The sequence below is a fragment of the Oncorhynchus nerka genome, linkage group LG28 (genome assembly GCF_034236695.1).
Source record: "Oncorhynchus nerka isolate Pitt River linkage group LG28, Oner_Uvic_2.0, whole genome shotgun sequence".
NCBI lineage: Eukaryota > Metazoa > Chordata > Actinopteri > Salmoniformes > Salmonidae > Oncorhynchus > Oncorhynchus nerka.
The window spans coordinates 70685512-70757600 of NC_088423.1; the positions used below are offsets into that span (position 1 = coordinate 70685512).

The 72089-nt window shown below is 41.3% G+C and overlaps 2 protein-coding genes across 3 annotated transcripts; one reads left to right on the forward strand and one right to left on the reverse strand.

Annotated features, from left to right (window-relative positions):
• Nucleotides 1–20997: 20997 nt before the first annotated feature.
• On the forward strand, nt 20998–32937 carry btbd10b (BTB (POZ) domain containing 10b). 2 transcript variants are annotated; one of them, XM_029641497.2, is made up of 9 exons: nt 20998–21156; nt 27653–27792; nt 29301–29497; nt 29657–29969; nt 30164–30266; nt 30907–31027; nt 31226–31423; nt 31797–31907; nt 32019–32937. In XM_029641497.2, the coding sequence occupies exons 3-9, from the start codon at nt 29344–29346 to the stop codon at nt 32351–32353; spliced, it is 1335 nt and encodes a 444-aa protein (XP_029497357.1). In that variant the 5' UTR covers nt 20998–21156; nt 27653–27792; nt 29301–29343; the 3' UTR covers nt 32354–32937. The 2 variants fall into 2 exon arrangements, with proteins under 2 accessions (XP_029497357.1, XP_029497356.1); XM_029641496.2 differs by lacking the exon at nt 27653–27792.
• On the reverse strand, nt 32935–53099 carry LOC135565599 (basic helix-loop-helix ARNT-like protein 1). The gene is made up of 18 exons (XM_065013067.1): nt 53012–53099; nt 43484–43552; nt 43150–43294; nt 42763–42783; nt 41580–41642; nt 41256–41413; nt 41026–41105; nt 40818–40910; nt 40299–40416; nt 39703–39852; nt 39274–39520; nt 36472–36578; nt 36052–36202; nt 35563–35645; nt 35284–35392; nt 35007–35100; nt 34709–34802; nt 32935–34607 (listed from the first exon to the last, which is right to left on the reverse strand). The coding sequence occupies exons 2-18, from the start codon at nt 43494–43496 to the stop codon at nt 34450–34452; spliced, it is 1884 nt and encodes a 627-aa protein (XP_064869139.1). The 5' UTR covers nt 43497–43552; nt 53012–53099; the 3' UTR covers nt 32935–34449.
• Nucleotides 53100–72089: the final 18990 nt, after the last annotated feature.

The window sequence follows — 72089 nt, forward strand, 5'->3', positions numbered from 1 at the left end:
AGCCACTAGGCGCGTTCACTAGGAGCAGACGAAATGTCAAAAATGTCCGTTACAGTCCGTAGAAACATGTCAAACGATGTATAAAATCAATCTTTAGGATGTTTTTAACATAAATCTTCAATAATGTTCCAACCGGATAATTCCTTTGTCTTCAGAAATGCAATGGAACGCGAGCTAACTCTCACGTGAACGAGCGTCACGAGCTTCTGGCACTCTGCCAGACCACTGACTCAAAGAGCCCTCATTCCTCCCTCCTTTACAGTAGAAGCATCAAACAAGGTTCTAAAGACTGTTGACATCTAGTGGAAGCCGTAGGAAGTGCAACATGACCAATATCCCACTGTATCTTCAATAGGGAATGAGTTGAAAAACAACCGACCTTAGATTTCCCACTTCCTGGTTGGATTTTTTCTCAGGTTTTTGCCTGCCATATGAGTTCTGTTATACTCACAGACATCATTCAAACAGTTTTAGAAACGTCAGAGTGTTTTCTATCCAAATATACTAATAATATGCACATATTAGCAACTGGGACTGAGTAGCAGGCAGTTTACTCTGGGCACCGTATTCATCCAAGCTACTCAATACGAGTTGCATGGACAAGTTGCATGGGCTCTGTGTGTGCAATAAAAGTGTTTAACATGACAACTTCATCTCTGCACCCCACACATACAGTCGAGCAGTGAATTTCGAACAAAGATTCAACCACAAAGCCCAGGGAGGCATTTTAATGCCATGCAAAGAAGGGCACCTATCGGTAGATTGGAGGAAAAAAAGCAGACATTGAATATTCCTTTGAGCATGGTGAAGTTATTGATTACACTTTGGATGGTATATCAATACACCCAGTCACTACAAAGATACAGGTGTCCTTTCTAACTCAGTTGCCAGAGAGGAAGGAAACTGCTCAGGGATTTCACCATGAGGCCAATGGTGACTTTAAAACAGTTACATAGTTTAATGGCTGTGATAGGAGAAAACTCCTAAATCACAAAACTCATCCTAAAAAGATGGATCAACAATATTGTAGTTACTCTACAATACTAACCTAAATGACAGAGTGAAAATAAAAAAGCCTGTACAGAATAACAAATATTCCAAAACATGGATCCTGTTTGCGATAAGGCACTAAAGTAAAATTGCAAAAAATGTGGCAAATAAGTGTATTTTATGTCCTGAATATAAAGCATTATGTTTGAGGCAAATCCAATGCAACACATCACTGAGTACCACTCTTTATATTTTCAAGCATGTTGGTGGCTGCATCATGTTATGGGTATGCTTGTCATCGGCAAGGACTAGGGTGTCTTTTAGGATAAAAAGAAACGGAATAGAGCTAAGCACAGGCAAAACCATAGAGGAAAACCTGTTTCAGTCTGCTTTCCAACAGACACTAGGAGACAAATTCACCTTTCAGCAGGGTAATAACCTAAAACGCAAGGCCAAATATACACTGGAGTTACTTACCAAATAAAGGTTAAATAAAAAAATATATATAAATAACAAGATGACATTGAACACTGCTGAGTGGTCTAGTTACAGTTTTGACTTAAATCATCTTGAAAAGCTATGGCAAGACTTGAAAATGGCTGTCTAGCAATGATCAACAACCAATGTGACTGAGATTGATGCATTTTTTAAAACAATAATGTGCAAATATTGTGCAATCAAGGTGTGCAAAGCTCTTAGAGACTTCCATTTGCTCTTCTACTCGTATATTCCCTATAAACAATGGCTTGACTTACCTTTGAAGGTTTGGTGTGTTGTGGCTATTATTAAGCTTTAGCTATTGCAGGCCTATGATATGAAGGCAGTGCCGTTGACTGAGACAGTTGACCTTGTGGTGAGGAAGACTGTTTCAGGCCTACCAGAGTGACTCCTATAATCTAACAATACAATGCTTAACTTTATATGAAATATTCTAATCGAAAATGTAATAATTACCCTCTTTCTGTATGTCTATATCTGTATAGCAGACACAGTAGTCACCTGACATAAAGAAGTGCATGTCGGTTTCATAGCATGCCACCGGTATATGTATCTCTCTGGGGTTAGGCTAAGCTTCTTTTTCTTTATATACAGTGCATTCGGTGGACACCTAAGCCTTTGCATGCAATGCCCTGATACATTTTGTACTCAAATCTCTGACAGCTGAACCGTGAGATGGACAGTAGGAAAGGAGCTTAACCCCCCCCCCCCCCCCCTAAATAAAATAGGCTAGAAAGATTTGCATATGCTACACATCAAAATGCAATGAATAATGTTTTTGTAATTTGTTAAAGGCTATATTTAAGGATACGTAATTGCTGCTCATTTGGCCCACATCCCTCATTTATTGATAGTGCTGGCTGCGCAAGGTTGGCTCTGAATGCATGTGGATGTTCGGTAAATTTCTCAAATGTCTGGTAAATTTAAATTTTCCCCTGTCATGTTGATCGGCAACAAATTGTCCCGAAGGAAACTCTGAAATTGCATTTTCTATTTTCTACCATAATTTGCAAATAAACTCACAAAAAATCCTACAATGTGATTTTCTGGATTTTTTTCTCATTTTGTCTGTCATAGTTGAAGTGTACCTATGATGAAAATTACAGGCCTCTCATCTTTTTAAGTGGGAGAACTTGCACAATTGGTGGCTGACTAAATACTTTTTTCCCCCACTGTATGGAATCATGTAGTAACCAAAAAAGTGATAAACATATCAAAATATATTTTATATTTTATATTCTTCAAAGTAGCCACCCTTTGCCTTGATGACAGCTTTGCACACTCTTGGCATTCTCTCAACCAGCTTCACCTGAAATGCTTTTTCAATAGTCATGAAGGAGTTCCCACATGTGCTGAGCACTTGTTGGCTGCTTTTCCTTCACTCTGCGGTCCAACTCGTCCCGAACCATCTCAATTGGTTTGAGGTCGGGTGATTGTGGAGGCCAGGTTATCTGATGCAGCACTCCATCACTCTCCTTCTTGGTCAAATAGCCCTTGCACAGCCTGGAGGTGTGCTGGATCATTGTCCTGTAGAAAAAAAATGATAACTAAGCGCAAACCAGATGGGATGGCGTATCGCTGCAGAGTGCTGTGGTAGCCATGCTGGTTGTGTGCATTGAATTCTAAATAAATCACCATCAAAGCACCCCCACACCATCTTACCTCCTCTTCCATGCTTCATGGTGGGAACCACATGTGCAGAGATCATCCATTCACGTACTCTGTGTCGTGAATGAACGCATCCTCTGCAGCAGAGGTAACACTGGGTCTTCCTTTCCTGTGGCGGTCCTCATGAGAGCCCGTTTCATCATAGCTCTTAATGCTTTTTGCGACTGCATTGAAGAAACGTTCAAAGTTCTTGACATTTTCTGGATTGACTGACCTTCATGTCTTAAAGTAATGATGGAATGTCATTTCTCTTTGTTTATTTGAGCTGTTCTTGCCATAATGTGGGGTGGCAGGTAGCCTAGTGGTTAGAGCGTTGGACTAGTAACTGAAAGGTTGCAAGATCGCATTCTGAGCTGACATGGTAAAAATCTGTCTTTCTGCCCCTGAACAAGGTAGTTAACCCACTGTTCCTAGGCTGTCATTGAAAATAAAATACAATTCTTTACTGACTTGCGTAGTTAAATAAAGGTAAAAAATATATATGGACTTGGTCTTTAATTAACCATAAAGGGCTATCTTCTGTATACCACCCTTACCTTGTCACAACACAACTGGCTCAAATGCATTAAGAAGGAAAGAAATTCCACAAATTAACTTTTAACAAGGCACACCTGTTAATTGAAATGCATTCCAGGTGACTACATCATGAAGCTGGTTGAAAGAATGCCAAGAGTGTGCAAAGCTGTCATCAAGGCAAAAGGTGGCTACTTTGAAGAATCTCAAATATACAATATATTTTAATTTGTTTAACACTTTTTTGGTTACTACATGATTCCATATGTAGAAAATGATAAAAATGAAGAAAAACCCTTGAATGAGTACATGTGTCCAAACCTTTGACTGGTACTGTATGTGAACTGCACTGTTGAAAATCTTGACTCTGGTAGTAATGACTCACTTCATGGAGGTCAATAACATGATCAGGCTGTCAGAGCTAAATCCCATTACATCTTACACCTGTGGAGAGGATGAAATACTGAGGAGACAGAGTCGTTTAAGGCCTGATACATAAAGTGCTCAAGGATGTGCTAAATGTCATGGGCTGTGGCTTTAGCACAGGGTAAATCTTTCTCTCTCCAGCCTCCTCACAGATTGAGATGCTTGGGGAATAAAACGAACACAGAGACTGCAGAGTATGTGGTGCACATAGAGTACAGCAGAGAATGTGAAACCTTGGACTATGTAACACAGGTCTACTTTTACACAAAGAATGCCATATCTCTATTCAACCGTTTCATGGAAATAGGCCGTAGCCTTCCTTTAAATCTATAAATCCTAAACATTTGATAATGCACCTTATTTCTTGCTATTGTGCAGGTTCTAAATGTAGCTTATAGTTTACTGCTGTTGTTATTGGGTGATTTTTGATAAATGGCTTCATTCTTTTTCCTGCAGTCTAGAGGAGATATTTTGTAATGGAACAGTACAACTTGTTTGTCCTTACAGAATGTTTGTGTCAGTAAAGCCTTCACCACCCAAGGCAGGCAGAGAGTATGATTTCATTGACAGATGTCTTACAAAGGATGATGGAACACAACTTCCTGTTGTTATGAGTTTGTGTAGAGAGGTGACTGGGGGAAATGTGTGTTTCACTATAGACTGGATCAGTGAGTAATTATGCTGTTGTTTGAAAGTATGAATACACCCACACCTCCAGAGACGTCATGCCCATAGGGGCACAGGGGAAGGTGCTCCCTCAGATTTGTCCTCTTTTAAAAATAGATATAGCACTTTCTGGTTAAATTTGCTGTTGTTGTTTCTCTGTATTACTACTAGCCACATAGCAATTTTATGAAGTTGGTTTTAGCTAGCCCAGATAGGTTCCCAATCTCCCAACCTCATAACTAGCTACCCAAGAAGACATTTCAAACTAGAAATCAAGTTAGAGTAGCAAGCTTTTCTAACTATTTTTGTTGGCAAGCAATTACTAAATGTACTGAATAAGACTCACATTCCTTTACATCTTTTTACCCGGATTTTAGCAGAGATGCAGGGAAGCAGTTTCTTTAAAAAAAATAACCACCAGTCAGAGGTACGCTTATATATGCAGAAAAAGAAACATGTTTTTTTTACAAGGAATTAAGCAGAATGATTATGGCTCTGGATTGCAGGAAGAAAAAAAACATCCGGACGGGGAAGCCATCCTCACACATTTTGTTCCCCATCCGATTTTGGGGTGCATGATGCCTCTGCACACCTCTATCAGGGTTGATACCAGCCATGTATTTGGTTTTCATGCTGATGTGATGTGTTTTGTGTGTATTAATGGCATAATACCAATGTAAAAGTGTGTCTTATTGTTACAATATCCCCACTGCCTCGGTTGGTTAAACTAGAGTATTTGATATGGGCTCTCTCTTTAAAAAAATACAAGATATTTTCTCTTCTTTTCATTTTCTCCATCCCTCTTCAAACAGAACATTTGAACCTCAGTCCACGGAGACCCCTCAGAGCAAGAGATTTTGCCTCGCCTCTAATCTCAAAATGTGCCAGCGGCCAGCAAATTCCTCCTGCAGACAGGCTTGCTCATCAGGTGGGAAGCCCTGGATGTGTGAGTGGAGTAGGAATCAACCACAGGGCTCACCACAGGAATCAGCCACAGGAATCAGCTAGAGGACAATGACTCTGACGGTTCCTGAACCCCCACACAATTTGTAGATCTCATGTCCGCCATTGCTGTGTCTCAGCAGATCCGGGTAGGTGTATATGCGTGGACTGTTAACCGGTTGGAACTGGGTCAGGACTACCCCTGTCCATCAACTTTGACCCCGTGACCCCAACAGCTCCAAACAGCATGCTTGGAGAATTCCCTGCTCATTGCAGGAGAGCCAAATAGATGCCCTGCAAGGTTTCCCAGAAAATAAACAGCTGTCTCACTTTCTTTCTCACAATACCAGAGAGACATGCTGTGTGCTGGGCTGAGCTGATAGGAAACTCTCTGGAGATACCTCCTATAGGAACCACTCTGTGTGGATGGTTCTATTGGCTAGGTTTGGCCGCTTCAGACAGCTGAAATTAATGTATTAAGGACCAGAATTGAGGGGCTTCAATAAGCCGATTCATATGAATAATTCAGCACAGCTAGCCTTTGTTCTGAATGTAATTCATGTCATTCATGCTGAGGGTTCAGTCAATTAAATGTGAATTCTAAAGAGTTTTTTTCTACTCTTCCTTTGCTAATGGATGATTTCTGAACTCCTTGACCCATACACCATAAACCGAAATTTAGAGCTTACTGTAACACTCTGAAATGAGCGTGTGTGCATGTACAAGTGTCTGCATGGTCATTTATGAGGCAAGAGAAAGGGAAAGAGATTCCATACAGTACAGATTATGGAGAGGGTGGGAAGGGTCCTTCTACTTACCCCATAACTGTATTTTGGATACAAGGTTTGGTTTGGAGTATGAGACCCAATATTAAGAGGGTGGGTCATGCTGTCAGGTGGTTGACAGGCCGTTACTGTGGAGGTTGGACCTCCATCTCTCAGAGTGCAGCTTGTCAGAGAGCCTGCCTATCAGTCATCAATCAGTGTGCCTCAGTCGTCCACAGGCATACCACACTGCAACACTTCATCCTGGAAGAACCACACTGGAATCACCCGGGCAGAGCAGACTCCCAGAGATGCAGAAATATACCAGTTTCTCCACAGAACTTTCTTTCTCACAGCCGCAAATGTGTATTTGAAGTGTACACACACTTTGATGTACCCGTTGCAGTCCATTGCCTATATCTGTTACACTTTACCAGCTCTGCAACATTGTAGAACAAGAAAAATAGTCATGTTCAGAAATTCATATGAAAACCAATAGGCTGTGACATAGCTGAAATAGTTCATTAGTTATAGGACCACTTCAGGACATTGACTACAGACCAGACAGTAAGACTGCTAATTCATTGGAGGGATGAGAAAAGTTCTAGAGGGGGGATAAGATCATAATTCTTGAAGCAACATAATGCCTGAACTCCTAATCGAAACCAGCCGGGGCCACTTTCCTCGCCTGCAGAAATCCAATTCCTGGACACCGATTGATTACCAGCACCTCCCCATTACATTGACAGAGGGCTCCAACGTTATGCTGTAAGCATGTGGGATGGGGTTAAGACAGGATTCTAGATATTGACAAAAAGGCATTGCAAAAGATAGGATTTAAAATCTTGTTGAAATAAGATGTATCAATGTCAAATAATGGAATTTGCCAGTGAATTTCATTCCACTAAACTGTGTGAAAGCATACTGACCTCTTGTGGCTAAAGAATGGAGTTACGTATTTTATGTAAAGTGTTGTGGGCAGTATAAAACAACAGAACAGGGCGGCATAGTCTCTTTCCCTGCCCTCCTTTTGGGGCTCGCAGTTTAGAGATAGTCTTGTGACAAAGTACGAAAAAAAAGGCATAAAATAGTATACAGTACTCTTGCACAATATATATTTTTTATTTCACCTTGAGAACAAGTTCTCATTTACAATTGCGACCTGGCCAAGATAAAGCAAAGCAGTTCGACACATACAACGACACAGACTTACACATGGAGTAAAACAAACATACAGTCAATAATACAGTAGAAAAATACATCTATATACAATGTGAGCAAATGAGGTGAGATAAGGAAGGTAAAAGGAACAAAATAAATAAAATAAATACAGTCGGGGGAGAGGTAGTTGTTTGGACTAAATTATAGATGGGCTATGTACAGGTGCAGTAATCTGTGAGCTGCTCTGACAGCTGGTGCTTAAAGCTAGTGAGGGAGATAAATGTTTCCAGTTTCAGAGATTTTTGTAGTTCGTTCCAGTCATTGGCAGCAGAGAACTGGAAGGAGAGGCGGCCAAAGGAAGAATTGGTTTTGGGGGTGACCAGAGAGATATACCTGCTGGAGCGCGTGCTACAGGTGGGTGCTGCTATGGTGACCAGCGAGCTAAGATAAGGGGGGACTTTACCTAGCAGGGTCTTGTAGATGACCTGAATCGGTGACGTCACTTGCTCTGAGACCTTGAAGTAGTGGTTTTTGTGGCTTTTGTGGAGCGATGGGTAATGATGCTTCGTGGGTGACTGTTGTTGATGTGTGCAGAGGGTCCCTGGTTCGCGCCCGGGTGAGGGGACGGTCTAAAGTTATACTGTTACACTTACATAACACATACTGTTAGTTGTCAAATAATGGAACTTGCCAGTGAATTTGATTCCACTAAACTGTGTGGAAGCATACTGACCTCTTGTGGCTAAAGAATGGAGTTACGTATTTTATTGCGTTACACCAGAACAACGCAGCAATTAAAATCTCTAGTCTCTTTCCCTGCCCTCCTTTTCCTCCACACGTCCTGGGTAGTGATTCGCATGCAGGAAAAATACGTGTGATGTCAAGCTTCTAGCATTTTGTTCAAGCTTTTAATCCACAGTCTCTCTGCTAACCTCACACACAGCTCACATGACATTCCTTTATCTCTGGGATTCTTTGTTCCTGCTTTGACTCCTTTTGGAGCAGTTCATTTTGAATGAAAGATTGAGTGTGTCTTAACTTTGGATTCATTACTTAGTCAGGATCAAGGGAAAATCTCTATTTCTCTGACTTTCTCTCACATTTACACAGACATGCCTCTTAATTTTTTTTTTATCACCACTAATTAGTTATTTTAGTTACCCGAATGTTCATGTTTTTTTAATTGTTCCATCAAATGAAATTTTTATCAAAACAATGTGCAAAAACATTTGAGTAATGCTTTTTCGTTCCCCTAACTACTTCTCATGTTTTATTTTCAGTAATGCGTAGTTCCATAATAGAGACTGTGTTCTGATCTCAAACAGAGATCTTTGGGAATTCCCCTTTGTCCATGCAAATGTACATCCAGATTGACTGCACATTAAAATGGTTACTTTTATCAATGTTTTTGAAAACGTAATTCCTCTTTAAATATCTTTCCATCAATTTTTGGACAATTTACTGAAGGAAGCTGAAAACTTGTATTCACTTTCCATGTTCCAGGTAAAAGCTCATCCTCAGAGCTGGCAGGCACCTTCCGTTTCTGCAGGACGTGCTTATGAAGCTGCCTTTGACCGATGTGGACTAATCTTAACACTGCATAAGTTATCAGAGTTCAATTAGCAATACAGCTTGTCTTCTCCTTCACAGCAGGATAGTAGTCTCTGTAGTATCACACTGTACTGCTGGTATAACTGTATAAGTCCACAGAAGGTGTTACATTTTGAGAAGCTGCCCTGGGATCATAGCCCTTCCGTTCAAATTTGTGCTGGAATGTTAGAGTGTTTTCTTTTTCATTGTTCTAGTTGTTGCCTCTTCAAATGTTCGCCGCTGAAGCAGAATTTAACATAATCTAATTATGGTCTCTGAAATGCAAGGAAGCAACGAAGGGAGTAACTATGTGCCGAGAATAGAAAGCAGAGAATTATGCTAGACTCTTCTTGTGGTGTCTGTGGAAATGGAGAGGGAAGCAAGTTTTGTGCCTAAGAAACAGCAGACAGACAGGATGGCATGGCAGAGAGACATCGCCCCAGGCATCTGTTTGATATCCTGTCCATGGCTAATGGTGGCTATTGTGGGGGATACTGGACAGATTGAAACCTTTTTCAGATGTTGCAGAGGCATTTGGGATGTTTACACACACACACACACACACACACACACACACACACACACACACACACACACACACACACTTTAAAAAGTGCCTTAGTCCATCATGAGCACACAGCAGCAGCCTCCATTTCCTTTCAGATGATAAAGTATAAATTCAAAAGCAAGGTCACATGACCCAGACCTTGCCCCTCAAGGTCTGAGTCATTTTGCTGGTGGATATTTACTGTCCCTCACACCGTAATATCACCTCTCATTGTGTTTTCCTAATCTAAAATAGATGTTGTTTTCTCATTGAAATTGCATGAAAATCATCATGTCAACAGGCATAATGAATCACAAATATTAACGTAGTCTTAATGCTTCTCCATTTTTGACATTTACGGGGATAGTGCACTGTTATATTTATGTTTTAAAAGGCATTGGTGATGTTTAGAGAAACTGTTTGTATAGACAGGGGAGGACATAATGCAAACTTTGAGCCATTCCTCTATTTGGCATTTAAGTTAATTTGCTAGTTCTTGGAGTATATGTAGGCTACCATGCACTCTGTGAACAATAACCCAGAGAGCCCAATGTGACTCTCTTAACACCTGTGCAAAGCAGTCAGACAGAACATGTCAAATGTACACTATGCGATGGATGGATATGTAGGAACATATCTACATTGTGTATCAGACAATTCAGTGAGCAAAACAGTTACACACTGAAGGAAGGAGGGCAGGCTTGACATGATGTTGGCTGGCCCCAGAGAGCTTTGATATACACGCCTTTGAAACATGTATAGCTCGTGGCTGATCACAGCATTCTAACATGTTCAAAAGTGATACATCGTTTTATCCCTAAGTCGTCGTATCTTAATTAAAACTGCAGTTTCTGTAAATGTCCTATGTGTTTGTCTTGGTAGCACATGTAATGATTAAATATGATGTAGACCATCTAAATATATCCTATTTTGTCAAATTATAAATACAAGTTTAGTGACCTCATTTCTTGAAAAATAGAGGTCCATTTATAGATTTCAGGGAAAGCAAGGATAGCTGGTATGGCTTCGCATAGCCTTGGAGAAACAATGCAGAGGTGAGAGACCTGTTTCAGTCCCCTACTGGGGACATGCAGTATGAACAGAACATCAATTATACAAAACAATATATGATAAAAGGAACATTGACATAAGCTAAAAACTACCATATTAAAGTACATTTGACTTATACAGACTTTTCCTCCACATTTTTTTTCATACCATGTTAAGGAATGATAATGTATCCATCCTTAGTGAAAACAATGTACACAAACATTTAAATATAGATTCCTTTTGTTCTACTTATCTGGTTAAAAGATACAAATATAGAAAGGAACCCTGCGTGATTTGTGTTGCTGTCATTGTGTCATGGGGTGACCAAAGTTAATGGTTTGTAAGCAATTCTTCACCTTAATCCCTGTCGAGTCCCCCTGCACACCACTGCAGGGGCATACCATTAGTAGGATGGTTCACATTGTCCCCACATGAGGTAATGAGAGCAAGTTGGTTGGGTATAGCACACGTGTCCAAGCCTATCCTTTCCAGCAGAGCACACAGGTAGAGAGCAATTTAAGCTGTTTACGTGCAAGATGTATAGGATTTATGGACAAACGACTCAGCCTTAGTTAACAGCATTGTTCCCCGCCTCCTCCTCTTCTTCCTTCTCCTCCTCCACCTCCTCTACCTCTCACATCACACCACACTGACCCATAGCCCTTGCCTTTTGGGGGCCCTAAGTGAAGTTTTGTTGTACCCATCCACCTTTAGATTGATGGCTAGACTAAATTACCAATCTAAAAATGTTAGCTGACATGGGCTAATTGAGTGACTGTCAGTGACAGATTTTTTTTTTGAGGGGGGGGGGTCCCCCTAGTGGCTGCGGGGCCCGCTTATGTAGCTTATGTGTAGTGGCGGCCAAGCCGGCAAGGTACCGCCCACTTAAATGACAGCCATCACATAAATCAACCTTTGACCTTTGAGCAGGATTCTGAACTTTTATCTGTACAACAATACCAAACAGTGACTGGATTCATGAGGGGTGGAGCAGGTGTCCTATTAAAATCAGTATTCCTATTAAACATAATATGTTATGAGAATATGTAACAAGACATTGTAAGAGATCCACCCAAGGCTACTGTAAAGAGGTCATCTTGTGACAGCTAGATGTTGTTCCTTTTGTGGGACCTACTCCTTCTGGTCCTTCTGTCATGGCATAGCCATTCCTCTTCCACATTTAGAAAACCTATCTCATGGTTACCTAATGTGTCCTGTGAAAGTATGACAAGGTTATCCACCACCCATAGATCATGTAAGGCACAGGTAGGCCAAACTAAAGACCTCAATATAACAGTGGTGTTCTATGTAGCTAAATATCTTGTGCTTATAATATATTTCAAATGTATATAGAAATGATTTCTAACAGATTTTGTTGTGTTACAGCCTGAATTCAAAATGGATTAAAGAGATCTTTGTTCTCACCCATCTGCACACGATAAACCCTTAATGACAAAGTGAAAACATGTTTTTCAAAATGTGTGCAGCTTCTGGTGGAAAGCAGACTGAAACAAGTTTTCCTCTAGGATTTTGCCTGTGCTTAGCTCCATTCCGCTTCTTTTTTATCCTGAAAAACGATCCATTCCTTACAATTACAAGCATACCCATAACATGATGCAGCCACCACTATGCTTGAGAATATGGAGAGTGGTACTCAGTAATGTGTTGTATTGGATTTGTCCCAGACATAACACTTTGTATTCAGAACAAAAAGTGAATTGCTTTGCGTGATTTTTTGCAGTATTACTTTAGTGCCTTAATGCGAACAGGATGCATGTTTTGGGATATTTTTATTCTGTACAGGCTTCCTTCTTTTCAATTAGTCCAATTGTGGATTAACTACAAAGTTGTTGATCCATCCTCAATTTTCACCTATCACAGCCATTAACTGTTTTAAGGTCACCATTGGCCTCATGATGAAATCCCTGAGCGGTTTACTCCCTCTCCAGCGACTGAGTTAGGAAGGACACCTGCATCTTTGTAGTGACTGGGTGTATTGATACATCATCCAAAGTGTAATTTTTAACTTCACCATACTCAAAAGGATATTCAATGACTGCTTTTATTTATTTATACCCTTCTACCAATAGGTGCCCTTTGTGAGGCATTGGAACACCTCCCTGGTATTTGGGGTTGAATCTGTGTTTGAAATTCACGACTCGACTGAGGGACATTTGCAGATAATTGTATGTGTGGGGTACAGAGATGAGGTAGTCATTCAAAAATCATGTTAAACAATATTATTGCACACAGATGACAGTAGTCCAGGCAACTTATTATGTGACTTGTTAAGCAAATGTTTACTCCTGAACATATATAGGCTTGCCATAACAAAGTGGTTGAATACTTATTGAGTCAAGACATTTCAGATTTCAGATGTTTTTCAAATTTTTAACATAATTCCACTTTGTTGTGTGTAGGCCAGTGACAAAACAAAAACTAAATTGTATATATTTTAAATATATGCTGTAACACAACAAAATGCATAAATAGTCAAGGTGTGTGAATACTTTCTGAACACACTGCATAATAGCTTGCTGCAAGATAAATTCACCTGATGCTGTGAATACCAAGAGTAAACGCAAGTGGATGCTATGGTCTTTCACCCTCACATTGCTACCTTTACAGGAAGTGTGTAGTGAGTAACGGAACTCTCTTCACTGGTCCAAAGTCTAAGTCTGAAGTCAGAGTACAATTTAGACGTCACAGCCTGGGCACATCTCTCTAAGCACATTTAGCTTTCTAATGTGTTGAAATACCAACGACTGTCTCCAAAGAAATGTTCTCCTCGCCAGAGTTACCAATAAACGGTCTGTGGATGGGTTCCATTGAGCATTTGCTTTTGTGGTGGTCCAACAGCACTTTTTCACTTCAAGGCCTCATATACCCTTTACATGCTTGCAGTAAATAAACAGCCTTGTTTCTATATTTAGATGACTTCCAGAGACAGTAACTCTGGGTAATCTGAGGATAGCAAAGCTCTGTTACGTACAGCAAAAAAATAAAGGCATCAATATCAAAAACTTTCATCACATCCCAAGTTTCTGCAGTTTGGTAGATGAATAGATAGAGATTTAATTGAAGTAGACCCTCTTGTTCAGTGTCATGGACAACCATGGAATAGGTTCAAAAGCAGTGTGACCAGTAGGGCTCTTGGCAGAGGTGCTGAAAGCTGAATTAGTGGTGAGTGTTGGTGGAGATGTCGTCATGCAGATGCCTGCACTGAACGGGTGACATCAACATCAATAATGAAAGTGGCTCATCAATGACCAGGGGAGGGCTACTGTATAAAAAGGAGAGAGAGATACTCTAAGCACTTATAAAAGACTGATCAACCAGCTAGACTGGCCCCTCCAAAGCATTACAGAAAAACATATCTAAACCTTGTGGAATTAACTCAGGCAGAAACTGGTAAGTAAAAATTTGCAATAAATGTTGTAATCTGATATTGATAATCTAAGATACATTTAATAACTGTCTTAACGTTATGTTAAATGTGAAGCATTGTCTTACCACAGAGTTAAAGAGATAGACATGTTACTGACCTTTATTGAAAACAGATTTACTTGTAATAATGAGTTAAATAAGTTCATAGAAGATTGCTGAGACGTGTTCTTAATTTTTCAGGCAATCAATATGCTTTCCATCAGATCTTTGGACAAAATTGTTTTGATAATTGTCCTCTGCAGTTTACACACAGAGGCGAGACCAATGAGGTAAGTTGACCGACTTAACTGTCGAAATGCAATTTTGTGTGTTGCATTTCATACCGTGGTTTATTCCTCAATGGCATTTCATTTCTTTGTTGTGTCCTGTATTCTAAGTCACCTCAATTAAAACGGGTTGCAATGGTTATTCTCTGACCAACAGAAAGAGGTCCATCAGTGAGGTCCAGCTCATGCACAACGTGGGAGTACACAAGCAGGTGGGGGAGAGACAAGACTGGCTTCAGCTGAAGTTAAAGGATATAATTGCAGCCTCGCACGCCAAAGCACAACAACATGGACAATCAGGGAAGATCCGGAGTCTGCTTCCTGATGATCTGACAGGACTGGGCCTGTATACAAGTTAAGCCTCAGTACTCAGGGTTTGTCCTCTTTTCAGTCTTACACAAGTAATACCTCGTAAAAAAAACAGTTGAAATTTCACAATGAAACTTGTGAAACTCATTTTAGTTTTAGATATTTTCTAAATTATTATTCTAATTATGTTTTTATTAATGTATTTACTATTTATTTATTTATATTTTATATTTATTTCCTGGTTTTTCTGCATTTGAATTAACAAGACATTTTGTTAATGACCACTACCTGGACTAAAGCACACAGAACAGTATATATTTTTTTACACCACTTTACCACCTTCACCTCCTACTACACCGGCCCTGACACTCGTTGGATGTGGCAGAGCTTGAAAACTATTACGGTCAACAAAGGGAAACCTAGACTCAAGCTGCCCAGTGACGCAAGCCTACCAGATGAGCTAAATGCCAATTATGCTTGCTTCGAGGCAAGCAACACTGAAGCACGCACGAGAGCACCAGCTGTTCTGGATGACTGTGTGATAATGTTCTCGGTAGCCGATGTGAGCAAGACTTTTAAACAGGTCAACATTCACAAAGCCGCGGGGCCAGATGGATTACCAGGACATGAACTCAAAGCATGCATGGACCAACTGGCAAGTGTCTTCCCTGACATTTTCAACCTCTCCCTAACTGAGTCTGTAATACCTACATGTTTCAAGCAGAGCACCATAGTCCCTGAGCCCAAGGAAGAGAAGGTAACCTGCCTAAATGATTACCGCCCCGTAGCGCTCACTTGGGTAGCCATGAAGTGCTTTGAAAGGCTGGTCATGACTCACATCAACAGCATCCTCCCGGATACCCTAGACCCACTCCAATTCACATACCACCCAACAGATCCACAGATGAGGTAATCTCAATCGCACTCCACACTGCCCTTTCCCACCTGGACAAAAGGAACACCTATGCGATAATGCTGTTCACAAAGCTCATCACTAAGCTAAGAATCCTACTACTAAACACCTCCCTCTGCAATTGGATCCTGGACTTCCTGACGGGCCGCCGCAGGTGGTAAGGGTAGGCAACAACACGTCTGCCATGCTGATCCTCAACACTGGGGCCTCTCAGGGGTGTGTACTTAGTCCCCTCCTGTACTCCGTGTTCACACACGACTGCATAGCCGAACACGACTCCAACACCATCATTAAGTTTGCTGATGACACAACAGTGGTAGGCCTGGATCACCGACAACGATGAAACAGCCCATAGGGAGGAGGTCAGAGAACTGGCAGTGTGGTGGTAGGACAACAACCTCTTCCTCAATGTGAGCAAGACAAAGGAGCTGATTGTGGACTACAGGAAAAGGCAGGCCGAACAAGCCCCCATTAACATCAACGGGGCTGTAGTGGAGCAGGTTGAAAGTTGAAAGTTTCTTGGTGTCCACATCACCAACAAACTATCATGGTCCAAACACAACAAGACAGTCGTGAAGAGGGCACAACAAAATATTTCCCCCCCCCCAGGAGACTGAAAATATTTGGCATTGGTCCCCAGATCCTCAAAAAGTTCTACAGCTGCACCATCGAGAGTATCCTGACTGGTTGCATCACCACCTGGTATGGCAACTGCTCGGTATCTGACTGTAAGGCGCTACGGAGGGTAGTGCATACGGCCCAGTGCATCACTGGGGCCAAGCTTCCTGCCATCCAAATATTAGGTGGTGTTAGAGGAAAGCCCATAAAATTGTCACAGACTCCAGTCACCCACTCATAGACTATTTTCTCTGCTACCGCACGGCAAGCGGTATCGCAGCACCAATTCTAGGACCAAAAGGCTCCTTAACAGCTTCTACCCCCAAGCCAAAAGACTGCTGAACAACTAATAAAATAGCCATCGGACTATTACATTGACCTCCCCCATTTGTTTTGTACACTGCTGCTACTCGCTGTTTATTATCTATGCATAGTCACTTCACCCCTACCTACATGTACAAATGACCTCTAACTTGTACCCCCGCACACTGACTCGGTACCGGTACCCCCTGTATATAGCCTTGTTATTGTTATGTTATTGTGTTACTTTTTATTATTTTTTACTTGAGTTTATTTGGTACATATTTTCTTCACTCTTCTTGCACTGTTGGTTAAGGGCTTGTAAGTAAGCATTTCACGGTAAAGTCTATACTTGTTGTGTTCGGCGCATGTGACAAAGTTTGATTTGATTTGTATGTGTCAAATTATCGTTAGCAGTCTCAAAAAAGGTTTGTTATTGTCTTTCATATGTCCATCTCCTTGACATTGCTTTATTTCAGTGTAAAGCACTGTTTACTTTAAATAATGTTCACAATGAGGACCAACTTGGTTACTGTTTATCCCGTAATAATCCTAATGACATCACTGTTTACTACTCTCACAGATGCTTTGTAATTTCAAAATAAGAATTCATGAAAAGCACAAAATGTTAAAAAAAATATTGATTTCAATGTGAATATCATGTGAGATTATTTTTATATGCATTAATAAATTGAATATTTGCAAAAAAAATGGCAGGTCTACATTTGTGGGGTGGAGTTACGGGGGAGTCAGTGACCCCCTGAATGAGACAAAATGCAACAAAGTCAAACTTTGGGGGGGCTCCAAATAATGCTAATTTAATAATTTTACTAGTTTTATATGCAATTTGTACTGCTATAGTGATAACTATTAAAATAAAAGCTTATTCCAAATGAAATGTACATCCCCAGTACTGTGTCATGGTTGAAACAAATTTCTTCCATGTATCTACTTGTCATCCTGGGACAGTCCCGTGTCTCAGACCCTTTTCAGGTATCCCAACTTGTCTTTCTACAAAAAATGACACATCAATTAATTACGGCTACAATGGCATTCACGGAATGTGTTCATTTCAAATTAAAAAGTTATAAAAAACACGTGTCTTTACTATTAAGCCCGTGCACGTGAAGCGCCTGTACACAAAGGAGGACCGAATGTTAAGGTATAATTCACACTCTGAGTGGAAGGAAGGAGGACACTGAAGGAAGAAGAAGAATCTCTCCCTTCTCATGTAAATTAGGCTTTGTGAGATACCATGTAAGAACCTGCACAAACCCCTTCAGTGTCATGAATGCAAAAGATTTGGTCATGTATCCAGTGTATGCCGAAGGGAAGAATATAGTATGCCAGCTGAGGTTATATGCTCAAATCCAATCAAATGTGTGTAGAATAACAGTGAAATGCTTACTTATGGACCCTTCCCAACATTGCATAAAGCAAAATAGAAAGATAATAACATCTGGAATAAATACAGCTCTTCAAGGTGCAACGGGTTCTACTGGAGGTGATGGGGCGAGGCCTGTCTCTGGGGAAGGAGCTGTGCGACTGCAATACCTGCACCCCTAAGAGAACCTGTGCATGTGACTGTGGCCATGACTGGGAAGTCTGCCTTGGTGGCAAGGCCTGGTGTTATCACTGCGACAAGCACGAGCACGTACTGGAAACCTGCATGTTCCACCAGCCATGGAGGTCCGAGGCGTCGGCTGATTGTAGAGGCCCCACAGTCAAGCACTGTTACCGACGAGGAACTGTCCACTCTGTTCTGCGGTGTGCTCCTGGAGGAGAGGATGAGCTTTCTCTGTCTGCTGGTGAGGTCCTTGATCTACCTGTCCCTGATCTTCTGCTTCCTGCTGGAGGTGAGTCCGAGCTGCAGGCTGGGGTGCCTGAGACTCCAGTGGAGCTGCCGGTTTCTGATGCTGTTGATGAGCTGGTGGCTAGCCAGCTGCCCATGGCCAATACTGCTGAGCTGATGGATGGTGGTGGGGCGGAGTCTCTGCCGGTTGCTGGTAAGAGTGAAAAGCCCCTCACACACTATCTCCTGAGACTGATAATACTGAGTTGTACCCTAGGCCTGAAGCTGGGGAGGGGTCTGACCCTGCCCTTGGTTCTGCTGGGTTAGTGGCAGTCAAAACTGAACATTGCTTTCCTGATTCACCTGACTCCCCTTCTCTGCAAAGGTGACTGTGCCAAGAAGGGTGGACACGCCCTCAACAACCAAGCAGGTCAGTGAAGACCTGGGAGTGAAGCTGTTGTTCAAGATGAACAATCATACAGAGTGCATGTTCTCATTGTTTCAGGTGATGTTGCTCATTCATGTTTACCTGTGTAGGTCTACTGCAATGCAATGTCAGGACCCTGGTGAAATGCCAGCCAGCTCCTATTATGGTTCCTGTTCCTGTACATTCAGCTTGGTTATGTAAACCCCTTGTTTTTGTGTTGAAATGCTTTTGACAGCCTTCATTTCAAGGGAAGTGGTAAACCTATAACTGTTTAGTGCTTTTTCTCCACACTTCGTGCGTCAAGGAGAATAGGGAGTAAACGTGACGATTGTCATTATGTTATACGTCACATAATCTTAAATCTTGCCTGATTATGTATGTCTAGACATGGATTAATCCCTGTTTATTAGGAGAATCACATTTATTGACTGTTAGTGATGTGGGGATATTTATCATGTGAATATATTACCTGAATGTGTTTGTATATCATTGGCATACCTTTTATTGAAGTTGATTGTCAATTATGTAATTGGTAGGATTTGTGATTTGTGATTTGTTCTGGGTCATGGGTGTTGCTACAAGAAACATGTCTTTGCTTTGTTTGGGAGACTAGACAGACAGGTAACAGGTCGGCATGGATTGAAGCCTGGGATTTCATTTGTTAGGGCTCTCCTTGATTCCGATAAGTTTATTAAGTCTACTGGCTATATCCACTTGCAAATAAAAATCCTCACATAGGCAAGAAAAAGCACATGTTCCTCGTATGCCTCCTCACTGTTAAAATCCTACCGCATGGTACGCTTTAGTAGAGCCTGCACCAGTGAATGGGTTTGTTTGGCATTCCATCCGACAGTGCAACCTTGGATCATAAATAACTACTCATTATTATTTGTTGATCAGTCGGTCACAATTTAACCATGACACATGACCTTTTTCTTTCTCTCAAACACGGCCAATGTTTCTCGGCAACTGAAGGATCATAATAAATTGAATATGAAAAAGGTGGACTTTGTATCGTTTATTGAAATGTTCATAAACTGCACACCACAAATGGAAGGAATCTGAGAAAAATGTCATCATTGTGAGTGCAGCTGAACACTTTTTGGGACTCATTTGACAGCAGACTGATTTTACAGCAGAGGCCTGCAGGGAATCCTGTCGAAGAATGTTCCACCATCATAGGCCCCCGACCCTGTAGGGATGTGACTTGAATTAGATTGTGATTGGAGAAGTGGGAGGGGGTTTTAATGTGTCTATTTGTTGTATTATGTACGGGGTTTATTCTTCAATGTTTTTTCATTCTATTGTTCACTACCCTGTACAGTAGGGGGCGGCAATAGACTTTATAGGATGTAGTCCGTCTCAAACCTCAGATAAGCAGTGTGTTGGAGGGAGATTCCTAGATTTGAGAAGTGTGCAGGAGGACATGAGACAAAGAAATGTGTAGTATCAGTGGAAAAAGTTGGGTGTGTAAACTGTATGGGTACCCGTGGTACTGGAGAAAAGAACTGTGTCTGGTGAGAGAAGGGCAGGTTGAGGTTGCCATGATCAGAGTAGTGCAGAAGGTGTCCTTATGATAAGGCAGTGCAGAGAGTAGGAGAGGAAGATGGGTCCAGGGTGAGGGATCCTAAGAGAATCCCTGTGAGTAGGCCGAGGCCAATAGAGTGATAGGAATAACGTACTTCAGTAAGTTTTTTTTTTTTTGGCGTTCAAGGCCATGGTTGTCAATTGTACTGCAGGGATGGAATGTAAATCACAGAGGATAGATAGGTGGCAGCTGCAGAGAAGTACTTGGGTGTACGAGATTTTACTGCCGAAGCGTTAGATGTTTTTGAATTATAGTGTCCCATCCTCACAGACTGCTGGCCAGAAGTAGGATCAGATGGGGCCAAAGTAGTGGAATAGTGGTGAGGTTTTAATGGGTGTAGGGTTAGTTGGAAGGGCAATTTTTTTTTCACAAAGTGTAATGAATTCATACTCCAGAATAGTAGATTGATACACAGCAAATACAGTAGGTGGCGGCATGCACTATGATATTTGTTTGCGGACTGCCAAGAAGAAGAAACTGGGCTATATGTTTATTTAAAAAATTACAGCCAAATCTCGCGAGAGCTTCTGAGCAGCAGGGACAACATCTCTTTTGCCTTTTAGCGGACAATGCCAAACCAAGATCAATTATTTTAACGGATTGGATTGATCCTTTGAATTCCATGTATATGATTTGTACAGGGTATATGATATTAATGCGAGAATATTTATCATTTAAAAGGTAAGACTTGTTTTGGTGAATGTAAGTGTTCACATGTTTGAGCTAGCTAGTTTACTGGTAGTTCCTCTGCACATATAGCTTGTTGTAGCTAACGTAACTAATGATTGGTTATTCATCAATACCCTGAACTAATGCAGCTAGCTAGCTAACTTGACATGAAACTACCTACGTTTTGTTTTGTCCAGTTAGTTAGCTGACGAGTCAATAGCCAACTGTTTACACATCATGTTTGCTCATGTTAGCCACAGCTCAGCTACAATAGTGGAATTTGCTGTATGCCTTCAAAATAAAAGTCCTCAATTGAAAGTGATGCAAACGGAAACAAATAGTGGTAATACAATTATTTGTTCATTTGATAACAAAAAAAAAAAGTTGAAATAGCACTGTGGATGTTACAGTTCAGAATTGCATTGGGGGCATACTAACATGCACAGTACAGCCTTACCCCATTTCATGGAACCAAGATCCATAGGTAAGGATGTACATTGCAATATGAATGTTCAATACATAGTAGATTGACTGGTGAGCTTAATGTGGCTCATTTCACAGTGGTTTCAGAGTCCTGCAATAAGAGCTACGATGCACATTTCTGTGTAAACTCTTCACAATTGTAATCTGTGGATGTCACTGAGTAGGCTGATACCAATGGATTTTGGGTCCATGAAATTGGGGTATCAGCCTACTCTGTGACACCCACAGATTACAATTCTGAAGAGTTTATACAAATATTAGTGTAGTAGCTCATATTAGAGAACTTTAACTGTGGGAAATCACCTCACGAGCCTATTGTGCGTATTAACATTGCAATATGAATGACAATATGAATGTTTCAGCCTAATCAACTCAAATGTTTATTTGTCACTTGCTTTTTAAACAGGTGTAGACTAACAGTGAAATGCTTACTTACGGCATAGAACAATTATAGAAACATTGTAACATGAGGAATAAACACAATGAGTAACGATAACTTGGCTATATACACAGGGTACTAGTACAGAGTCGTTGTTTAGGTGTACGGGGTAATTGAAGTAGATATGTACATATAGGTAGGGATAAAAGGGTCAATGCAGATAGCTAATCTGGGTAGCTATGTGGTTAACTATTTAGCAGTCTTATGGCTTTGTGGGTAGAAGCCGTTCAGGGTCCTGTTGGTTCCAGACTTGATGCATCGATACTGTTTGCCGTGTGGTAACAGTCTAACTTGGGTGGCAGGAGTCGTTGACAGTTTAAAACATTTTAGGGCCTTCCTCTGACACCGCCTGGTATAGAGGTCCTGGATGGCAGGGAGCTTGGCCCCAGTGATGTAGTGGGTAGTATGTACTACACTGTAGCGGTGATGTAGTAGGTAGTACGTACTACACTGTAGCGGTGATGTAGTGGGTAGTATGTACTACACTCTGTAGTGGTGATGTACTGGGTAGTATGTACTACACTCTGTAGCGGTGATGTACTGGGTAGTATGTACTACACTCTGTAGCGGTGATGTACTGGGTAGTATGTACTACACTCTGTAGTGGTGATGTAGCCGGTCAAGATGCTCTTAATGATGCAGCTATATACGTTTTGTAGTATCTGAAGGCCCGTGCCGAATCTTTGCAGCCTCCAGAGGGGGAAGAGTCGTTGTTGTGCCTTTTCTGACTTTTGGTGTGTGTGGACCATGATAATTCCTTAGTGAGCTGAGCTGTAGTCAATAAACATCTTTCTTACACGGGTGTTCCTCTTGTCCAGATGGGAGAGGGCAGTGTGGAATGCAATAGAGGTTGCGTCATCAGTGGATCTGTTGGGGCGGTATGTGAATTGGAGTGAGACCAGGGTGTCTGGGATGATGTTGACGTGAACCATCACCTGCCTTGTTCCTAGGCTGTCATTGAAAATAAGAATTTGTTCTTAACTGACTTGCCTAGTTAAATAAAGGTTTTAAAAAAAACTGTTTGTCTTAAATCATGTGTTTATTACTAAGTAATTCACAGAAATGCATATACAAATAAACAAACAAGGTAAATGTGGTTACAAGAAATGATAGGAGAATGTGCCCTAGTGGGCTAAACCGGCATGGCGGCTTGTTAGACAAAGGGGAAGTGGGGGTCGACTAAGAAGTCACTATAAGTGATAATTATAACAATTGAAATGCTAATCCTTTGCACATGAACGCTCACTCATTCGGGAACAATTACACTGAATATATATATATATATATTGCGTCTTCTTGATCGCTGGTGAAAAGTTTGTTTCTTTTGTAGAATTGTCCGTCTCTCTCTCGTTTGCGGTTAGAGTGGATTGTTCAGTGACCTTCATTCGTTTCGTTATAGAATGGATGTTTCGGCGGTTATCGTTCTTCGCGTTCAATGATACCGAATTCCTAGCTGCAGACTGGTAATTAATATCAAAGACTTGTTCTTATTCTGTCGGTATCGATAGTCTAAGAGTTTAACCACGTGGTATGGTTAAATGATTCAGCAATGGTCTTCAACCTTTGTCCCCTCCTAATGGAGAAAATCATGGTCTCGTGATCATTTCTCAAAGTTGGGTTTTATTCGGAATTGCAGAAAAGGGGCTGTCTCAGGATGCCTGTCCCTAACTGGGCTCAGGGGCGGTCCTCTGATTTAGTTCAAATCCAATTCCCTTTTTGAGTTTTCCTTCATTAAACAGTCCAAAATCACATTGTAAAATTGTGTAAACAGTATCATACTCACTCATTCATCTTTATACAGCAATTAGATGTAAACCTCATATCTGAGGCTATTATATCAACAGTGTTATGGTAATGTGGCCACACCGTCTCCCATGAGCTTCCCCAAGTTGTAACAAACGGACCAGTTCGTAGCTGGATTCTTCACCGATCTTTTATACTTTCTCCCGAACATGAAATTTGTTCGTACCTCAAGTTCTGTGAGGTGGGAGAAATTCCTTTGTTCTCTATGAAAATGTACTCTCTATACTGTGTCCATGAGGAGATCCTCAGGAATTTACGACGTCTCTCTGACCACAGCAGCCTAGTTAAAGGAGGAAAGGGGGAGCCAGAGGGGTGGGGCTCGCCACACCCAAAGAGGCAACGTCATGACACCAGTTAAGATTTTGATTACAATGTGCGCATATGGTCTAGTTGTCAGTGGAATAGCCTACAATGTGTTTTTTTTTTTTCAGATCAGTTTTACTTGAGGCAGGGGCATACAACGCAGCATAGACATAGCTTTTAGTAGTTTAACATTTATTTTGTATGTATTTATTCAGGTTCACAGTGTGGACCAAACCAAGGACCCCGTACCGAACAGTTCAGTACGAATACGTGCACCGTTACACCCCTACAACCTATGTGTTGAACAATAATATTACAATGTATACCTTATCCCTTTTCATGGACCCAAGAGCCATAGGTATCAGCCTACTCTGACACACACAGATTACAATTCTGAAGTGTTTACACAACTAATATGCGCTATGACGCTGATATTTATCTTTAACTGTTGGAAATCACCTCACACTACAGTTTTTAGTCTCGCAGTAAGAGCTACGAAGCTCCTATTTGTGTGAACTCTTCAGAATTGTAATCTGTGGATACCCCATTTCAATGACCCAAGATTCATAGGTAAGGCTATAAAGTGCATTCAAAAAGTATTCAGATCCCTTGACTTTTTCCACATTTGTTACATTACAGCCTTATTCAAATATGTCTCATTAATCTACACACAACACACCATAATGACAAATCAAAAACCGGTTTAGACATTTATGCAAATGTCAAGAAAAAAGGTCACATTTACATAAGTATTAAGACCCTTTACTTTGTTGAAGAACTTTTGGTAGCGATTACACCCAAGAAGACTTGAGGCTATGACGCTACAAGCTTGGCACACCTGAATTTGGGGAGTTTCTCCCATTCTCTGCAGATCCTTTCCGGTCAGGTTGGATGGGGAGCGTTGCTGTACAGCTATTTTGAGGACGGTCGATCGGGTTCAGGTCCAGGCTCTGGCATGGCCACTCAAGGACATTCAGAGACGTGTCCCGAAGCCACTCCTGTGTTGTCTTGGTTGTGTGCATTGTCCTGTTGGAGGTGAACCTTCTCTGAGGTCCTGAGCACTGTGGAGCAGGTTTTCATCAAGGATCTCTCTGTACTTTGCTCCGTTCATCTTTCCCTCGATCCTAACTAGTCTCCCAATCCCTGCCACTGAAAAACATCCCAACAGCATGATGCTGCCACCATCAGGCCAAAGCACTCAATCTTGGTTTCATCAGACCAGTGAATCTTGTTTCTAATGGTCTGAGTCCTTAAGGGGCCGTTTGGCAAATTTTACTGAGGAGTGGCTTCCGTTTGGCCGCTCTATCATGAAGGACTGATTGGTGGAGTGCTGCAGAAATGTTTGTCCTTCTGAAAGATTCTCCCATCTCCACAGAGATATATAACTAAAATCATTGTCAAGTCATTGGATAAGTATTCACCCGCTTTGTTTAGGAAAGCCTAAATGAGTTCAGAAGTAAAATGTGGCTTATCAAATCACACTAAGTTTTATATGTGAAATAATAGAGGTTGACATTATTATTTTTTATGACTACCCCCTTCCTCTGTCCCACATACATATACAGTACAAGTCAAAAGTTTAGACACGCCTACTCATTCCAGGGTTTTTCTTTATTTGTACTATTTTCTACATTGTAGAATAATAGTGAAGACACAAACTATGAAATACCACATATGGAATCATGTAGTAACAAAAAAAGTGTTTAACAAATCAAAATATATTTGAGATTCTTCAAATAGCCACCCTTTGCCTTGATGACAGCTTTGCACACTCTTGGCAAACTTTTGACTGGTACTGTGTATCTGTAAGGTCCCTCAGTCAAATATTGCATTTAAAGACCAGGGTGCTTTTTAAAAGCCTCATAAGGAAGGGCAGTGATTGGTAGATGGGTAATAACAGATCAGACATTGAATATATCTTTAAGCATGGTTAAGTTAATAATTATGCTGTGGATGATATATTAAACCAGACTAAATCGTCATTCTGAACTGAGCTGCATGACAGGAAGGAAACTGTTTCGGGATGTGATTTTAAAACAGCTAGAGTTCAATGGCTGTGATCTGAGGATGGATCAACAACATTGTAGTGACTACAATAATAACTTAAATGACAGAGTGAAAATAACAATTTAAATATACAGAATGAAAAAAATATTCCTAAACATGTATATGCATTAAGGCACTAAAGTAATACTGCAAAAAAAAAAACACAACAAAGGAATAGATAGATCACTGAGTTAACTGCCTCCTGATTTTCAAGCATGGTGCTGGCTCCAGCATGGTATGGGTATGAGTTTTTCAGGATGAAAATCTAGGATGAAATCCTACAGGAGAACCTGTTTGTCTGCTTTACACCAGACACTGGGAGGGGAATTCACCTTTCAGCAGGACAATAAGCCAAATCTGCACTGGAGTTGCTTACCAAGAAGAACTGTATGTTCCTGAGTGGTCAAGTTAGTTTTGACCTAAATCTGCTTGAAAATCTATGGCAAGACTTGAAAATTGCTGTCTAGCCATGATCCCCAGCACCTTGACAGAGCTTGAAGAATTTTGAAAAAAATAACGGGCAAATATTGTCCAATACAGGTGTGCAAAGCTCTTATGAGTTTCTAACGTGGGGGTGAATACCTATCTAATGAAGGTATATTAGTGTTAACATTTTCATAAATTCACTTAAAAAAAAAAAAGATTCCTCTTCCACTTTGACATTGGAGTATTTTGTGTAGATCGTTGACCATAAAAGGACAAATCCATTTCAATCCCACTTTGTCACACAACATGTGAAGAAATCCAAGGGGGGTGTAGACTTTATAAGTATGCCCCAATTACAACTGAAGTCTATTACAGCCACAATACGATTTCAACAGATTTTTGCTTTATTTTGTCAAATTAACTAATTGTCTTTTAAGATTATATAACAACATTTAGAACTTGTTTAACATGATCTAGTCCAAATATGGCCTGAGTCCTCAATTTGTATCCGTTTGCACCGCTTTCAATTGGGTACTTTTATTTTGAAGGCTGCCCGCAAATTCCACTATTGTGGCTAATCCTTATTGTGGCCAGCTTCACATAGGTAGCCACTGCCTGGCTAGCTATACAAATATATTTATATTTTTACAAACATTCTAAGTCATCTCTGCTATTTACTAGCTGTGACTGGTAACTAACTTAGTGCTGGCTATGTTGTGATCACATTAGTTAGCTGAGGTGCTACTGTCATCATTGTTAGTTAGCTAGCTAGTTAGCCACAATTAGCTAGCTAGTTAGCCACAATTAGTTTAGCTCGTATTATTCGGGATCATCGTGACATTAGCTTGCGAGCAGCTGTGAAGAGTTAGAATGCGAAGGGGAACTGCTTTTTAGTTTCGTATTCACTGAATGTATAACTAGCATTTATGTGAATATTTACAGCTTGTTTGGCTCTCCTGAATTTACCTAGTGAATGAATATCTAACTCGACTCCCTTCGTCATGTCAGATTATGAATGGTGAGTAATCTGGGCTGGATGTCTCTGCATTGGTGATGGCAGCACGTCCAGTCATATGATAGCAACTCTAGTGACACTGAGAATTGGGAACGAAAAACAACCGACCTCGCAAACTCTGCAAGCACTCGAGGTGAGGCAATTACTTTGTATTTGATAGTGTGTACGGTCAGATAAAACTGACACTAACCAAGATGGTTGTCATTTCTGTGGAGGCATTTCACATCCATGATCATGTGTATAGTTCTATAGGTGTAGTCCATCCTATTATAGGCTAGACATGTTTTTCAGCATAGTCACACACTCATTGTGCACTTCTTTACTTTTCTATATATTTTTTTGCAAGTATTTTCTTATAAAAAAAAGCTCTGGGTTGTTGGTTAAGGACTTGTTGGTAAAGTCTACACCTGTTGTATTCGGCACATGTAACAAATACATTTTGATTTCATAATGTTGACATTGACCATTGTGATTTCCAATGAAGGCCTGGTTACTCTTGAGCCCAACATCACAAAAGGCTACTGTTTTTATCATGGCTGTAAAGTCAGATGGGCTGTCATAACTCTCCCAGTAGTCATTATTTTAAAAGTCCACTGTCATGACAGCATGACAGTGCTATGTACACTTTATAACTACAAGTTTAAAGTGTTTGCTAATGGTCTATGCCCTTTACTGGCTGTTGTTTTGGCAGATAGGAAGTCTTTGGCATTTCTTGGGTCATTGTAGTTCAGTTATTTAAGAGTCCCTAGAGAGACTAGCTACCTAACTTCCAAAGCAAACTCTTTTAAAAAACAGTCCTTATTTTTCATAACTTCTAAGAACTGGTGCAGAACATGACCATGCAAGTGTGTTTTTTGGCTTCTCTCCAAACAGGAACGTTGGCCTGCTTTTTATACTTCCGTGGCTCACTGATGTGATGTGCCCTCATATTAAGGGAATAGACATTATCCTATACAACACTGTGCTTTTACTGAATCTCTGGGACAATATGTTCAACATTTCAATACTAAATGGGAAGCTATTACTCATGATTGTAGACCTATATAGGGACGCAATCATTTTGATACGGCTTTTAATATCTTTTCCCTTTATACGATGTACCAATAGACAAGTGGTCCGCCTACACTAAAAGGGATTCTGCTTTTGTGCGTATACATTTGTGTCCTTCCATTCTCTCCAGTTAGTCTTCTTGGTTTAGATGGGCGGCTTCTATGCTATCCGTCTTTTTTTTAAATAGTTTTATTATTATTGAATATTTAAACATACAATATACTTGCAGTGAAGCCGCTCAACAACGACATCACATTAGTAGTCATCTTACAGACTCCCATCCAGAGAGACACACAGAAGCAACCAGGGTCAACGCCCTGCTCAAGGGCACATCGACAGATCTCCCACAAGGTCACAAAATCGTGACTGTGACAGTATGGCCCAGGGTGGTGTTATAATTACCTCTAGAGGTAAATACTGGTTCTAGTAAAGCCCTGGACCATACGGTCACCGCTGACAGAGGTCCTGAGTGTCTTTACGGTTACAGCAGACACAAGATTTGTGACCTTCAATCTATAATAATACATTAGGGGAAGAAGTGTGTGAAGTTGAACTGCAATTAGTATTTATTGTGCTTTCTGCTCTGGACAGCGCTCGGTCGCGTGCATCTCGACTAGAAGCAGTCCTGGTGAAGATGAGCCTGCATGGTGCTAGTGGGGGCAGTGACCGCTCACGCGACCGCCGCCGCTCCAGCGACCGCTCCCGGGACTCGTCGCACGAGAGGGGAGAGGGCCAGCTCACCCCTTGCATCAGAAATGTCACCTCGCCCACCCGCCAGCACAACAGTGGTGAGTAGAACGTAGTGCGAACACTTTCACACAGTCTCCTAAAATAATATTTCTCAGAGAACATGGATGGATTCTAATGTTGGCATGTAATAGGAGTAGTCTGTGAGAAAGGTCAGTCGTCATGCCAGTGAGTTAGTGCCTCTCTCCCTCCACCTCCAGACCGTGAGAGGGACGGTGGCTCCAGGCCCAGCAGCCCCCGTCCTCAGAGGATTTCCCCCAGCAGCTCCAGTAGTAGCGGGGTGGTCAGCAGCCGTAATAGCAGCCTGTCCAGCACTGAGGGCTGCTTTAAGAGCCTGGGAGTGGGAGATATGGTGTTTGTCTATGAGAATAGCAAGGAGGGACTAGGCACGGGCCTGGGTACCCGCAGCATCCGGACCTCAGGCTCCGAGAGGGTCACTCTTATAGTAGATAACACACGGTTCGTGGTGGACCCTTCAATCTTCACAGCACAGCCCAACACCATGCTGGGCAGGTAGGGCTGACCTCATTGTTGTACTTTGTTATGGTGAAATCATCAATCCGTATCAAGTTTTGTTTTACCAGTATGGTTACGAGGAGGAAGTCACCTACATGGGTTTTTTCCTTTAGCTTTTTTATTGTATGAAAGCTGAACAACACTGAAGTGTGACCCCTGTGAAATGTGACCTGTTTTGTGGTTTCTTGCAGAATGTTTGGATCTGGAAGGGAACACAATTTCACACGGCCCAATGAAAAAGGAGAGTATGAAGTCGCCGAGGGCATAAGCTCTACGGTGTTCCGAGCCATCCTGGTCAGTCAATAGCACTGTATTACCAAGTACAACACTCCCTTTTACTAACTTGGTCAATTATTGACTGTTTTTACTTGAAAACAATTCCTTGATCTAGCGTAGCCATTGCTAACCTTTGCTCTTCTGAGCCACAATGGGAGGGGCAGCCTGCTACTCATAGTAATCCTGAATTGATTAACTTCCTTGTTGATTGTCTGAAACTTTGTAGCTTAATTATATAGACAACAGAAACATTTACTTAAGGCTATAGGATCAACCTCAGACTGTTATTATAGAGTAGATGCCATGAGTTGTCCACTGAGGCTATGAATGTCCTGAGAACAAGTACAACAATCAATACCACTGGCTGTAGGCTGCTGATGTGAAAATGGAGGATGGGATTGATACATGTGGGCTGTTGTTGACAAACATGGATCAATCTGGCCTCAGAGGCAGCGCACTTGTTTAGAAAGATGCACCATTTTATTTTTGCATTTGCAAATCTATATCCATGCCCAGCTCAACTGGCAATAAACTGATATCTGTACGTAGGGGGAAGGGCATTGGCCATTTTGAACATTTTAGGAAGGGGGAACTGATAGCGGGCGGTCTCTGTAATGCCTGTCTTTTGTGTTTTCTCTGTTCACTCTCTAACTGGCAGGATTACTACAAATCTGGGATAATCCGTTGCCCTGATGGAATCTCCATCCCTGAGCTGAGAGAGGCATGTGACTATCTGTGCATCACCTTTGACTACAGCACCATCAAGTGCAGAGACCTCAGTGAGTACACCCCCTTTTCACCCTTCTTGACCTGGTTGGCTCAGTGAACATAAATCATGAGCCCTTGGTTTTCATATCCCTTATTAGTGATTTAATTAGGTTTCCATTGAAACTGATGAAGATGTTATGGAAAGTTAGTGTGTTGGTTTGCGTCTCTGAACTGCTGTCTCCTGACTGACCATGTCCCGCTGTCCCTAGGTGCCCTCATGCATGAGCTGTCTAACGACGGTGCCCGGCGTCAGTTTGAGTTCTACCTGGAGGAAATGGTTGTGTCTCTGATGGTGGCCAGCGCCCAGAGCGGAGAGAGAGAATGCCACATCGTGGTGCTCACTGATGACGACGTAGTGGACTGGGACGAAGAGTACCCACCACAGATGGGAGAAGAGTACTCACAGAGTGAGTTAATACACACACACTCTCCACTCACCCCTATTTGACCTAGATATTTTGTGTGCATATTGATATGTAGACTGTGTCATTTTTAAATGTAAGTAGTTCTGTCCTTGAGCTGTTCTGGTCTATTTATGTTCTGTATTATTTCATGTTCTGTGTGGACCCCAGGTAGAGTAGTTTCGGCTTTCGCAACAGCTAATAGGGATCCTTATAAGGTACTGAATACCAAAAATGTGTTCTTCCTAATTAGTAATCCCTGCCGTGGATTAAACTGTTGTTCACTTATCTAAAGGGACCAACTTAATTGACACTGCTTAAAAAAGTTGTTGATAATGAGTTGCTGTGTGTTTCACAACATTTTATTTTCTCTCTGCAGTAATATACAGTACAAAACTATACCGGTTCTTCAAGTATATAGAAAATCGAGATGTTGCCAAATCAGTTTTAAAGGAGAGAGGACTGAAGAAAATAAGATTAGGCATTGAAGGTAAGATGCTGATTTTTATCATGTATTTGCTGGGATTCAGAGTAAAAATTAAAGATTTCGCTTCAGCATTGTGAACTCACTGGCTCTGTTGTCTGCGCCATGTATTGGTAGGTTACCCCACATATAAAGAGAAGGTGAAGAAGCGTCCTGGTGGCCGTCCTGAGGTCATCTACAACTACGTTCAGAGGCCTTTCATCCGCATGTCCTGGGAGAAGGAGGAGGGCAAGAGCCGCCATGTTGACTTCCAGTGTGTCAAAAGCAAGTCCATCACTAACCTGGCTGCAGCTGCTGCAGATATCCCCCAGGACCAGCTGGTCAACATGCACCCTGGCCCTCAGGTGGATGAGCTGGACAACCTCCCCAACCCGCCCCCTAGCGGACCCCAGTACAGCAACAACTACAACAACGACCCCGGTGACCCAGACGCCCCCTCGCCCGCAGTCTGAGGACTGCCCCCTCCCTGACATCTCCCTCCCCAGTGTACCGCAGCATGGAGCTAGAGGGGCATCATAACCATATTGCCTTGGCACCTCCTCCGCAGCCTTAGAGCCTCAAGGATCTGGTCGACTGTAAAAACCCTATAAGGGACTAGACTGGCAAAAGGGCATATTTCTTCAAATAAAATACTTGACCAAAGGAATTTATTTTTCTGTTAATTGTTTGAAATAAATTTAGCAAACCCAATTATTTTGTAATTATTATTATATATTGTTATTGTACAATGGTTATTGGGCTGTGCACTGGTGTTACTGTGCTCTCCTGAGTTTTATTTAATGTGCAGTTCTGGGCATACTTCCTAGATGGCAAGACTAGTGAATACTGTAACTGTTCGGGGAATGGGTGCAGAGCGGGATGCCTGGCCATGGAGAAAAGCCTCTGATTTCATCACCATACAGTGGAAATTACTGTTGAATTCCCCTCATATATACTTTCAATCATGTAAGGGTTGGTTGACATCATAGAATTGGTAATGTGATGCTGTGCTCTGTGCTCCCTAAATATTCAGCATGATATAAAGACATTCAAATCACATTGTATTGTGTTTTTATTCTTATCATTATGCTTATTATCCATTAATAGCACTTGAGTTGAAAGAGGTTACTTTCACCTTATCCCTCTATGTAGAGCTGATGGTTTTATTTGGCCCCCCACATTTTCTGAGCAAAAATCATTTAGCAGGAAACACCAGTTATTTTAATTTTGGAAATCTGTTCCCAAGTATTCTCACACATGAGACACGTGATCGTATACAAATTTAAGCAGGGTTTGAAATGTTCTTGTCAACTATTATCTGTTTAGGATTCTTGCAGTCAAATTGCAGTCTACAAATGATTTGTAATTATGTTCTGGCCCCCCGACCATCCACTCACAATAACATCTGCCCGAGGCGGAGTCTAGTTGATGATCCCTGACGTAGAGTGTGTGTAATAGGATATTTTTAAACCATTTGTTAATCATTTCTGTGACTTGACCTCCTAACCTAGGGCTCTATTCAATCTGTATTGTGAAAGTTCAGCTTTACAGCATGATTGAAATTTAGAGGCAATGTTGCTGCATTAGTGGAGACTGGTGAACGCTGCATCAATTAGAAATCTCCTTTACATTTCTATTGCGCAATCTGTAACGCTTCAGCGATACAGATTTGAATAGAGCCCCTACACTTTCAAACTGAACGTTCAAAAAGTAGACTAATACATGTGCAATACCTAGCCTGCAATTGTGGTTTGAGTTGACCTGATTTCAGATCAGGAGGAAAGTTTTCCTTTTATGGGTCATTTGGATAGTCTGCCTGTTGCTAGGGAACAACAACATTTCCCAGGGGTCAGTAGTAAAGCACATCCTGTGTGTCTGTGATTTTGTCATTTCATCTATTGTTGGCAAGCGAACGGATTACTCACTGTGTTTCCACATTCAACATATTGTAGCAAAGTACCTTGGATTTCCACATTGTAGCAACAATGAAAAATCCCTACAGTTGATTTAGCAGTGTTATGCCACTGGAGGGTAACTTAATACAGACCACCCTGTTTCATATTTTAGAAAATGGAAATAAGCAATAGAGGAAGTTTAAAAAATAATTCACTGCTGACAATACACTTTTACATATATATATATATTTAGAGAATTAGAATAAACATGTATGATACAATTTTCTTTAGAAATATTAACATGTTTTTTGAAGTGTAAAAACACACAAAAACGAATGCCATTATAAAAGAGCTGGGTTCAATGCCTGAGGATGAATGGACATAGAAAAACCCGGATAACTGGTACAATAATACTACATGAGTAATGAGGCAGTTTCACTTTTCCCCAACCGCACTGAGGTGGACTGTACATCATGGCCGATCCCAGGCCTAGTATTCCTTCCTTTTCAGGGCCCGCCTGCATTCAGTCTTACTGTGAGGCTACAGTCACATTAGCCCTGTTGATATGGCTCTCTGGTACTGGTCACAAACTGACAATGTGAATACTGTAACACCCAGCCCTTACTCTACCATGTTCAGCTCATTTAGGAGGCCTTGCCTTAGCCTGACAGTCCTCACAGTGGCCAGGGCAGGTCACTGAAGTCCACTGGGCCTCCCAACCCTGCGTCTGCCTCCAGAAGGCTCATGATCACAGCCATGGCTGCCTCGTCATTACTCGGGCTGCTGGAGCCTGGCTCATCCATGATGTCAATGCCAATGTGAGCGTTATCACCTAAATAGAGTAAGGACAAGGGTTAAATATCTAAGATTTTATGTGGATAGTTTCATTAACTGTAATCGAGATTAGATTTCAGAGCGGGGAAAAATACATACTTAGATTGGAGTTATTGGAGTACGGATAGCCTACGGAGTCTGGTCCCGGTATCAGCCCTGCTGAGGGATGTTCTGGAGTTACACTGTTCTGTATCTGTGAGAGAATCAAGACAGAATTGACATTCAGGAATCACCATTGCATCCTGAAGTATGAGCCACCAACAGACACTAAAAACATCCACCAGATGTGCTCATTACTGACTTCACATGGATGAGCAGTGGAGTGAATAGCAGACTTCCTCCCAGTTGGGAGGGATTGAAGTGGAGGAGAATGGGAAGGACACGTGGGAGCTCTTACCTTCTTTCCCCCTGGGGACGACATGTCTGGGGGTGGAGTGCTGGTGAAGTTATGAGGACTGGAGCCACAGCTGGAGGGCGAGGAGCCTCTTATCCTGGAAGAGGAAAGAAAACCCAGGGTAAAAACAGCAGGACACAGCCCCATACAGTCTCAGTCACACACAGACATTTCCATTATGCACTGGGGGTCAATGACCATGGTATAGTTATGACCATACAGACATGCCAATTTATGTTTGACAAGACAATCATAACACAATCCACATGGTTCCTCTCACCTCTGGATCTCCATCACCTCTTCTGCGATTATCCGGCCGATCTTTCCCGCCCCTGCCCTTGTGCCACCGGGGATGCCAGGCACAGTCTGCAGGGCCCGCTTCCCGTTTCCTGGAAGCAACAAACGCAAAAGCTCAGTCACATTTCGGAAAACAAAACCATTACTTAGTCACAGTCATGCCAGGCACACAAAAAGTGTATGTCAACTCATCAAAGTACAGTCACACTTCATCCAAGCGGGTCAACTGCTGTGTGAGAGCACAGCAGGAGGGCAGGCTTACCGTCTGTGAGTACACTATCCATGCTCTGGGGGGAGGCGGCGAGCTGAGGATAGATGCCATCAGATCCTTCAGGCACGCTGCCGCTGTGGGACAGAGAAAGGGAGAGAGAAGAGAGAGTGAGCATCATCACTGAGCATGCTCATCACTTCACACCTCATTGGGCAGCTTATTAACGCTAGCCCAACAGCTCTAGAAAGACACCGTAATAAATATGCAAGAGTTCCAATAATACATGCTTTGTTTTCTGAGGCAAGCCAGACAGCTATATGAGTTGGGCATTGATTTCATGTTGAAACAATAGTGGTGGTGATAAAACAATTTTGACACAGTAGGCATTGTAATTAGCTGTTTAAAATTGTACATTTATTATCCGACTTTATTAGGATATGACCCTAATACAATGAATACAGTGTAATATTATGCATTGACTAGTTAAATGGGGGTCATGGAAGAAAGTCCTAGCAGAAACAGATGTGTGTAGCTACTTACCAGACGACAGTGTTGGTGGAGACAATGTACTCCACCTCTTTGGTCCAAGGGTTCATAAAACTGAACCAGCGACTCCTCAGCGTGATAAAGGAGCCGTCTTTTATTTTGAACTTGTAGCAGTTTGTATTGATCTTCTCCCTCATCTGGAGCACTGAGAACAGAGGTGGCAGCCAGGGGGTGAGCTCAATAAGGCATGATATCTGCACACTGCCAAATGGTAGCCTGCCTCGTTCTAGATTCATTCATATCACAGTCTACTCGCTATGTGACAGGCTTATTAGCACAATACATTTTTTATGACAAAATTACCAGACATTACAATATTACTCATGTATGGCAAGAGATTCAGGGATGTGTCACATAGTCTAAAACGTTGATCTTTGGTGTTATATTGGTGTCCTTGTTCAATCTGATACATACCTTGTCTATGACATTCCGCAAGGTGCCCTATGTCATCTTGATGAAAGTACTCATAAAACGATGTACCCAGCAACTCTTGGGGTAGATAAGCCAAAATGGCAGTGGCCCTACAAAAGAGAACAGTATTAAACACAAGTCCTGACTATCAAAGCAGGCCAGTGGTATTTAGGACATTTTTAAGATAAGTCTAGCCCACATCTTTTTTTATTGTATGCAAATAAAATAATATTCTCCCCCCTGCTTTGCTTGCTTGATCATAATCAATGCCATGACAATCTAGGGCTGGGCAGTGTACCATATTTGACTATATACCGGTATTGATGCACGGACCGGTTTCAGTTTTTACTTTAACTTCTATAACGTTATTTCAATGTTAGTTTTGTTTTAAATGAAATACTCAACTCTGGCGGGTGTAATGCCTGTTTTTATGGTTTAGTCCGTTTGCTTCTTGAGTCATGCTGCATGCCGCTAACCACACCAAGCCCTGCCCTGTCACTCAAGAAGAGAGCAGTTGCTCGACCATAGAGTCACAAGCACTTTCTTTCCGTTCACTCCGCAAGGTCAGATGGATGCAACAATGTTGGTGACATGCTACTTTCCACAAGCGTCCTATACTTTCTCTATTCGTTTGTGCATCTTACTGTCTGCAAACTACTGTTTGCTAGTTGGTCTTTTCTTAGTAAGGTGTTGCTAAAATAACTTGTTAGCCGTTAATGCTTATCGCTAGTGGCTAGCTAGCTAAATGTACTAAGAGTCAGAGCAAACTTATTTAGTTAGCTAACACTGCCTGGTACCAGTGCCGGTGTAAGCCAAGAAAAGCATGTTGTGCAATGGAATCTTATCAGAGAGGAATAGGCAAAGTATGCATATGTCGGCTTCTTCTTCTATGATATAATGTCGGGTCCGCAAACAAACGTTAAAGGTGCATGCCGCCACCTACTATGCTGGATTGTTTGGTCAAATCACGGTTTACATTAGCTCTACATTTCTAAATCCTCCTACCTAACTCAGTACTTCTGAGAAAAATCAAAAAGAGCCTTACTAACTTCTAAAAGGCCCTCCTCCATCCCCAAAATCCCTTCCAAACCGTCCAACCTCAATAACCTTACACTTCAATCTTTCCCTCTCTTCAACATATTTACAACAATATAAAAACACATACACCATCATTTCATCGACCATACACTTGAGACACAAACCATTCGCATGCTTGCCAACCAGATGTAATGCTGAGTTCAATGCATATTGTCCTAGGCACAATCGAGCAAACACCACCTCTTCCTTCCTAATTAGACCTTTGAATCTTGGTCCACCGACCTTTCCTTGGAGGGCATATAAATGCTGGCCCTTGGGCTCAGAGTCCCATCTCTTCTGCCACACATCTATCAAAATGGCTCTGATCTTACATTTGGCCTCACCTCTACCCAGTGGAACATTAATATCAATTATATCTAGTTTTGAAGCTCTTTTGGCCAACTGGTCTACAATTTCATTCCCTTCCACACCCGAATGGGCTGGGTCCCAGCAGAATCTAACTACTACAATCAGTCTCTCAATTCTCCATAATAGCAATAATACCTCCAATAGTAGGTCACTACTATTATATTTGCCAGACGATAAACTATTCAATACAAACAGGGAATCTGAGCATACTATCATTCTGACAGGTTGTACGTCCTCCACCCACTAGAGGGAAACTACTATTGCCAACAGTTCAACTGAGTATGCTGACAGTTTAGTCTTCTACATATCTGCACATCAAATTCAGGAACGTAAACGCCTGCTCCTGTGCGCCCACTATCTGGGTCCTTGGATCTATCTGTGAAAAGTGGTAAAAATGCATAACAACTTCTACCAATGTAATTGTGAACCAGTTTCCCTTTATCACTGGCTTTTGACCAATCATTCTTGTTTTCTACCAAGGTTAGATCAACAACAGGATCTGGGAGTAACCATAGAGGACCATCCCCTATCAACACAGAAGGGCCAACCTCGAACTCCCTCCAACCACTCTCATCAGCAAGCTTTCCAACTGTCCAACCAAAACCACTGCCTTGTCAACTAGTATATTCCCAACAGTCATCTAGAACAGTAGCAGTGGGATGGTAAATAATATGTTGGCTAGCTAGGATATGTTGGCTAGCTAGATATATATTTTTTGCCAATATCATGCTGAGTGGCACCTTGTGGAAATGTTAATAAAAGTGCAGGATAAGCAGAAATAGATGGAAATGCTGAAAATCATTTTTGTTTGGATTGAATAGTATAAAGGGAGAAAGCCCCATTGAACTCGCTATTAATTTATGTGTTGCCACCCTAGGGTTATGAATTACTCCGAAAATATATTTTAAACTTTTATTATTCAAAAACATAAAATACGGTCCTTTAAACATTTTTTTTTTTTTTTTTACAAATATTGTGATATGATATTTTGTCCATATCGCCCAGCCCTATGACATTATCTAGAAATTCCCAGTGTACCCAACAGTATTAGTGACGCGGCGAGGTTATGGGATTGTTTTGTCAGGGGGCAGTGGAGTATTTGTTGTCAACATATCTACTCTGAATCCTGTCTGCCCTCTGGGCCTCCATTACACCTCCATCTGGAACATGTTGCTGATGCTATATTTGGACATTGACAAAAACCTCACTCACACATAAGCTGTCACTCCACAGTAAATCCAGCTCTGGACTGCCCACGAGGTCCAGCCAGGTGTCAGGACATCACTGTCTAGGGGCCAACTGGCACATCCTTTGCTACATGTTTGTATGTCTGCATGCATGCCATAAAACATCTCTCACCTCTGATCAACAAAGACAAACTTCCCGTCGATGGCATGGCGCGAGACATACTCAGTGGGCTTGACACGGATCTCATTGTTCATTGGCTGAGGGACAATGTGGGGATGCAGCCGTCCAATGGCCACCAGACAACTGAGGTTGCAGCCCTCATGGTCTGGTTCATTGTCGTCATCCAGACCCATCTTGGTAGGCGGCCAGCTCTTCAGGTAGCCAGTACTGTGTATTGTGCAGAAGCTCTTACGGTCAGCTGTGGACACAGGGAATGTATCATCATCCTCATCTAGTTCCACTCTGGAGCTATCACTGACATCAATGAGTAAGTAGTCTATTGGTACGAAACCAAATGAACTGTTAACTAAAATGAATCACAGGAGATGAAAAAACACCCTTGAGCAAGTTACGTAAGGAAAAGATAGGAGGCTAAAGTACCTTTCTTCTTGGAGCAGGTGGATGGGAAGTCCTTGTCCTCCATTTTGATGAGGGGCCGATTGCACTTCATCCTGCAGAAGAAGGATCGCCTGGCTCCAGAGCAAAGTCTGGATGGGCCGGGGGTGATGTCTGTCTTTACTGGAAGGCCAGCTGAGGACCAGACACAACATAGCATTTCATTTATGCTGCAACAACAGGAACAGTATCACCCATGATCCTTTATAAATATATACTGTATCAAGTCGTACTCTGGCAAATAAAGCTACAATACATCATTTGCTATTACATTTTTTTTTGCTGAATTTACAGAAATTCTTTGACTGTTTATTTTTACCCTGAACCCAGCATGGCTTATGTAAAAATAGCACTACCCTACATTTAGCTTCTGACATTTAAATAATGAGGAACACAGGGTACAGGGGGATACATTGAGGGGTGTGTCACTGTGCTAGCTGTGTAGGGGACAGCGGGCTGATGACACTCTGATTACAGTCTGCTCTTCTACTCTATCAGATACACTGTGTCCCTGCTTTCCTTGTTCTCCACCCCCCGGGCACTATAAGAAAGGCTGGTAACTAGAGGCCAGGATGCATTACTTTTGGAATCGATGAGGCGCTCCCGCGGCGCCGTGTCCGATGAGGACAGCTGCTCCTTGACTTTGGCAATGTCTTTAGGATGCAGGTAATCAAATAGGCTCTGGCCAATCAGGTCATTCTGCACAGGGAGGGAGAGAGTTCCATAAGATAAGACCACGTTACATAAATGCCCATTAAAAAAATGAAAATAACTAACACTCTTGCCTTTCGTGAACTAACACTTGTACTTGACTTTTTCCAACTAGCACCGACTTTGCTGATAGCTACTTTATTGTGGAAAAATGTACTGACTGAGATGTAGTTGTCTTAGCTACTTAAGATGAATGCACTAACTGTAAATCATTCTGGATTAGAGTGTCTGCTAAACAACTAAAATGTAAATGTCTGTAAAGTAATACCAGGTTAATAATAATACATCAATGTTATATGCATGTCATCAGGATAGCTCATGAGGGTAAAAATGACTACAGTACCACCATTTAATGAAAAAAAAACAGCAACATATTGGAGAGGACGTACTTGGCTGAAGTTTAGGATTTTGTAGACCGTCTCTGAAACAAACAGTATCTTCCCTCGATCGCAGCCAACAACAAACAGAAAGCCATCAGATGCCTGTGGAGAGGAGAGGGAGAGGGGGAGATAAGAGAGAAATACTGAGTCACATGCATACTCATCATGAAACGCACTCTGAGGACACCATACATTCTATGGAGGTAAGGACACACACCCTCAGTATTAAGTGCTTCAGTTCGTCGTCTGACAGGAAGGCTGGTTTGTAGATAGCTTCAGTGTAGGGGTTAGCAGCACCTGTGATTCAGAAAAAGCTTGTATGTAAGACAACTAAATCAATATGTAATTTGTATTATTCTGATGTACTTTATTGATCAGCTGCATGGTGGTGGTTGTCATCACTGTACTGTTCTGGCAGCAGTCCTATTAAAATCCTTCTCGTCTCACCTCTTAAGGTCTTCATGTGCTGGACAGCCATGCGCAGGACTGTTAGTTTGTCCAGTTTACGGGACATAGCGTTGCATGTAGGCACTAGTGCGGCCAGCTCGTCTATGAAGCTGTTCATCTTGTCCCTGCGTCTCTTCTCAATCTGACTGTGGGCCTCTCTGCCATCCAAACAATACAAAGAGCATTTAATGCAGACAAACTAATCAACACATCCATAGTCTGCCTGTATTTACAGAAACATGACTAATCTCTCATATAAATACAAAGATTTTTTATTCCATAGATTTTTATGTCATCCTATGGAAGATAGAAACATTTGGTTACCTGGCATTTTTAATCCGGCCTTGATGATCACCAAGTCTATCATTGTCTGTGTCCATGCTATCCCTTTGAGGAGGAGCAATAACATTAGTACAAAGAAATATAGTAAAACAATTATTTTACAACAAATATGAAATAATTATGTTATAATGTAAGTATGAATAAAGCAAAACACTAAAGTGAGAAGTCGTTTGAAATGTTTACAGTAAAAAACAACAGCCTTTGGTTCACATGAAACCATCAACATTATTAATGCAAGTCATTCAAATATTTTCTTACCGTCTTTGGTAGAAGCAAAATGAATAGTTATTAGAAATGTCCCTACAGAATTAGGAACCTGGTTCTTTTGAGACCTTTCTTAGTGAGGATTCAGGCGAAAGAACTTGTGCCTCTGATATTGTTCACAGCTGAACTCCTACTCTGTCATCCCACTCATCCCTACTGTCCATTCACAAACCACAAAAGAGAAATTAAGCCATGACCCATTACATATCCTGTGCCACTTCAAGACTCGCCGACTCCATACTATAATAGCATTCAACAGCCTCAAATTAAGATGATTTCAAATATGACTGGCTGTACAAAATTGACGCAAAGGTATTCACACAGAGTTGTTGACTTAAGTCTCACTAAGGCAGGTAAAAACAAATATGTGCCTTTAGTGAATGAGCTACAGACAATAATATAATGTATCATCCATCATCCATTACACATCATACATCAAATTAATATCTCTAATAAACGAAGGCCTGATCAAACTAAATACCAGCAAATACATTTTTAGAAGACAACTGTAATACTTTCTTGGTGCTTCAAGATTGTTACTGCAGCACCCCTTCATGCTTTGATGTTTATCCTAATTCTAGCTATTCAAATCTACACTATAGCATGACTGGCTCTCCCATATTCACAGCGATCCATAGTGTACATACTAACTGACCAGTCACTCTCAGGGTACTGATCACCAAAGCGCATTCCTTTTGATTGACCTAAATTAGGGATGAGGAATACATTAGTGTCTAACCTCTATTTCTAGGGGTAAATGCTAGAACAGTTTGTAGAGTTTGATCAAAGAAGAGGCCAATCCCGACCAAACAAGGATCACAGAGGGCCAACTAATTTGACACGGGATTAGCTCCTTTACTACAAATGTACTTCAACATTCATAATTTGATTTGATACTTACTCAAAAGAAAAGTCATCAATTCTGTGAAAGCAAGGAAGTTCGTATATTACAATTCAAATGAAGTATATGGATTATTCTGATCTAATCTAAATCAAGGTTATGCTACCATTTGTTCCTACTTGGTTGTTCATTTCTAGGTAGGTAGTTATCTTGTCAACTTTAAGTGGAAACCTTTGACACACAGTAAGAAAATATTTCCATATAGTTTATCAAAAAGCTGCCATGCAAACATACACATCTGTCAGAAAATGGCATAAATGACAAACAATGTGATCTCACTAAACCAGACCTAACGTGACATTAATATAATAAAGATGATTGGCACATGTACTATCTTCAGGTAGCAAGTAGGACAAAGTCTATAAGCAGTTTTCATGTCAGGCTTACTGGTAGTCTGTGGTGCTGCTTTTTCTCTTGCGTGTGTAGTCCATGCCGGGTGTGCTGATCGAGCTGATTAGATCAGTGGAGCCGGGAGACAAGAACTCGTTCATCGTGGAGGAAATGTCCATTCTTTGGTCTGCCATTAGATCACCTTTAGAGAGAAAACACACTGATTTCAACACTTATTATGCTCCATAACACACAACAAAAAGGTCAGTTGACGTGAAAGCGACTTCTATGAAAGAACACTATAGATATAAAAATCTAAATTCCTAGACAAAGACAATTGATCAAAAAGTGAAATAAACGGTGGTTGTTTTAAAGCGGGTGTGACACTCACCACAAATATTCATTAGGCCGGCTATCCTCAAAACATATCACTCAGTTTCTTTCCAGCAGTGACCCAGATCTGAAAGGCAAGTCAGTGAAGAGTCAGACGTCCTCTTTATATACAAGGCATGAGGAAACCACAGCAGCATCATATAACAAAGCCCTCTGAACCTGAGCAGCTGCTGGATAACCTGGACTTTGTGCTGACGTATACCGTAGATGGCCCGTGATGTAAGAGGACCGATTCATATCTCTATGGTTTGAGATAGAAATGATAAGGTCTTACATAAGGTGAAAGCTATAGCAGAGGCTCAAGCCTCTCTCTCTCCCTTAGGTAACAATCAAGAGTATCTTTGAGAGGCATCATTCACTTTACCTCCAGCAACAATGAACCAGAAGATTGATGTGCGTAGAATTAATTTAGTCGTCAATGAAAACCTTGGATTACTAAAAACGGATGCTTGGGAATAGTGTCTATAACATAATGCAGCATATGCTACATAAACCTAGGTGTCTGTCAGAGACATCATTTAGTGAGATTAGTCTTTAATGTAAAGGCTCATTCAGATAAAACAATGCCAATGTTACAGAGGAAGGGGAGTCACATTTCATGAAGAAACCCATATCTACATTGATCACTGTTTATATAATCCAATCAGTAATATGGCCTTTTCCTAACCTCACTTAGATAGATTAAATGAGTCTCCTCTGCTAAACCCATCACTTGGTGCTCCTTGTAGTTTCCTGCACAATGTCCTTGTCACATTGTAATCCTGGTCAATTTGCCTCGATAGATGACCCTAACCTCACATAGGGCTGGGCGATATATCATATTTGAAGGTATACCTGTATGGATTTTTACATTTAGATACAGTGCTAAATAAACTACACTGTCAGTTTTGTCCTAGTTTGTTTGAGTATAAAACAGTCAGAAGAGAGAAAGACCATTTAAACCACTTAAAATGACTTTTTTTGCCATCCTAGGGTCATCCACTACTTATAAAACCTATTTTCAACCTTTATTATTCAGAAAAATAAAATACTATCAAATACCGCCATACTGTAAAAATAAAAGGGAAAATACTGTGATATGATATTTTGGTCACATTACCAAGCCCTACCCTCACAAATTGCATGTTTCCTAGGCTTTGTAAATAACCTATTAACAATGCTGCTAGCACTTTCAGATTTACAGTAAATGTAAATCTGGGACACTCAAATTAGTATGATATGTTACATTTGGTATGGATACATAAGACAGATGGTTACTTAAGGCAAAAACTGAAATATAAAGTGAACATCTAGCAACCCACATCTAACAACTTAAAATTTCAGCTAATTAGCTCATTTTCAACTACTTACTACTTTTTAGCTACTTTGCAACTACTTAGTATGTTAGCTAACCCTTCCCCTAACCCTAGCCTAACTCCTAACCTTAACCCTAACCCCTAGCCTAGCTAAAGTTAGCCACCTTGCTAGAATTTGTAACATATCACGCGTTTTGCAATTTCGTAACATATTGTTCGTTTTGAAAAGTCGTAACATATTGTTCGTTTTGAAAAGTCGTAACATATTGTTTGTTTTGAAAAATCATAACATATTGTTCGTTTTGAAAAGTCGTAACATATTGTTTGTTTTGAAAAATCGTAACATATTGTTCGTTTTGAAAAGTCGTAACATATTGTTTGTTTTGAAAAATCATAACATATTGTTCGTTTTGAAAAATCGTAACATATTGTTCGTTTTGAAAAATCGTAACATATTGCACGTTTCACAAATTTGTAACATATAATCCAAATTGTAATTTGTAACATATCATACGAATGGGTGATGGACATCCACAAATGAATACATACCACACGAAACTTAACATATAATACTAAATGGAGTGTCTCGGATTTACATACAGAATAATACGAAATGCTCTGAGACCAGGTTGCACAAAAATACCTTAAAAAGCCCAGCCACCTCAGGTCACTGTGGCTCGTCCTGCCGGGGCAGCAGGGTAGCCTAGTGGTTAGAGCGGACTAGTAACCGGAAGGTTGCAAGTTCAAACCCCTGAGCTGACATCGTTCTGCCCCTGAACAGGCAGTTAACCCACTGTTCCTAGGCAGTCATTGAAAATAAGAATTTGTTCTTAACTGACTTGCCTGGTTAAATAAAGGTAAAAAAAAAACAGACCAGAACTAATGCTCTGCTCCACTGTGCCTGAAAGTCTTTTCATTGTAATTAGATTCTCCACTGACCTGTTTTTCCCCAGCTCTTTTTCCCTATCCGTATGATGTGACAGTTTCAGAGTGTGATTACATCGAACCAAACCATAATTACACCCCATTATTTCTTGCCTGCAGCCAGGAACTTTGTTATTGTCACCGTCACCATAGACAACTACACTACAACCTGACCCTTCACTCTGGTACAGTATATGTCACAGACATGTAACAGACATCCGAGCTGACCATGTAATCCACGGGACAAAGAGAACTTGCTTTACCCATCATCATCTATGTTTTTTTACATGTTTTCTTTTGTAAGCTGCATCAAACAGTACTCCTGAGAATAAGCCTTTTTGTAAACGTTCATTTTGTCACATAAGCCAAAGGAAGGCTAAAACACCTACGCTACACCTACAAACACCTGCTCTTTCCATGACATTAAGTTACCAGGTGAATCCAGGTGAAAGCTATGATTGATTGTCACTTGTTAATTCCACTTTAAATCAGTGTAGATGGGGAGTAGACAGGTTAAAGAAGGATTTTTAAGCCTTGAGACAATTGAGACATGGATTGTGTTTGTGTGCCATTCAGAGGGTGAATGGTCAAGACAGAAAATGTAAGTGCTTTTGAATGGGATATGGTAGTAGGTGCCAGGCGCACCGGTTTGTGCCAAGAATTGCAACACTGCTGGGTTTTCATGTTCAATAGTTTCCTGTGGGTATCAAGAATGATCCACCACCAACTGTGGAAAGCATTGGAGTCAACACAGGCCAGCATCCCGGTGGAACGCTTTCGAAACCTTGTAGAGAACAAACTGAGGCTGTTCTGGGAGCATGGGGGTGCAACTCAATATTAGGAAGGTGTTCATAATGTTTGGTATGCTGAGTGTATACTCAAACACAAAAGCTCTCGCTCGTACTGACAAAAAAAAGGAGAAAAAGGAAACCCTATTTTAAGGTCAGCTTAGCTAGTTGTGACAAATCTCTGGTTGCCCGGATACAGTGGTGCAGGAACTTCTTGAATGCTTGCCAATTAGGGAACCTTTTCTGCTACACATAACCCACTGATAGCATGCAGGTCTCAACTCTCCTCACACCACCACTCCACTGCTCATCAGTCTAATGAAAGTACTTTAGTATCATTTTAACATCTCCATGGCATTCACATATTCAGTAACACTCAACCCCATCCATTTTACAACACTAGAAGATCACTAAGGTGGATTCTGACCATTTCTAATGTTTTAATGCACATGACCTCTGTGGTATCTAAGTGACAAAAAAAACACACAAAAAAACATGATCAGATAAGGTGAAGTATGTAAGAGGCAGAACTACGTGTAACAGGGTCAGGGTGAATCTACAATGTGTCAGCTCAGCTGGATACGCATGGTTAGCTTACACAGCAATGTGATACTGTCTGCTCTGCAAGTACATCTCCCTTTCATAAGGTTCTTAATGCTATGTGCTATGCTATGTGTTCCTATTTAAGCCACTCCCCTGACGTGATCCCATCGTTCTGTCACGTTCAGATGAAACAGAGTGTCCTGTGCCCTCAGCAGCATTATCCTAGCGCTGTAAGGCTGTCTGTAATTCCCTTCTGTTGTGTGCCGTCCTGGAATGCTCAGGCTTGGCTCCTGTAATGACATGGCCTGTGTTCGCTATGTAAGTCAAGCTGTCCGTTTCTCAGTAGGCTCCTTTACTCAGAACAGAGCGTTCTAAGAGCCAGTCGAGAAAGATAGACAGGAGACGTTAAAGCTTTGGTGGAATAGATGGTTAGAAGACATGTTTTAAAAAAAAAAGCAGAAATAAGACTCCAGTTCAAGTTAATAAGATGCAAGAAAACAATATTGATGAAACACAGATAGCTGTGAGAAAACCACCCTCACACATGACTGTGCTTATAACTTACTTCATCCCTAACTGTTCTCCCCGCCAACTGCTCATGTGGTCATTTTGAAGTGAAACAGCATGAAGCCGTGCGTCACAAATGTCATTGGTGATTCACTTCAAATGAAGGTCGCAAACTCATTTCAGAGCGGCTGTCAATTCTTATGAAATCACACAGAACCATGTGCGTCCCCATACCTGAATGAGTGGTGCAGGAAGTGGACTGGCCTCCTTATGTCAGAGCTGGGCTTTTTCTCACAGATCCATCGACAGGCACAGTACCTGTAAAACACACTGGCCAGCCGGGAGTGGCGACTCATCTATGCCTATTTATTTTTATCTTTATTTTACTAGGCAAGTCAGTTAAGAACAAATTCTTATTTTCAATGACGGCCTAGGAACAGTGGGTTAACTGCCTGTTCAGGGGCAGAACGACAGATTTGTACCTTGTCAGCTCGGGGATTTGAACTTGCAACCTTTCGGTTACTAGTCCAACGCTCTAACCACTAGGCTACCCTGCCGCCCCCTATGATGTAAGAGCGAGTGGTGCTCTGATTAAGTGGCTTGTTCAGAAAGCTCAGATGGGCGACAGATGGGAGGTGATCTGGAGATAGTGTGAGTAGAGGAGATGGCTACAGATTCTCCTCTATGCCAAGCCCCAACAGGATAGTATTAGCAATAGGATCACCACTGCCATGCTAAATATCATGCCTATAAGACTAATCATACTGCAGCAGTTCTGCGCAAAGTACTACATTTTGAATGCCACACAGTATACTATGGACAACAGACAGCCCAGTCCCTGATGTGATTCCTGTAATTAAGAACAGAACAGCTAGGCCTATATATGTTTATGTTTCCCAGACTATCATGGCTCTATGGGGAGATGTATACAAAAGAGACCACTTCTCCTTCCTTTTAGCATGTGCTATCATGGCTCCACCCCCCTTTATTTATAGGTCAGTGAGACACATGCACACTTATCAACAACGTTCTGTTTCGACTTTTAACCTTCCTGCTCATATCATCATTGGAGTACATGGATAACAGCAATGCCTTCTTTTAATTTGGGATGTTTACACCTATAGCTGCACTCAGCTACTCTCATAAACAACTCCAGAGGAAAATATCAAGCATGTCAGCAGAATGGACAAAACACATGCACAACTCAAGGGGAATGAGACCATTTTGGGTCTAAAAAAATCAGCAAGCGAGATTAACGAGCATTGTGTGTGCCTCAGGGAAAGGGCAAAGCAGACAGCTGGACAACCATTCACAATAGTCTAACAAAAAACAACATTTCTGACCGGTCAGCTCTAGGCTTAGGTGGCAGCTATAGCTCTACCTAGCCTACTGCGCTTGTCATCCTTTGACTTTGTCAATTATTATTACTGTATTATTACTCTATTATTGGTTGAGAAAACCTATTGCTTCAAATGATTGGCTTAGGTGGGTTAAGTGACATGAATCTTCCTCTAACACCTAAAGCAGGGATCATCAGCAGGGATCGTGTTCCAGTCTGTGACATGTTCCGGGATTCTTCCGATGGCATTGAGGAGTACGCCACATCAGTCACTGGCTTCATCAATAAGTGCATTGAGGACGTTGTCCCCACAGTGACTGTACGTACATACCCCAACCAGAAGCCATGGATTACAGACAACATTTGCATTGAGCTAGGGTAGAGGGTAGAGCTGCCGCTTTCAAGGTGCGGGACTCTAACCCGGAAGCTCATAAGAAATCCTGCTCTACCCTCCGACGAACCTTCAAACAGGCAAAGCTTCAATACAGGGCTAAGATTGAATCGGACTACACCGGCTCTGACGCTCGTCTTACACCAAGACAGTTGTGAAGAGGGCACGACAAAGCCTATTCCCCCTCAGGAAACTAAAAAGATTTGGCATGGGTCCTCAGATCCTCAAAAGGTTCTACAGCTGCAACATCAAGAGCATCCTGACTGGTTGCATCACTGCCTGGTATGACAACTGCTCTACCTCCGACCGCAAGGCACTACAGGGGGTAGTGCGTATGGCCCAGTACATCACTGGGGCAAAGCTGCCTGGCATCCAGGACCTCTACTCCAGGCGGTGTCAGAGGAAGGCCCTAAAAATTGTCAAAGACCCCAGCCACCCCAGTCATAGACTGTTCTCTCTACTACCGCATGGCAAGTGGTACCGAAGTGCCAAGTCTAGAACAAAAAGGCTTCTCAACAGTTTTTACCCCCAAGCCATAAGAGTCCCGAACAGGTAATCAAATGGCTACCCGGACTATTTGCATTGTGTGCCCCCCCCAACCCCTCTTTCACGCTGCTGCTACAATCTCTTTTTAATATATATGTATAGTCACTTTAATTACACATTCATGTACATACAACCTCAATTAGCCCGACCAACCGGTGCCCCCGCACATTGGCTACCCGGACTATCTGCATTGTGTCCCGCAACCCACCACCCGCCAACCCCTCTTTTACGCTACTGCCACTCTCTGTTTATCATATATGCATAGTCACTTTAACCATACCTACAGTTGAAGTTGGAAGTTTACATACACTTAGGTTGGAATCATTAAAACTCATTTTTCACCACTCCACAAATTTCTTGTAAACAAACTACAGTTTTGGCAAGTCTTTTAGGACATTACTTTGTGCATGACACAAGTCATTTTTCTAACAATTGTTTACAGACAGATTATTTCACTTAAAATTCACTGTATCGCAATTCCAATGGGTCAGAAGTTTACATACACTAAGTTGACTGTGCCTTTAAACAGCTTGGAAAATTCCAGAAAATTATGTCATGGCTTTAGAAGCTTCTGATTTTGAGTCAATTGGAGGTGTACCTGTGGATGTATTTCAAGGCCTACCTCCAAACTCAGTGCCTCTTTGCTTGACATCATGGGAAAATCAAAAGAAATCAGCCAAGACCTCAGAAAAAAATTCCGGTCTGGTTCATCCTTGGGAGCAATTTCCAAACACCTGAAGGTACCACGTTCATCTGTACAAACAATAGTACGCAAGTATAGAAGTAAGTCCTATATCGACATAACCTGAAAGGCCGCTCAGCAAGGAAGAAGCCACTGCTCCAAAACCGCCACAAAAAAGCCCGACTCCAGTTTGCAACTGCACATGGGGACAAAGATTGTACTTTTTGGAGAAATGTCCTCAGGTCTGATGAAACAAAAATAGAACTGTTTGGCCATAATAACCATCGTTATGTTTGGAGGAAAAAGGGGAAGGCTTGCAAACCGAAGAACACCAAAATCTTATAGAAAATTTGTGGGCATAACTGAAAAAGCGTGTGCAAGCAAGGAGGCCTACAAACCTGACTCAGTTACACCAGCTCTGTCAGGAGGAATGGGACAAAATTCACCCAACTTATTGTGGGAAGCTTGTGGAAGGCTACCCAAAATGTTTGACCCAAGTTAAACAATTTAAAGGCAACGCTACCAAATACTAATTTAGTGTATGTAAACGTCTGACCCACTGGGAATGTGATGAAAGGAATAAAAGCTCAAATATATCATTCTCTCTACTATTATTCTGACATTTCACATTCTTAAAATGAAGTGGTGGTCCTAACTGACCTAAGACAGGGAATTTTTACTAGGATTAAATGTCAGGAATTGTGAAAAACTGAATTTAAATGTATTTGGCTCAGGTGTATGTAAACTTCCGACTTCAACTGTACATGTACAGAATTTCAAGGTCAGATTTCTCCCTCGGCATATCCTGCTCTTTCTGCAAATTTGCTGTTGGCTTCAAGCATGTTTTATAATATTCCTGATTTGCAAAAAGCAGCATGAATTTCTTGTTCATGTTGCATGTTCTTTTAGAGCTACTGTAGGCTTATCGAAAGCTCAGTGGAGCATCGTCCTGGCAGGGCAGGTGAATATGATCAGGTTATGGTCATATACAGTACACTGTAGGAGTGTGTTCAAATTCGATGCCTTGCTTGCTGTTGAATCCCTCCGTTGAAACCTAAAGTTGGCTATTGGGATGAGAGAAACATGAAGAAAGACTGAGAGACTTCCGAATAGAAGTGGAAAATCAAGAAGTGTGTCATTTTGGGTACCCAACATAACAGCTACTGCGAGTTGCACAGCTCCAGTGGAAGCAACCGAGCGCCACACATACTGTAATGTGACATGACGCAACTCGCTAAAGTAAAGAATGATTACCAAAATTTGATTAAGTAGCCAATAAAATCCACTTTCCCGTGTTAATGTGCAGTTCGGATAGGTAAATATTTCATAAAACAATAACAAGACCTGTCTTATAGCCTACTACAGTCCATCAATGAGTTAGTAAAGACAGCGCAATCACAATTGAATTTCCTCTGACCCCACTGACCTCTATTTGCCTTCATGGCATATTATGTCAAATTAAAACCATGTAGCATCATCTATGTCATTACTGTCACATTACTGATACACTTGTTGATTTTTTCAGGAATAGCTGTTTCAGATTTTAAGAATAGCAGAGTAATGTCCTTTTAAATATGAGCATTGCATTGTACATTCCCTGGACATGGTGTGCTGTAGCCATTTGTTAGTCAGGAATAGACAGCATGTTGAGAATATTTTTGTAAATAGCTTGTCCAACATATAACTTTCACATAAATAGATAGATTGTTTACTCTTTTTTTTTTCCCCCAAAATGTTGCAATTGATGGTGTACTTTTATGAACAGATTTAAATTTAACAAAATTGTATTTGTTATGCTTGGTAGAAACATATGGCTATTATTAGACTATTCTGCACTAGGATGTGTGGAGCATATAAGGCCTAATGACAACAGTCATTAAATAATGAAACATACAGTCCTAATGCACTGCAAATTGTTTACAAATGGAAAGAAATCTGTTAGTGACTGTCACATTGATTTGTTATCATCTGAAACAGAACAGAATCCAGTGCAGTATGTTTTCATTACATTGTATCAATATCAGCCCAACACCTGCCTTGCATTGCTCATATAGAGGAGAAACATTGTTGCTGTTAATTAAAGGATGACTACATAGGACTATAAAAGGCAAATGATTGTAACAGGTAATCAACTACCCGTCACTAGTCGATTTATGCAACATAGCTATGACCTCGTTTAATCTGCGCCGTGGTAGGGAAGTTCAGACAAATCACGCAATGTACAAATAGAATAAAATAGCCTCCAAATAAAATACAATTACATACGGACATTCCAGATGTTTAAAATAGGTTAGACACCTACAAATCGCGTTTTTTTCACGACATTAAATTACACTGTGTGTCTTTAAAAGTTACATTGTAAAACGATGACTGCACATCCTCGGGAATGACATTAGATAGCCAATTGAAACCACAATACGAGTAAAGAAATGCACACAGTATACCAAATGTTGAATAAAGGAAACATTTTATAGGACTTTTACATAAGATATAACATAGTATGTGACTTACGTGTGGAAAGGCAGCACATGTGCATTGATGCGGATAGGAACAGTGGTAGGCAGTAGGAATACACTGACCTACTTTCCTCCTCCTGTGATGAACGTTGCACCACTAACCCATTTTATGAACCAATTGGGTGCTTTCGAGATCAAGGTATTGAGCTTCTAGCAAATGGAATAACTCGTTGCCATTTATGGACCAATGAGCAATGGGAAGACAATATGGGCTATATCCAATGAAATGACATGAAGCGTCAAAGGAAGCTACAGAATAACGCAACGATTCGGCCAATGACAAAATAGAATACAGTCAACAGGAATATATATTGTATCACAACACACGTGGGCAGTAAAACTCCAATATTGTTGCTGGACTTGTCTGTGGAACTATTCTAATGGACCAAGTCAAGAATGTGTGTTGCAATGCATAGAAGTGTAGCCTATTTATCTCAGGAAGATAAAACATCCAACGTAGCATGCCAGGTTAACCACATAGCAAATAATCAACACAAAGAAGTCTGTCTGTTGATGACCTTATAGGCCTATCTACTTTGACAGTTTATTATAAATAGTTAGTTACAGTAATGACCTAATAATTACTGTTCTATTTCTTTAGGAATAATGATATGCTACTCTGTAACAATGTGGTGAATATGCAATTCACATTATTCAGAAATAATATGTTTGTGTATTCTTGGAAAACAGAATTACAATGCACCAAAGCATTGTTGTTCAATATAGTTACAATGTATAGTTACAAAAATATGTAGTTACAAAGCAAATATCAACAGAAAATAACGAACTATCTAATCTAATAAAGAACCATCACTGCCTGTGTCTAAGTAAAATCTGTTGCCATACCAACAGCCTAATTGAAATATGAGCCACAAACAGTGCATTCTTACCACATCACATTCTAAGACAAGGACATACAAGACAAATATCTATCAGATGAAACAGAGAAACAATGCATATTCAAAGATCTGGCATGGTTTTCTAACATGTTGATGAGTGTGGATTCTTAACTTTAGGGCTATTTCATGTTTCCACCACAGATGGGCAGCAGAGTATAACGTATACATGTGAAGAGGGTGGCCAGTTGTCATTTCACATTTACACACATATATGGCTGGCTACAGTATGTCTCCTTAAACAACTACGCTATTTGCAGATATAGGCTATTCAAATGCAATAGAGATGTTTCATGTTCCCTTAGGATGGTTTCAGATGCATTGCAATATGACTATTTCTGAGGCTTGCTGAGATTTCTGTTAAAGAAAAGCTTACATACTCTATTTTAATTTGCATAATAGGGGATTGTGTTAGGCAAATCTCAGGTAGTATAGTATACTTCTTGTATGGTAATCCCCAAATATGTCTCAATTTCAGACGGACTGGGCCAGAATTAGCCTGACTATTGGAGATGGGCAGGTCAGTGGTACTTGTGAAATTGTTAATAAATAACAGGTTTGGTTTGGCATATCCACTGACATCCACAGATTCTCCTTTTGATCTCTGCACTGTGGAATATGATGACATATTAAACTGCACCTGGAGATCAGTTCAAAGTGTATCAGCAGCTTGGAAAAGGTGCTTGTGTCCCAGCTTGACTTGACGCCTGCTGCATCACTGAAGCATTTATTTTCATTCGCCCCATGTGAACCCTGTCCCTGCATACCCCTCGGCTCTCTCCCTGTCACACAAAGGGGGCAGGCATCTTGTCATCTCCTGCCCATAAGCAGAGCAGCTACAAAAGCTCTTCGCTGTTATCGCCCAACCTGCAGCTGCCACCCAGCCACATATTCAGCACAACATGGGCAAAAAAAAGAGATTGTGGAGAGATTTATTCAGGCTGACATTGCAATGAGGGCATGAAAAGCCCCTGTTTCCCTGCCCTGCCCGCAAAACGGTAAAGGGGACTTGCTGATCCCTCAGTTGCTGTTAGTCATTTGTGCTACCTGACAGTCTCTCAGGGGATTTGTGTCCCGTCCGTGATGATTCAGCATATGCCTCTCATGTCTCTGCAGAATGAGTCCAGACGCTCTTCATCCCAAGAGGTTTAGGCAGACTGCAGTGGATGAACTAATGTACCTTTTCAAGAATTAAGCGCTGTGGTGGTATCATAATGCATCCTGTGTTTAAACCAGCTTTTCGGTGCTCTTTCCCATCTCTCTTCCCCTCTCTACTCAGGGTAGCTGGAAGGGAGGTGGAGGAGTGTGAGCTACTGTATGTGTAGTGTGTCACACAGTTTAGCCTGGCGATGTGAAGCAGCAGAGCGGCAGGACGGGCATAGAGAGACAGCTGCGTCCAGCCAGGTCATGCAGACAGAGAAGGTTCAGGGGAGGTAGTCAGATTTCTACACCCCTTACCTGACTCACATCTCAGTCCGTTATTGTTCCTTGACAGACACAGCCCACAGTAATATCGTATCATGCACAAAGCTTTTTCTATGTGAACAAACCCAGATGAAACATAATGCTAGATATGAGTGGTCCACCACAATGACCCCTCTGGCCATGTGAATGGTGAAGCTGTGTGGGGTTGTATGGCATAGGCCATGACCTGCACTGTGAAGACCTGCCCCTAATAACGGCCACCTAGATTGCACTTTTTTCATTTTATTTTCTCCCAAGCAGCTTGTGTAGGAAGTGATTATGAAAGGAAACTGCTTGACAAAACAAAAAGGTCCCATTGCCAGACCTGTCAAGTGCCAGCGAGCGCAACCTTCTGATAGGCTGTTTCCATTTTCTATCAATCAACCTTTCACCTTCTTGTGATAGAGGGGTCTGGTGAGGTGAATTCCCTCTCCAGTTGCATGTCTGTGCATTTCTCCTCCAGACCTCCATAAGGAAGAGAGTGGGAGGGTATTTAAGCAAATCTTGGGAATCTTAGACATTCTCTGTTATACAAGATTTATGTAATGACTTCGGAGCTTGTCATGTAATGTTGGTGTCATATGGAACGTAACATTCAAATTGCAGATTGTGTTTGCTGTTTGTTATTAAGTCCGGGTTTCACAGCTCGTGCAGGTGATTTGTGCTCATCATGCATGACTGGTCTGCTGGAAAACCGGCTCGCGTTCAGCGCTGCTTTCTGTGCCACTGAACTCACACTCCTGAACTATGACTGTAATGTGAGAAACACTCATTTTATCAAATGTATACTGTGTGCTTGTTGTTCCACATAGGGTGAGGGAGGATTGGGTTGTAAATAATTTTGAGTAAATGGGCCAGTCTGTTGTAGGGCCCAGATGTTGGATCAGCCATATTAAGGGCAGTGAGTAATAGGAGGCAGCAGGATCAGGTGCAAAATAGCATCCAGTTTATTCACAGTGAAAATGTTGTACAGCTGAAAGATGAAATCCAATGGATATTTACATAGGTCTAGAAAGATATTTACAAAATAAACAGATTTCAAATACTGTCAAAACACTGAACGATTCAGCCTATCCCAAGCCAACTATAGCAGATTGGAGTATACCAGCCTATTGCCCCTCAGCTTCCCCACAACTCACGTACCTGAGCTAAAACAGAACTGAAGTACACCTGAAAACAGGTATCTTTATACAAATGGTCTCTCTCATACGGACCATACCATTAACCATGTATACTCTTAACCAAAAACATTCATTACATTATGCAACAGGTATCTTTATACAGATGGTCTCTCTCATACGGACCATACCATTAACCATGTATACTCTTAACCAAAAACATTCATTACATTATGCAACAGGTATCTTTATACAGATGGTCTCTCTCATACAGACCATACCATTAACCATGTATACTCTTAACCAAAAACATTCATTACATTATGCAACAGGTATCTTTATACAGATGGTCTCTCTCATACGGACCATACCATTAACCATGTATACTCTTAACCAAACACATTCATTACATTATGCAACAGGTATCTTTATACAGATGGTCTCTCTCATACGGACCATACCATTAACCATGTATACTCTTAACCAAACACATTCATTACATTATGCAACAGGTATCTTTATACAGATGGTCTCTCTCATACGGACCATACCATTAACCATGTATACTCTTAACCAAAAACATTCATTACATTATGCAACAGGTATCTTTATACAGATGGTCTCTCTCATACGGACCATACCATTAACCATGTATACTCTTAACCAAAAAACATTCATTACATTATGCAACAGGTATCTTTATACAGATGGTCTCTCTCATACGGACCATACCATTAACCATGTATACTCTTAACCAAAAACATTCATTACATTATGCAACAGGTATCTTTATACAGATGGTCTCTCTCATACGGACCATACCATTAACCATGTATACTCTTAACCAAAAACATTCATTACATTATGCAACAGGTATCTTTATACAGATGGTCTCTCTCATACGGACCATACCATTAACCATGTATACTCTTAACCAAAAACATTCATTACATTATGCAACAGGCATCTTCAATGTATCCACATTTAAATAGAAAACGTGTAACATTCTAGAAGTAAACTCAAAGCGGGAACACTTTTAATAAATGAATATATAGTATAGAGTACTGAAGTACAATAGGCAGCAAGGTAGGACTATTACTAGTAGCACCTATCAGTCCAAAACATGTACGCTTATGCACAGCGGTGTTCTATAATATTGGACTGTTGGCTTTTATACTTTTTGAATTCTCAGCGCGGCTCAAACAATTATTCCAATTGTGAACACATTCAAATGAAAACAGGACATGTACAGTATGTGGAGCCGCGTTGGTTGGTAATTTTGGCGATGTGCGCGTCCCCGCGGATGTTGGTCGTGCTGCATAGCTTTTACCAGTATTATAATTGTCTTTGATTTGTCTAGAAACAATATCTGATAATGGTTGCGATCGTTCTATTCAGGAATTTACATATTTTGGTTATTTTTCCCATTTAACATCCATTTAAGTTGAAAATAAAATATCATACAATTTATTTATAACACATTTCTTATACATTTGTAAATAACTTGTATTGAATATTCTTTTAAGTGATTTTTAAGGTTTTCCTAATATGAATAATTCAACACGACGCCTGAATGTATAAACTTGCCCCGGTGACAGCTGAAAAATGTTCTTATCATGAAAAATAAGATACTTCCACCCAAACTTTTTGTGAGATCTTGATACCAACCATATGATTTCCCTATATAAAGTAAATAATTAAATGTAAATTATACATAATATACTAATTTACCTGAAAAATATGGGTTGTGGTGGAAATTACATGTATGTAAAAAAACTTATTTGATTGCAAACATGTTGAACAACAACCATTGTTAAACATTGAATTAATATAAGACAAAGTTCCAAACGGTTCCAAAACACTGGAACTAGCACCTTTTCAACATGAGAACAATGTTTTGGCTACACACAGACGCAACAACTAGAAATTCTAGCACATACATTGAAGGAAGACTTCATTGAGAGCTACACATGTTTTATTTCATGTATGATTTGATGTCCTGCTTTGTATGTACTGTATAGTGAGTTTCCAAGGGTATCTAGAAAGAGAGCTAAGTTGCTCCCAGACAAATGCATCCAGCTCCATGTGCCTTTTGGTCACTGAATGGGGCTCAGGGACAAGTCCAAGCGCATGCTGTGGTCTGTATGATGTCGTCTCTCATCTGCCAACAACAACTAAAAATGGTTGGGGCCACTCTCTGCGTGAACATCTTGCACGATGCCAGGGTAAACGTCCTGATCATACTCCACCACTCTCTGCGTGAACATCTTGCACGATGCCAGGGTAAACGTCCTGATCATACTCCACCACTCTCTGCGTGAACATCTTGCACGATGCCAGGGTAAACGTCCTGATCATACTCCACCACTCTCTGCGTGAACATCTTGCACGATGCCAGGGTAAACGTCCTGATCATACTCCACCACTCTCTGCGTGAACATCTTGCACGATGCCAGGGTAAACGTCCTGATCATACTCCACCACTCTCTGCGTGAACATCTTGCACGATGCCAGGGTAAACGTCCTGATCATACTCCACCACACTCCGATCAATGCTTCACTTAGATCTTCAATGGGCTGGACGGCACTGTGAGATGTGTTGGATTTTCCATCTTGGTCTGCCTCTGTTTTTTCAACCAGAATCAGTCTGTGGACTGAAACAGTTGCAGTGATGTGGAAAGGAACAGGACTATCCTCCAAGTTATCTGTCGGTGACAATCTGGAAACACAGGAAATTCTAAAAGTTATGCACATTCGAAATATGTAATGATTGCATAGCCTAGTGATATATAGAGTAGTGATAATATGTTTGTGTAACAAATGTGAGATTTGATATAAAATAACCCACAAATATTACCTGGTATATCTTCATTGTCCCACGCATTTTCTCCAGGTGATCTGGTAGAAGGTTCTCCATGCTCGCTATCTCCTCCTCTGAGATATATAACTGCTTGATAGCTGACTGATCTTTTGACAGGTCCTCAAATACAGTTCTTCCATTTGGGAGATCCTTGCCTTGTGCCACAATTCCATTTGTTCTTCGTTTCACAGCTGTTCCTACCTCATCAGCTTGGCCTTTCCATGTCCGGCTTCTAGGAAATTCCATGTGACTCTTTCACTTTTCTTTTCTTTTTTTTACATTGAAACTTTATTTAACTAGGCAAGTCATTTAAAAACAAATTCTTATTTACAATGACGGCCTACTCTCTAGAAGCCCATTTCAAAGGGAAGGGTGGAGAGATTGAGAGATACATTTTGGGGGGGGGACTGGGTTGAAGGCCCATCACTCACAAAGTGTTCAACAGTAGCCGATGGGCAGAGCTCAAGGAAGTAGGTCAGTGTTTTTGAGAGATGGGACCAGATAGCAGAGGGGTCATGCCGCATAGAAGAGCTCAGTGTGCAAAGTGAAACTGTATCATTTGTGGTGTATCCAACACAGGCGTGGAGAATCTGCTTGTGAGAATTACAACTACCTGAATTTCACTGGTGTATTTACACAGGTATTTACACAGGTTCACTGCAAAGTATTTAACTTTGATCTCCTCTTTCCCCAGATTCTCTTTTAACTTAAGGATCAGACCCTTTTTTTCAAATTTTGCCGACCCAAATCTCACTGCCTGTAGCTCAAGACCTGAAGCAAGGATATGCATATTCTTGATACCATTTGAAAATAAACACTGAAGTTTGTGGTAATGTGAAATGAATGTAGGAGAATATAACACATTAGATCTGGTAAACTATCATTTTTTGGGGCGTTCTATCATCTTTGAAATACAAGAGAAAGGCCATACATTGAGATAGGATTCTAGGTATAATTTACACTTTGTCCACAAGATGGAAGCAGTGTATGTGCAACGTTTCAGACCGATGCAGTGAATAATTACATCACTACACAATACGTTGTATCAAGTCTGCCAGGAGTTTGCCCAAATGTGCCAAATTGGTAAATTTAGACATTTTCAAGTACATAAATCTAGAGAATATACAAAAAATACTATGGTAATACGTTTTTTTAGTTTACACAATCCCAGGGATGTCATACATGATGGATCATTAGCTTCCCTACAGTAAAGACACTAACTTTCACACATCTAGATGGGCGGGCGGGGTGGGTGTGGAGCCAGAGACAGCAGCGGGATCAAATTGTAGAACCCAGTTCATACATTTGAATATAAAAAATACTGTTTTTCAAACAAAACTACACTAGATTTTTATCTCTGGGACCCTCAGGAGGAAACATGAGAGCCATGTTACTGAATTATTTACACATTATTTACCTTCAGAGGTGAATGTATTAAACTAGCTGCTGTGATAAAAGTGTTTTGTTGTTGTGCACTATCCTCAAACAATAGCATGGTATTTTTTGATGTAATAGCTAATGCAAATTGGACACTGCAGTTAGATTAACAAGAATTCAAGCTTTCTGCCTGTATAAGACATGTCTAAGTTCCATAGAAAGTTGGCTGTTGTTTACAATGTCATTCTAGTCACATTATACAAAATGTAGCAACAACTGTCCCTATTTAGGGACACTGATCCCATAGAGGTTTTAATTCTCTCAGTTTGGAATGTTGGTGTTGAATGTTGTACACGTGTTTTCCCCAACTTCTCTTTCAATCCTTTGTAGAAGTCCTCCACACATTTTGTTTTACTGTCAAATGTACAGTGAGCTTCTCTATGTTTCCCTCTTTGTTTTTCTTCTCTCTCTCTTCAGCTTTGTTTTCCACTCAAACCACCATGTCTGCTCACCAGCATCAAAGTCATATGTTTAAAGCTCTTTTGCTTGGCGAAGGGATCATTCTCTATACATGCACTCCTTCTTCAGGTTCTCACAACACAAAGGCTCAATAAGGTTCTCAATCTTGGACTGCTGGCTTGACAACCAAAAATGACATATTTTGCAGAATTCATAGTAGGAAATTTGAATCTCTGAATATTCCCTCTTAAACTTCTGATACAGGTTCTGAATTGCGCCACTAAAGAAGCGCTTCTGCTTTTTTCCCTTGTTCCTCGTTAGTGTCATTTTCCCCTGTTGTTGCTCTACTGTTGTCATCACGTTTATAGAATCCAGTGATTTTCTTTTTGGAAGACTTGATGGCCTGTTTTCATTTGCCCTTCTTGCTTTTGCTGAAAATCTAAATTCTTGACCACTCCATACCAGCAATCATGCTAGGTAGTGCTACACTCTTAGGAAAAAAGGTGCTATCATATCATACCGTAGGAGAACCCTTTGAAGAACCCTTTTTGGTTCCAGGTTAAACACTTTTTGTTTCCAGGTAGAACCCTTTTTTGTTCCTTGTAGAACCCTCTGTGCAAAGAGTTATACATGGAACCCAGACAGTTCTATCTTTATTTTATTTAACCAGGAAGGGCTCATTGAGATTAAAATCTCTTTTTCAAGAGCGCCCTGGCCAAGATGGGCAGCACCAAGTCATTACAAAGAAATGACAGACAGACAACATGAAAAACTACAAGTAATCTAGTTAAAACCATTGAATTCACAAGAGTATAAAACAGCAAATTAAAAACATTGACAGGTCAGGGAATCAGCCTCAAAATCCTTCATCAGTGATTTAAAAACACCAATCGGGACAAGTTCTTCCAGTTTAAAAGTATTTAGTTCGGACATTTGGAACAGTTAGCAGGATAAAGTCCAGCGAACGAAGAGAGTACCCACCACATTTCTGCACAATAAAAATGCACAAATAAAAGGTAGTAAACCCAAAATGGCTTTGTAAATAAAAGTATACAAAGTGCAGTGGTGCGTAAGGGTTTTGCAGTTTAAAATAAATCTCAAAGTGCCATGGTAAAGAGTGTCAATTGATCTCAAACACTGAGCGGAAGCATTCATATATAAAATATCCCCATAGTCTAGTAAAGGCATAAATGTAGCTGACACTAGCCTCCTTCTGGCTTCAAAAGAAAAACAGGCCTTATTCCTAAAATAAAATCCCAATTTCAGCTTCAATTTTTTTAAAGTTGTTGAATATGGAATTTAAAAGAGAGGCCGTCATCAACTAAAATTCCAAGATATTTATATGAGGTTACAACCTCAATCTCCTTGCCCTGACAGATAGTAATAGGTGAGAGGTTCAGAGGTCTATTTCTTGCATTAGAAAACACCATTAGTTTAGTCATGTCAGTATTGAGGATAAGCTTCAATTGACACAAGGTATGTTGAACAGTATAAAAAGCAGTTTGCATGTTCTGGAAAGCTTTTGTAAGCGATGAGGCACAACAGTAAATAACAGTATCATCAGCATAAAAATGAAGTTGTGCATTTTGGACATTTTTGTCTTAATCATTTATATAAATAGTGAATAAGAGAGGACCAAGTACAGAGCCTTGGGGCACACCATTCAAGACAGACAATTTAACAGACATAAGCCCATCAAATTGAGTGCACTGAGTTCTATCAGACAGATAGTTAGCAAACCATGCAACTGCATGCTCCGAAAGACCTACCTCGACAATCTCTGCCTTAGTATAGCATGATCAACTGTATCAAAAGCCTTAGAGAGATCAATAAAAAGTGAGGAACCAAAAGGGTACTACCTTCAACCAAAAAGGGTTCTTCAAAGGGTTCTCCTATAGTATGATATGATAGCACCTTTTTTCCTAAGAGTGTAGCACTACCTAGCATGATTGTTACCTTGCTAGCACCCATATGAGGGTGAAGCTAGCGTAACTAGACGAGTTACCACTGTATACCACCAGAGATTTCCACTATCAGCTATAAATCGGTTAGCCACGCTAGCTTCACCCTCATTGAGGTGCTAGCAAGTAGCAAGAATGCTAGATAACGCTAGATATCAACAGCAATTCAGTAGTGGCTGGAAGCGATAATTAGCTTTGATTGGTCAATCGTGCCACGATATCACAGAATATTTGCATGAAGTTCAGCTTTTCCCAACAAACAGTGCATTTCTACACAACACGTTGGGGGTAAGGAAACAACGAAGCCTCATTCATTTTCAATGGAGGGAAGGGAAGTCGGCGGGGGGACAATTGGGCGCTGGGAGCATGGTCGCGGAAGAGTGAACAGGGTGGAACCAGAGTTGGAGAAAGCTGAATTTATGCAAATACGCCGCGATATCGCAACTCTATTGACCAATCGGAGCTCTCTATAGCTTCCAGCCGATACTGGATTGGCTGTTGATACCTAGCACTAAACTCTTAGAAAAAAAGGTGCTATCTATAACCTAAAAGGTTTCTTCGGCTGTCCCCATAGGAGAACCCTTTAAAAAAATAATTTCTGCTTCCAGGTAGAACCCTATTAGATTCCATGTAGAACCATTTCCCCAGAGGGTTCTACATGGAACCCAAAATTGTTTTACCTGGAACCAAAAAGGGTTATCCTATGGGGACAGCCGAAGAACCCTTTTGGAACCGTTTTTTCTAAGAGTATACCTAGCCTGCTTGCTAGCTTGCTAGCAATATCATAATGGTGAAGCTAAAGTGGCTATCCAAATGATTGTGTTATGTGGAAATCCCCTCCCCTTTTTATGCTCCCTTGCCCATGCTCGCATCGCCCAATGGTCCCCTCGCCCATTTCACTTCCCTCCGTTGAAAATGAATGGCTTCATCTCCCTATGGTGTTCAACAAAGATCAGTGGATCTCGGCAGTCACTCACTCCTAGTACGCACGTGACAAACACTGACAGATATGGAGCTCCGAGATGCTCAAATTACAAACAAAGGAAACAAACAAACTGTATTTTTTGTCAGCTCAGAGTGTGTTCATGTGCACCTAAATATCACGTCCACTTCGAGGATGCAAACAGGTAAATTACTGCATTTAATAATGAAACTGAAATGTGCCAAAAACTTGACCAAACATTTCCTCAACACATGTAAATACTCATGATATTGGCATGAAGATGAAAAGAACAGCAATATTAATTTGGGAGAAACCATTTATAAGGGGATGTATTAAAAAGTGTTCGAGGGAGCATACCATTCCCACTTCATTTAAAGTCCATACCCACTTTATTTTGATCCTACAATGAAAAATCTCAAAACTTAATTCCCATTGAAATATTTATTTTGAGTTTCTGACTAAAACCAGGAATAAGCTTACGTCATCCATGGTGTGTGATCTCTCGCTTTATCTCTCTCTATATCTCATTCTCTCTCAACAGCTGGGCAATAACAGGCTCTTGTATCATCTAATTCAATATTTCTTCAGACAGAATGATGAGAGCAAGCAGCATTATACAGTTATTTGATTATGAGCTACTCCACCCATCTGCTCTTTTCGGAGTGAAAGTGTCATATTACCCAACAGGGTAACAATGAACTAAGTGGCTTATATTCAGTTATAGATATTTTGTAACAGACCGATCATACCCACCAGAAGCAATATTTAGAATTTCTTGATGCCACTTGTTGCAGTCCATTTTATTGCCATAGATACACAAGGCCTACCCATTGCATTGAGAGACAGGTTTACAAAACAAGCCAGTCAGTGAACACAAAACAGGGATTGTTAGCTGCAAGTACTGCCATTGGGGACCACAGGAGAAAATGAGATCCAGTGTACTTCTCCCATCTTCAGTTTCTTTTCTCTCCATTCTTACTTAGGCCCATCTCTTGTAAGAGTGCCCTGAAAGAAATGGCACATCTGAATGGCCTCATGTAGATAATGCTCTCTTTCTTCCACCAAAAGACCTATTAACCAAGAACATCTGAAGACATCAAGTTTGTCGTTGGTAACTCACCCCTACCTTACCATATAGTTTGTACACTATAGGAAGTATTCTAGGTGATGAGCCTTATAGCAGTACCTCATAACATGTAACCAAATACAAGGCTGGTGGAGAGAAGTGTTAAAGTCTGACGGATGCAACATGACGTGGTCTGCTGTCCACACTTTTGTCTTTGGTGACCATACCTTAGGTAGTGTTGACAAAGTCAAGCAATGTATTCAGCAGGCTCTATCTTGTCTTTATGTGGCTCTTTTCTCCCTGCGAAATGTTGAAGCCTTTTTTACATGACCTCTAGGGAGGCAGGCACAAAGCTGTCTCTGTGTGCACATTTGTTTGGTAACACCCAGCAGTACAATGGCAAAAGGTTGCCTCAATAGACCATTAGATGAAAAACTGTTCTCGCCATAATGTTTTCTACAGAGCCAACAATTACATGTGTTGTATGTGGAAATGTTAACTCATATAGTATGTTGGTGTTTTTTTATCCTTGCATTTGATATTTTCCAGTCATAGCTTTGTAGCACAGAGGACCTGTCTGGACAGGTAGGTTTGAATACAACGAGGCCCTCAACCCTTTTAGACCCCCCTAATGTCCATCCTTCCTAAGACTCCTGCATTACTTAGGCCCTGCCTTCTTTCGCCCTCTAACCCTGTAAATGAGGAAACATTTTGTTAGGAGAGATTTAGACAAGCTGTCAATAGAGATGGTCCCCAGGAGTTTTCAGGTGACTGCTCAGGTTTCTCTGAGTCTGCACATCAGCTGCTGAGGGGACAATTTTTATTTTCTTCTCTCCTCATGTAGTTTGACTGTATATATACTGTATTGTATACTACTCGTTATCCTACTTGTAGATTTAAAGGGCATTCAAAGCTACTATGACAACTCTTGAGATGGAGAAATGTCTGTGCAAGATCACAAAATACACATTTCAGACATGTAAATTGAACATGTAAAATTAATTTCTAATAGGAGCCCAGTTCCCTGCAGAGCAAAGCTGTGTATGACTTCCATCTCCTTCCATAGAAGCATCAAAGGCCATCAAAGATCTTTATATAAAGCTAAGGTTAGTCATTTTTGTATAGGACAGTGTTACAATAGGCCTAAAGAATTGTCTAGGATAATTGTAACCTAACCATAGTAGTTTAGCTCATATTGATATAATTGAACACAATTCTGATTATATATGATCCATTGAATGGTCTTTTATATTCTCTAGCTTTGGCAAACATACTGTAGCATCTCGGAGAAAAACAATTACATCTTTGGATTTGGGCTATTCTATGCAGGAGTGCTCATGTATCATCCCGCCCAGACAAAACATTATCTCAATACATTTATTAAAAAGCCTGGGCTGAATTCCCCTTGATATCATTGTGGCTTAATCTTTAGCAGGGACAGCAGTTCCAACACTGTCTAGACAAAAAAGAAAAGTCCCGGAGGCTCCTCTTGGAATCCAAGGGCATGTTGGGATTGTGAAGCTGAAAGGGTTGTGGTTCTAGAGGAATCCTGTTCGCACAGAGCTAGAGAAATGCCAGCTCTGGTACCTGTGCCCAAACTGTGCCTGATGAGTAAGCTTTTCCATTGTCGAGCATTGTCTGGCTTTGGTAGAACTCATAGTGATAAATCAGAAATAATGAATTGTGTGGTAGACAATCTGATAAACAAGTCAGTCAGTCAGTCAGACTCAGTCATAGCACAAACCTCTCCTAAATGAAAGTGCATTTGCAGACACATGCCCCGCGGTTTGCTTTGTCTTTAATTTCTTCCATCTCATATGGAACGGAAACATTTGATTTCTTCCATCTCATATGGAACGGAAACATTTGATTTCTTCCATCTCGCATGGAACAATTCTGATGCAAGCAGATTTTTTTTCCAGAGGATGATCAATTTGTGTTTTTCCTTAAACGATCGCAAACAAGAATTTCATCCAACTTGGCAACTCGCATCTTGGCTTCGGAGGATTTAGTAGACTTGATCATCATATGTTTGACTATCGGTGTGTTAAAACCAGAAGGAACAACGAGGAGTATGGTGATGAAGTTTTCAGCAGTTGCTTATGAGGCATGAGATGTAGTGTCGTTGATCTCGGTGCTCTGAGAGAGACGTCACATAACCCATGTGCCAGAGATACAGGACAGGACAGCCTAAGTCCCTTTCCTTCTCTGCTAATGGGAATTCCTGATGATATCACTCAAAAGAGCCTCTCCAACAAGCCAGCTTTTATCAGGCTGATTACAGCCAGGCCTCACCTGCTGTGCAACAGGTCCATAGTCTCTTTTGATGTCGGCTCACCTTGAGCCTGCATCCCTGAGCTCACTCACTCTCTGGAAGAGGAGTGTTGACTCCAGCTAGAGATGTTGTCTTTGACAAGTTAATGAAAAGTTAACCCAGATTGTATATTTTACTATGATCTGAGGATTTAAATAACATTCATTTTAAGGCAGACCCAGTATTTGCATATTTTTGTTTTCATTTTTAACACACAGCTACACACAGACACACATGGTACACACGCAACCAGTCCTTGCCACTGTTCATGACATATGTCCATTCTCTTCAGCATATGGGGGCTTGAACTATTGCTTCAGGTCAGAACAAGGGCTTAAAATCTGCATTCTGCAAACTGCAATCTGTGTGTATTTGTTTCACAACACTGATATGATAGAGAGTATTAGCAATGACTCTGCAAATGCTATTGTTTTTGTTGGGTTTAAGTTAAGGATTTAAGTGAAGGTTATTGCTCCCAAATGAGAATGATGGAGATGTGCTGATACCTTGGACACAATCAGATGTTTAAAACACTGAGAGGATGCAATCTACTGATATAATACTACTGTTAAAATTGTATTTCTCCCATAGCAGTGAAGGGCTAGGATGTTCACTCTTTAAATGTATCCACTGGGTCATTACTTCAGATGAGTATTTTGTAGTTTTGTTCTCACACCAGTGTTTGTGAATTTGGTATAATTAATGAAGTGATAACTGGTCAGAGACATTGATATACAGATATTGTGAAAATATCCCAGCTATGTGGTGCTGTTTGACCTCATACCAAAGATGGTTTAGTATGAAGATATGTAGAAACTGATTCTCCAATACAAACCCCTGATCACAATAGTAGCGATAGGTTCATGCGTAGAAACACGTCATCAGGTCTAACGGTTGTTTTCCGCTGAACTGCGCATGTGCAGGCCGTTAAATCAAAGGTAGTCCTTCGATACAAAGGAGTTTTGACGAAAATGAAAACGTGTCAGTTTGTCACATTCACGAGGTTGGAGTTATAACATGTTCAGCTACTTGGCTCCAATCTAGCTTGTGCCTTCATTGACTTCTCAAACCTCAAACCCTATTCTGGCCTGCCGAGTCTGCTTCCCAAGCATTTTTGGAAGTATCACGATTTTGGGCCTTTTGGTTTAGAAACTCATTGCTACTTGCTCATACCAAACCGCATTACATTTTTGTTTGTTCCCCCATGGTGTCAATAATCCTTCTCTGTGGGGTGGCCTGTTGTCTACCAGTCCCAACATGTATAAATGCAGGTATAAAATGCTTTATAAATACTGGGCGAGGCCTGAAATACAGAAAGTGACAGTTGAAAAGCCAAGGCTCACTAAGGCATATCCTGGATATTTCTCCGGCCGCAATAGTGACGCTGATTTAAGTGGGTGGTGACCTTCTTCTCAGTGAGTGCAAGATTTTCCTTTTTTCAAATGTAGAACTTCTTCGGACACACATTGAGTAACCATTTTATTTCATCTCTTCTATAAGTTCTCACAGATGCCCAGACAACAGGTTGCCGGGACATCATGATTGACCTTTTTACCTCAAAGGAGGCCTCTGCTTTTAATGACAACAGGGAGCTATGCACTCAAGCACATTGATCTGACAAAAGGTCCCATTTCCCACTCTATATTTGCAATTTCAGTAGAAATGCTACATACTTGAGTCAAAGTTTCAAAGTATTTCTCAGCTATAGTATACTGGAGTCCGATCTTGAACTGCACTGTTGGTGAAGGGCTTGTAAGTAAGCATTTCACGGTAGGTCTACATTTGTTGTATTCGGCGCATGTGACAAAATACAGTTTGATTTGATTTGAAATGTGGTACACTGTTTTTACAGATGTGTATTTCCTCAAGTATATTGGTGTCTGTGAGACAGATAAAGTCAGACTTTTGAAAAGTACTGAGATAAGTCAGATGAGTATTGAGAATTTTGTTGAACAGTAGAGCAGGAGCTGTTGCTGAAGTATCATCTAATCTCATGATTCATTCCATCGTTAGCTAGTCCACCGTCTACCGATTAGCAGCACAACTATTACACTCAACTGAACGACTTGATTAGTGTAGTGTTAGCTAGCTACATAGTTGTCTTTGCTGTCTTCGTACCCAAGATAATTGTGTAGTTTAGAGTGTGTAGTTTTATGTCGTCCTTAACATAGGAGACTCTGCTAGCTAGCCAACAGCTAGCCAACGTCTACCGAACAGAACTTCTGCACTCAACAATCCGGTCGCATTTCGCTTCGCTCCACAGGTAGTATCACATTTTTCATTTCATTTCATTACAGTACAACGGCTTGATTTGTTTGATCGTAGCTAGCTACATAGCTAGCTACATAGCCGTCTTTGTATCAAAGATAATTGTGTAGTCTAGAGCGATTTCCTAGGTTAGCTAGCCAGCTATTGTCGTTCTTTTAACGCATAGCGTAACGTAATCAACACTGCTAGCTAGCCAGCTAGCCCCGAATAGCAGCACAGTAGAAACTATTACACTCAACGGAACGACTTGATTAGTGTAGTGTCAACAACGCAGCCAATGCCAACTAGCCTACTTAGTCAACAACGCAGCCTCTGCCAGCTAGCCTACTTCAGCAGTACTGTATCATTTTAATCATTTTAGTCAATAAGATTCTTGCTACGTAAGCTTAACTCTCTGAACACTCGTGACGTGTAGTCCACTTGTCATTCAATCTCCTTTGCATTAGCGTAGCCTCTTGTGTAGCCTGTCAACTATGTGTCTGTCTATCCCTGTTCTCTCCTCTCTGCACAGACCATACAAACGCTCCACACCGCGTGGCGCGGCCACCTAATCTGGTGGTCCCAGCGCGCACGACCCACGTGGAGTTCCAGGTCTCCGGTAGCCTCTGGAACTGCCGATCTGCGGCCAACAAGGCAGAGTTCATCTCCGCCTATGTCTCCCTCCAGTCCCTCGACTTCTTGGCACTGACGGAAACATGGATCACCACAGACAACACTGCTACTCCTACTGCTCTCTCTTCGTCTGCCCACGTGTTCTCGCACACCCCGAGAGCTTCTGGTCAGCGGGGTGGTGGCACCGGGATCCTCATCTCTCCCAAGTGGTCATTCTCTCTTTCTCCCCTTACCCATCTGTCTATCGCCTCCTTTGAATTCCATGCTGTCACAGTTACCAGCCCTTTCAAGCTTAACATCCTTATCATTTATCGCCCTCCAGGTTCCCTCGGAGAGTTCATCAATGAGCTTGATGCCTTGATAAGCTCCTTTCCTGAGGACGGCTCACCTCTCACAGTTCTGGGCGACTTTAACCTCCCCACGCCTACCTTTGACTCATTCCTCTCTGCCTCCTTCTTTCCACTCCTCTCCTCTTTTGACCTCACCCTCTCACCTTCCCCCCTACTCACAAGGCAGGAAATACGCTCGACCTCATCTTTACTAGATGCTGTTCTTCCACTAACCTCGTTGCAACTCCCTCCAAGTCTCCGACCACTACCTTGTATCCTTTTCCCTCTCGCTCTCATCCAACACTTCCCACACTGCCCCTACTCGGATGGTATCGCGCCGTCCCAACCTTCGCTCTCTCTCCCCCGCTACTCTCTCCTCTTCCATCCTATCATCTCTTCCCTCTGCTCAAACCTTCTCCAACCTATCTCCTGATTCTGCCTCCTCAACCCTCCTCTCCTCCCTTTCTGCATCCTTTGACTCTCTATGTCCCCTATCCTCCAGGCCGGCTCGGTCCTCCCCTCCCGCTCCGTGGCTCGACGACTCATTGCGAGCTCACAGAACAGGGCTCCGGGCAGCCGAGCGGAAATGGAGGAAAACTCGCCTCCCTGCGGACCTGACATCCTTTCACTCCCTCCTCTCTACATTTTCCTCTTCTCTCTCTGCTGCTAAAGCCACTTTCTACCACTCTAAATTCCAAGCATCTGCCTCTAACCCTAGGAAGCTCTTTGCAACCTTCTCCTCCCTCCTGAATCCTCCTCCCCCTCCCCCTCCTCCCTCTCTGCAGATGACTTCGTCAACCATTTTGAAAAGAAGGTCGACGACATCCGATCCCTCGTTTGCTAAGTCAAACGACACCGCTGGTTCTGCTCACACTGCCCTACCCTGTGCTCTGACCTCTTTCTCCCTCTCTCTCCAGATGAAATCTCGCGTCTTGTGACGGCCGGCCGCCCCTACAACCTGCCCGCTTGACCCTATCCCCTCCTCTCTTCTCCAGACCATTTCCGGAGACCTCCTCCCTTACCTCACCTCGCTCATCAACTCATCCCTGACCGCTGGCTACGTCCCTTCCGTCTTCAAGAGAGCGAGAGTTGCACCCCTTCTGAAAAAACCTACACTCGATCCCTCCGATGTCAACAACTACAGACCAGTATCCCTTCTTTCTTTCTCTCCAAAACTCTTGAACGTGCCGTCCTTGGCCAGCTCTCCCGCTATCTCTCTCAGAATGACCTTCTTGATCCAAATCAGTCAGGTTTCAAGACTAGTCATTCAACTGAGACTGCTCTTCTCTGTATCACGGAGGCGCTCCGCACTGCTAAAGCTAACTCTCTCTCCTCTGCTCTCATCCTTCTAGACCTATCGGCTGCCTTCGATACTGTGAACCATCAGATCCTCCTCTCCACCCTCT

Bases quoted from the DNA above. Each gene is read 5' to 3' on its own strand.
- btbd10b (XM_029641496.2), top strand. From the start codon at position 21,098: ATGTATATGATTTGTACAGGGTATATGATATTAATGCGAGAATATTTA. The intron at 30,267-30,906 runs GTCAGTCAATAG...TCTAACTGGCAG, and splicing joins CGGTGTTCCGAGCCATCCTG to GATTACTACAAATCTGGGAT. The intron at 31,028-31,225 runs GTGAGTACACCC...CGCTGTCCCTAG, and splicing joins CATCAAGTGCAGAGACCTCA to GTGCCCTCATGCATGAGCTG.
- LOC135565599 (XM_065013067.1), bottom strand. The intron at 35,101-35,283 runs GTGAGAGGAACC...TTCCTCTTCCAG, and splicing joins GAGGTGATGGAGATCCAGAG to GATAAGAGGCTCCTCGCCCT. The intron at 34,803-35,006 runs GTAAGAGCTCCC...ATTCTCTCACAG, and splicing joins CGTCCCCAGGGGGAAAGAAG to ATACAGAACAGTGTAACTCC.